General features: G+C 36.7%; 1 protein-coding gene across 3 annotated transcripts; it reads left to right on the top strand.

Moving 5' to 3' along the window:
- The first annotated feature begins 25,023 nt into the window (after window positions 1-25,023).
- LOC149828769 (protein MODIFIED TRANSPORT TO THE VACUOLE 1-like) lies at window positions 25,024-49,124 on the top strand. 3 transcript variants are annotated; one of them, XR_016434322.1, is made up of 6 exons: window positions 25,024-25,481; window positions 26,631-27,371; window positions 46,790-46,945; window positions 47,104-48,087; window positions 48,678-48,784; window positions 48,917-49,124. XR_016434322.1 is itself a non-coding variant. In XM_090017715.1 (6 exons), exons 1-6 carry the CDS (start codon window positions 25,275-25,277, stop codon window positions 48,717-48,719), a joined length of 2,001 nt encoding a protein of 666 aa, XP_089873841.1. In that variant the 5' UTR covers window positions 25,028-25,274; the 3' UTR covers window positions 48,720-49,124. The 3 variants fall into 3 exon arrangements, 2 of the variants coding, with proteins under 2 accessions (XP_089873841.1, XP_089873840.1); XM_090017715.1 differs by having other exon boundaries at window positions 25,028-25,481; window positions 47,104-47,427; window positions 47,557-48,087; window positions 48,678-49,124; XM_090017714.1 differs by having other exon boundaries at window positions 25,028-25,481; window positions 48,678-49,124.
- The last annotated feature ends 22,965 nt before the right edge of the window (window positions 49,125-72,089 follow it).

The following is a 72,089-nucleotide window of genomic DNA, read 5'->3' as shown; positions in this document are numbered from 1 at the left end:
TGAGAAAAACATTTTTGAAAGACCCTTCAAAAATACAAGATTTTGATCTATGGGCAAAACATGATGATTTTGGTTTTGAGTTTCATCGTAGAGGTTCGTGTTGATTTTAGAAAGCATATGAATCAGTTTGTTTATGAAAAAACCAAAATAAAAAGGTCTATAATAGTGTTCAATTAAATAAACATGCCCTGTGAAAAATGTTTTTGGTGTTTGATCCTTATTTTGGGAAAAGCTTGATATATATTGTATAAACCATTCAAGTTTTATTTAAAGAAAGTATTTAACATGATTTATAATTTATTTATGTGCATTTAGTGTATTTATGTATTTCTAAAATATAAATACATAAATAAAGTTGTGTAAGCTTTTTTATTAGGGTTTATGGGAGCCTTTTATCGAAAATACGGGTTTGAATGATTCTTATTTATGGATTTGTTTTCAAAATAGTTATGATTCACTTATGTGGCTTTGACACGTGCTTTATCACTGTGTTGAGTATACATGTATATGATTTTCTTGAATTTTCGTGGAGTCAATTAGTTTAGGAAACTTTCTTGATTTGGTTTTTAATTTAAAGAAACCTTGATTTTTGTTTCTATCCTGTTTGGGATTCGACCGTGCTCAATATAAAATCTATCACTCCCAAATCAAGAATTTAAAATTCTCCAAACTTTATTATGTTATTTTAAAAAAAATTGGAAGAGCGGGGAAGAAAAATCTGGTCCAATTGGCTTGTGGTTAGGGAGATATGATCTCTATAATATTGGCATGTTTCTCTACCCTAACAAGAAAGGAAAATGACCTATTGGATTTTGTTAGAATTGTTTCTCTTAATCTGATCCTACTCCATGATCTAAATTTTTATGGCTATTAGTATTGTTATACGTGAGCACACACAAAATTTCTTATACACTAATTCAATACAAATTAAAAATAAAAGATATTGGAATTTGGCTCTAGAACCAGGAATTTCCTATAACTTTTATAAAAATGACAGAGTAAAATATATTTTTAAAGTTCTTTAGGAATCCATTTTGGACCAGGTTTTTTATGGATTGTTTGTAATCTTGTAAATCTAATCACTATAAAAATACAAAAATTTTCTTATGTTGGAATAATTCCTACATGATTTATTATTGAAGAACCTATTGTGGATATGTTTATTTTTGGGAAAGAAAACATACCTGGGTGTAGAAATTTTAATTTCCTCATCCAAAGTCCAAACAAGGAAAGTTTTTTTTGTGTTTTTGTAACGTCTTCATAAATCTCCAGTAAATTTTTGATGAATTGATATTCTATAAAATTTATGGGTGATTTTGTACCGACGCATAAATTTTTGCAGTTACAGTTTTTATGCCTAAACTATTCAGGTGATATGCCTGAGATATGATGAAGCATAATTTATGCATGCTGTTATGATGTGATGTTTAGTATGTATGAATGATATAATACTTGTATCCATGATGATTAGCATGATGTGAATGTTATGCATATTATGTGATTACATATAATGCTCAAACATGTGACATGTTGCCTGTGATGCATATGGGTTGTAGGTGCATGCATTTGTTAATTGTAACATGCATTGGATAGTGGAAACATGAATTTTATGAATGTTTTTATGTGGATGTTGGGAATTGGTTCTAGATAGAGCCAAACATAATGCATTGGGTTGTGTCCCCTTGAATGTAAATTGTTGTACTAACCTATGGCCTTAAAGATAACCCCATAAATATTTCTAGATTTGCCTTGATATAAAATGGGTGTACTGAAAATCTTGGGTCCTGATACCCTAATGTAAAAAGGGTATGTACCCCGATATTAAAGGTGTACAACTTCAGTCAACCCAAGCTACCTGGAGAGGGTAGGGGTACACACTCCTTCACCAGTACTTTTTGAGGGAGCGATGTCTCACTGGTTCCTGTGGTCTTGGAGTTAGGGACCTGGACTATCGGCGTGGTTTAACCTTGGATCAATCCCCAATTGTTACCATTTATGAAATCTCTCTCGATCATGGACCACCACAGTTAGAACCTTTCCCCATGGCCACTCAGTTAAAATTGAGAATTTTGGCATAATAAATGCCACAGTCGGCCAGACTGGGAAGGTGGACTATCTTTCCTTTACCCGAGAGGTATTAATCTTGTATGAAATAATTTGTTACTTGAATTAGAACATGGTCTCTGATATTATAAGTGTAGCTGTGTAATGATATATGTGCTTATAAACTTGTTATAGACATCATTGTGGTTGTGTTATTCTGAATTGAATTGTTGTAATTATTAAGATATATGCATGTTATTGTGAACTTGCACAATTGTTTGATACATATATATTATTGATGTTGTGTATGCACTCATTGTCATTGTATTATCCTACTGAGACTAGTACAGTTTGACGAGATTTTTCTCAAAAACCTATAGGTGATCAGGAATAAGCATAGGAGCGATTGTAGAAATGCTGCGAAAGGGTGCTATGTGATCTATTTGATTAAGCATAGTCTGATATTGGTTTTGGGACTATAATAAACTCTGATATTTATATAATCTATTTTGTTAAAGGATTTATATTATAATATGGTTTGATAATATTGGTTTTCCATTCTCTGTAACCAACCCAAGGTGTATAATGCACACAATGGTTGTATTCCGCTGTTAAAAATAAAAAATAAAAAATTTACCCATTTTGTTCAATTATAACTTTTGAGTGATAGAATTGGTATCAGAGCCCAAGGTTAAATCTTTGGGAACAACTCTATTTTTTATAGAATATCAGAGTTTAATTGTTTTAAAATGAGTGAATTTTTGGTCCATGGCACTTCCAGCACTCCAACAATGCTCTGTAAGTATTACTATTTATTGTTTAAGTTTTTTATTATGAGAAGGTTTACTTTTGTTGCCCTTATAGATGGTGTGGGCAGCAAGGGTGAACACTATTATGGATGCTTTGAACAACCTCACTGGGGTTGTGTAGCAGCAGACAACTAATATACAATAGATGGGCGCCAATTTGCAGCACGTTGCCTAGGGGCAGCATGCAACAGGTGGTGGAGGGATTACCTATAAGCATTTTATGGATCTAAACCCTCTGGTTTTCAAGGGTAAGGTAGTCCCTAAAGCCACGAAGGCCTGGTTGCGAGAGATTGAGTGCATCATTCGGTTATTAAACATGCCGAAAGATTAGAAGGTTAGCTTTGGGACTTATCATCTCAAGGAACACACAGAAAAGTGGTGGGATACCATGCATGAGGTACAATTTCAATCTCTAAAGCCCCTTATTGGATGGTGCCAACTGAGTTAGAGGAGCTAAAGAAGCAATTGCAGGAACTGCTTAAGAAAGGATTTATTATCTCTAGTGTTTTGCCATAGAGAGCGCAATCCTCTTCATAAAAAAGGATAAATCTATGAGGCTATGCATCGATTACAGGATGCTAAACTAGGCAACAATGAAGATTAAGTACTCATTGCCGAGGATTGAATACTCGTTTGACCAACTTCAGAAAGCTAAGGTAATTGTGGAATTGAGTTGTAGATCTAATATCTTTTTTAGAACATAGAGTATGTTGATTCTTTGTGTTGATTGTATCTTGAAGGTATTTTCGAAGATAGATTTGTGATCGGGATATCATCAACTGATGATTAGGGATAAGGACATTCCTAAGACAACATTTAGGATGCGTAACAGACATTATGAGTTCATGGTTATGCCATTTGGACTCATGAACACCCTTATTAACTTTCATCGCCTCATGAATAGGGTGTTTAAACCCTATTTGGATTCCTTCGTTATTGTGTTCTTAGATGACATTTTGGTGTATTTGGAGGATATGGACTGGCATAGGGTTTTAAGGATCATTTTGGAGGCCCTTAGGGAGCATTAACCTTATGCTAAGTTCTGTAGGTGTGAATTTTGGCTCGATAAAATCATGTTTTTGGGCCATGTCATCTCTAAAGATGGTGTATCCGTAGATCTTTCCAAGGTAATTGATCATTTTAATGAAATTTTGAGGAGTTAGATTTGAATATTTTTTAGATGTTGGATTCCTTATACTGGTTTCTCTGGTACTTTGAAGTTGGCGGCATTTTTGAATTGGAAGCCACTGACAGATATCAGTAAAATTCATAGTTTTTTTGGTTTAGCAGGGTACTATAGTCAGTTCATCGAAGACTTTTCTTGGATTGCCTTGCCAATGATGAAGTTTCTATGCAAATAAACAAAGTTTATTTGGGATGTTAAGTGCAAAGAGAGTTTCAGAATGCTGAAGGAGAAGCTGACTATGACCTCAGTGTTGACCTTGCCATCAGGACAAGGCAATTTCGTTGTATACACGAACATATCGGGTACAAAACTAGGTGGAGTCCTTATGCAGTATGGGAAGGTGATTGCCTATGCCTCTTGACAATTGAAGGTACATGAGAGGAACTAACTTACTCATGACCTAGAGTTGGTTGCAGTGGTTTTTGCCTTAAAGATTTGGAGGCATTACTTGTACGATGAGCAGTTTAAGATATTTATCGACCAGAAGAGCCTCAAATATCTTTTTACCTAGAAGGAGCTTAACATGAGGCAACGAAGATGACTCAAATTTATCAAGTATGATTTCTCTATTGCCTACCATCCTAGGGAAATGAATACAGTTGCAGACACCCTTAGCCACAAGGCAAGCAATGTTTGGCTAACCTTTAGAGTCTGACCGAAGATCTCATTGAGTGGAATCCGTTCAGATCAGCTCAGAGAAATATTGGCATTTCTAGTATGGTAGTGAGGATCGAATTGATAGACTGAATCATCGAAAAGTAGAAAGAGAATCCACAGTTAACATAGATGTTGGATGCTTGCAAGCAAGATGAGTCATCCCTACACCTAGAAGGGGATGAGAGCATCTCGTTTGGGCATAGGCTATGGGTGCCTAGTGACCCGCATATTCGAGAGGAGCTTCTAAATGAGGCCTACAGGAGCAGGTACACCATCTACTCTGGTTATACCAGGATATACAAGGATCTGCAAAGGAGGTAAATAGTTTGAACAACTTTAATTACATTTATACCTCTGTAATAAAAGCCCAATCTTTACATGTACCCATTAACTTTTTCAGTTATTGGTGGACGGATATGAAGAAGGAAGTGTCCTAGTACGTGTCTAGGTGCTTGACTTATCAACAAATCAAGATAGAGCACCAGAGACTTGGCGAGTTATTACAGCAGATCGAAATCCCTTAGAGGAAGTGGGAAGAAATCATGATAGACTTTGTGGTAGGTTTACCCTGGACCCAAAGGGTAAGGATGCTATTTGGGTAATTGTTGATAAACTCACCAAGTCATCCCATTTACTACCTATCAAGTTCAGTTAGTCGTTGGAGAGCCTGGAAAATTTATACATTCAGAAGATAGTGCAGTTATATGGAGTGTCACTATCTATCATATTAGACATGGATTCGAGGTTCACATCAAAGTTTTGAGGACAGCTTTAGAAGGCTTTAGGTACACAGTTGAGGTTTAATACAACCTTTCACCCCTAGATGGATGACCAGTTTGAGCGGACTATTCAGACATTGGAAGACATACTAAGAGCATGCATCCTAGATTAGAAGGACGAGTGGGACAAACACATTGTTTTGGTAGAGTTTGCCTATTACAACAACTACCACTCGAATATAGGGATGGCGCTCTTTAAGTCATTGTACGGATGACCATGGAGATCACCATTCTATTGGGACAAGGTTGGTATGAGGTCAGTTGATGCACTAGCGGTTATTGAACACTACACTGAGTAGGTATAGAAGATACAAGAACTTCTCTTGACAATTCAGAGTAGGCATAAGAGTTACATAGACTAGCGTAGATGGAAACTCACTTTTGAGGTAGGAGACTTTGTTTTTCTTAGAGTGTTTCTTACAAAAAGTGAGTTTAGATTCTACAAACAGGGCAAATTGAGTCCTATATATGTTGGCCCTTTTGAAATTTTGGAGCGAGTTGGTGAGGCAGCATATAGGGTGGCTTTGCCTTATCAATACTCATAGATACATAATGCCTTTCATGTTTCAATGTTGTGGAAGTACATCCATGATTTATCTCACGTTATTCAATATGAGGATTTGGTTTTATGCCTGGAAGATCAACTATGAAAGCTATACATCTTCTTAGACAACTTATCGAGAGAAATAGAGAGAGGAATAAAGATTTGCATATGGTTTTTATTGATTTAAAGAAGGCATACGATAGAGTACCTAGGGACGTTCTCTGGTGGACAATGATGAAGAAAGGTGTGTCTCTCAAGTACATTAAAATAATTAAAGATATGTATGAAGGAGTAGTAACCAATGTCTGCACTTGTGGAGGGGTGACAACCAATTTTCCTATAACGGTTGGGTTACATCAAGGATCTGCTTTAAGCCCTTTCTTATTTGCTATAGTGATGGATGAGCTTACGAGATCAATTCAAGAAAATGTGCCATGGTGTATGTTGTTTGCTGATGATATTGTTTTGATTGATGAGTCTAGAGCTGGGGTTAATGCTAAGTTAGAATTATGGAGACAGACATTAGAAGCAAGAGGTTTTAAGTTGAGTAAGAGTAAGACAGAATACATGGAATGTCGGTTTAGTAAGCAACAAAGTAATGATGAGAGTGTAGTGAAGCTTGGTGAGCAAGAAATACCGGTGGATGATTGTTTCAAATATTTGGGATCTATCATTCAAAAGTATGGAGAAATTGATGGAGATGTAAATCATAGGATAAAGGTTGGGTGGATGAAATGGAAAAGTGCAACTGGAGTGTTGTGCGATCATAGAATGCCATTGCGGTTGAAGGGAAAGTTTTATAGGACGACTATTAGGCCTGCTTTACTATATGGTACGGAATTTTGGGCTGCCAAGAGACATCATATTCAAAAAATGAGTGTAGCTGAGATGCGTATGCTGAGATGGATGTGTGGAAATACAATAAAAGATAAGATTCAGAATGAAGAGATACGTAAGAGGGTAGGCGTTGCACCCATTGAAAATAAGATGAGAGAGAATCGTTTACGGTGGTTTGGACATATTCGGCGAAGGCCTAATGATGCTCCAGTTAGAAGGATGGAGAAATGGGAAAATATATTAGTTAAAAGAGGTCGAGGTAGGCCTAGGAAGACATGGATGGAGGTGATAGGAAAGGATATGAATGCTTTGAACCTCACCAAGGACATGGCATTGGATAGAAATGATTGGAGGAGAAGGATTCATGTGGAAGACCCATAATGATTTTCTTTTTTGGTTCATATCGCCGACCCCAATTATTTTGGGATGAAGGCGTAGTAGTTGTTGTTGTTGTTGTATTCAATATGAGGATTTGGATATTCATGAAGACCAGATCATCGAGGAAGTGCTAATTGAGATTCTAGATCGAAGAGATCAATTTCGAAGATCCAAAACCATTCTTGTTAAGGTGTGTTGGAGGCATCATAGTATCGAAGAGTGTACATGGGAACTCGAAGTGGATATGAGAGAAAAATATCCCAGTTTATTTGTATAGTCATTGTATCTAATTTTGAGGATGAAATTTTTTTTTAGGGGGTAGAATGTAACATCTGACATTTTTTTCTAAAATAAAAATAAATAAATATGAATTTTTGTGCATTTATGGTCTGAATGTGATTCTTGATTTTCTTAAATTTCTTGAATTAATGATGAATTTAATCTTAATTGATGTTGAATTGTATCTAATATCTTTGCTTAATTTAATGTTCAATAGAGGTAAATTTTGAAGGTGAATGTGAAAATAAATGATAAGTTATCTAGAAAATAAATGTAAATGTAAATGTATATCTCAGTTAGATTTAGTATTTAACTAGACTTAATTTTGGATTCGGATAATTTAATACATCTTTTATGGATAATTTATTTTATTCAGTTGAAAATCCAATTAGTGAATTTGATCTCGAAATTTGTTGGAGGTCATTTGGATCTCTATTTTCAATTATATGGGACCATAGATGGGACACACCTCTACGTGGGATTTAACACGATCCAAAATGCCAGGTGGCAATTATTATAGATAATTTATAAGGAAAAACCCAAGAGAGTGGGATGTCCCCACCTCTCTTGTACATTCATTTCTAACTAAATGATGATAATGAAAATAAAGAAGAAAAATAAAATAAAATAAAATAAGTAGGCTCCCAAATGAATTGGGAGTCCTATGGCTTGTGGACGCTTGAAACTCTCTTGAACTTAGAACCGCCTTGGGACTCTCCCCCTCAAAAAAATGAGTTTGGTGAGAGAGTCCCTTTGAGGTTGGTAATTAGAAAGAGAAAGGAGAGAGGAAGGCTGGGAGGAGGTCTATAAGAAGACCCCTCACACACCCTTCCCTTGCTCTCTCTTTTTTTCTCCCCTTTCTTCTCTAGTTTATTGTTTCTTTTTTTTTGTGTGTGCCATCTCCTCCTTCCCTCCTCTATTCATGATCCTTTGAAGAAGGAGCCTTGGGTGTGTGGTGTAGCAGCCATTGAAGGTGCTACAGCTGGAAGGAGGTCAAGAAGGTGGTGGTGAAGCAATCAACATCCTCCCAAACTGGTTTCAGGTAGGGTTTTACATGGCTTATTTGTGTGCATGGCCTCAAGGATGCCATACATGTGGGATGTTCCATATCTAATGATGACCTGAACATCAACCACGGAACCACCATGGACATGTGTGATTAGTTTTTGAAAAGATTTCCAAGACTTGTGATGTTTCTCAGAAACCATTTTGAAGGAAAAAACTCAAAGACTTATGATGTATCAATTTTTGTGTGATTCCAACAAAATTTGTGATGATTTTTGCATAGTAAATCAGTGTTTGATCTGATTGATATTATCCTATGATGATTTTGTAGAGTTTTGATAAATCTATATGGATTTTGAGAAAAACAATTTTGAAGGACCCTTCAAAAATGCAAGATTTTGATCTATGGGCAAAACATGATGATTTAGATTTTGTGTTTCATCGCAGAGGTTCGTGTTGATTTTAGAAAGCATATGAATAAATTTTTTTATGCAAAAACCAAAATAAAAAGGGTCTATAATGGTGTTCGATTAAATAAATATGCCCTGTAAAAAATGTTTTTGGTGTTTGATCCTTATTTTGGGAAAAGTTTGATATGTATTGCATAAACCATTCAAAGGTTTTATTTAAAGAGCATAGTTAGCATGGTTTGCAATTTATTTATGTGCATTTAATGTGTTTATGCTTGTCTAAAATATAAATACATAAATAAGGTTGTGTAAGCTTTTCGATTAGGGTTTATGGGGACCTTTTACCGAAAAATGGGTTTGCATGATTTTTATTTACGAATTTGTTTTCATAATAGAGATGATCCACTTATGTGGATTTGATATATGCTTCAGCACTTGTTTAGTATGCATGTATATGATTTTTTTGAATTTTCATGGAGTTAATTCATTTAGATGACTTTCTTGATTTGGTGTTTAATTTTAAGAAACCTTGATTTTTGTTTTTGTCGTGTTTGGGACCCAACTATGCTCAATGTAAAATTTGTTGCTACAAAACCAGGAACTCAAAATTTGTCAAACTTTAGCATGTTATTTTAGACAAAATTCAGAAGAGCTAGGAAGAAAAATTTGGTCAAACTGACTTGTGGTTGGGAAGATATGACCTCTGCAATATCAGCCTATTTTTCTGCCCTGACAAGAAAAGAAAATGACCTGTCAGATTTTGTTAGAATTGTTTCTCTTAATCTGGTCTTGATCCATGACCTAAATTTTTATGGATGTTAATATTGTTTTACTTGAGCACACACAAAAATTCTTGTACACTGATTCAATATGGATTAAAAATGAAAAATATGAGAAGTTGGCTCTAGAACCAAGAATCTCCTATAACTGTTCTACAAATTTATAAAAATGGTTGAGTAAAATATATTTTTAAAGTTCTGTCAAAATCCGTTTTGGACTAGGTTTTTTGTGGATTTTTTGTAATCTCATAAATCTAATCACTATAAAAATACATGAATTTTCTTATGTTGAAATAATTCCTGCATGATTTATTATTGAAGAACCTGTCGTGGACATGTCTATTTTTGTGAAAGAAAATGGACTTGGGTGTAGGAATTTTAGTTTCCTCATCCGAAGTTCAAACGAGGCAAGGTTTCTTTTTATATTTTTGTAACATCTACATTGATCTCCAGTAAAAGTTTGATGATTTGATCTATTTTTTTTAAAATTCATGGGTGATTTTGTACTGAATACAAATTTTTGCAGATATAGTTTTTATGCCTAAACTGTTCGGGTGATATGTTTGAGATGCTATGCCTGAGATATGATAAAGTTTAATTTATAAATACTGTTATGATGTGATATTCAGTATGTATGAATGATATAATATATGTGTCCATGATGATGCTCAGACACGTGACATGTTACCTATAATGGATATGGAGTTGTAAGTGCATGTATTTGTTAATTGTAACATGCATTGGGTAGTGGCATCATGGATTTTATGAATGTTTTTTATGTGGATGTTGAGCATTGGTTCTAGATAGAGCCTTAGACATAATGCATTGGTCTGTGTCCCCTTAAATGTAAATTACTGCACTAACCTATGGCCTTAAAGATAACCCCATAATTATTTCTGGATATGTAAAAAGGGTGTACTGAAAATCTTGGGTCCTGGTACCCCTATGTAAAAGGCTATGTACCCTGATATTAAAAGTGCGCAGTTTCAGTTAACTCAAGCTACCTGGAGAGGGTAGGAATACACACTACTTTACCAGTAGTTTTTTAGGGCGCGATGTCTCACTGGTTCCCACGGTCTTGGAGTTAGAAAACCTGGACTACCAATGCGGTTTGTCCTTGGATCGATCCCCAGTTGTCACCATTTATGAAATCTCTCTCGATCATGGACCACCATAGTTAGAACCTTCCCCCGTGGCTACTCGATTAAAATTGAGAATTTTGGCATAATAAATGTCGTAGTAGGTCGGGCTGGAAATTCAGACTAGCTCTCATATACCCACAACTTATTAATCTTGTATGAAACAATTTGTTACCTAAGTTAGAACATGGTCTCTGATATCACAAGTGTAGTTGTGCAATGATATATGTGTTTATAAACTTGTTATAGTTATCATTGTGGTTGTGTTAATCTGAATTGAATTATTATAATTATTCATATGTACGCATGTTATTATGAACCAACATAATTGTTTGATACATGTGTATATTCTTGATGTTGTGTATGCACTCATTGTCATTGTATTATCCTACTGGGACTAGTGTAGTCTGATAGGATTTTTCCTAAAAACCTACAAGTGATTAGGAATCAGCATAGGAGCAGTTGCGAGAATGTTGCGAAAGGGTGCAATGCAATATATTTGATTAATCTTAGTTTGATATTTGTTTTAAAACTATAATAAACTCTAATATTCGAATAATCTATTCTGTTAAAGGATTTATATTATGATATGGTTTGATAATGTTGGTCTTTTGTTCTCTATAACCCACCCAAGGTGTATAACGCATGCAATGGTTGTATTCCCTTGTTAAAAAAAAATTACCCATTTTTTTTAGGTTATAACTTTGGGGTGTTATAATACAGGTGTAATTTTCATGTGTCAAATATTAAATAAAACATAGGTTGTCATAAATAAAACATCCAGAATAGGGAAACATATATAATACATCCACAACAATAACCAAACAAAAACACTATAAGGCTATTAACTGCTAATATCTATAAAAAAAAGTTTAAAAATAACAAGAATCACAAAAATGGAGCAAAAAAATTAATCGAGGAAGTCGATTAACGTTAGAATGGAGCAAAAAACTTAATCGGAGAAGTCAATCAATGATGAAATGGAGCAAATAAACTTTCACACAAATTGCCGCAGGGCTACAGTGAAAAGGGTTAGGGTTCTAGAGAAAAAGGGTTACTGCTCTTTCCATATACAAATGAAAAAACAAAAATAAATAAACATAAACCCTATATATACAGGTAAATTCTCATGCTAAAACAAAATCTCACATCTCTTAAAATCCACTGCATGCAAAAGTCCATCAATTTTGCAAACTTTTCATGATTTTTGCATTGAAAGTGCACTCTTACAACTACCATCGTGACACTCTTGACGAAATTCACATGTAATGGATTTTTGCAAGGATTATCATGATTTTAGTCATATATTTGTGAAACTCGTGAGGGATTTGTGCAAGGATTGTCGAGAGTTTTTCACTGGATATTGTGCAAAATTAGTGCCATGGAAACTTTGTGCGGATTTTATTTTTAGTGATATTTGCCATACAATACAATCATTTTCTGTTTAAAATCGGGAAGAGGGACCCATTAGTGAAGAAGTTTGAGCCATTAGCTCACCCTGAGGTTGTTGCTAACCTCATTCCCGACTAGATCAAGTTGAAGATGTGGCCACCTATAATTGTAGAGGTGAAATGGAGAATAGAGGAAAAACATCATATACAAAGATAGAAGAGCTATCTCAGCAAGGGGAGGATGCAAGGGTAGGTTAGAGAGTAGAGAAGAGTAAAGGCCCAGAAGTGAAGGAGAGTGAGGCTGGATTGGAGAGTGCACAGGAGGTTTCTCCTCCCCAAGGATTCAAGATAGTGCATGCTTCGAGGAAAAGGTTGCAATGGCCAATGAAGTCTGATGTTCGTCTAGAGGTACTTTTCTCAATTTGTGTATGTAAGCATGCTTTTATGTTACAGATAAGTAGATTGAGTCTGCATTTCAATCTTTATAATGTTATATTGGTTTGTGTATTTAGTATCTACATGGAGAATATTCAAAGGGTCCAACATTTCGTATGCATCAATTTTACTGATTTTGAGAACACTTATGGTTTCAAGACTGATAGAGAACGTGAAGGATTGACTGGATTGGATGTGTTTCCAAAAACTCTTGGAGATCACACTGTGGAACATAGGTCACAGTCTGCTATAGTCTGTTGTCCATTTCTGGAATCCTTCAACAAAGACATTTCAGTTTAGAAGCATTGAGATGACCATTACATTAGAGGACATGGCACAAATCACCAAATTTAAGTACTATAGAGAGTCAATGACCGAACATCAATGAGGAGATTTCAAGCACTTGGGTCAAGTGCTCCTAGAAATAGGAGAGGATACGTTCGAAGGTGACAGTGTAACACCCTCAATTTTCAAAACAATACTAAGTAAAAAATTCATGGATTTTTTTTTCTTTATAACAAAACTTAGAAAAGGTTTTTAGCAGCAAAGTCATCAGTTTTAGAAGCACTCATTGACCACTAAAGTATTCCATTTATAAAAATGAGTTGTTTATTACAAACATCATTGCTTAGAAAAACAATATTCTATGAAACTAGTTTTTATAAAGAAAGAAGTACAACACTGTTTGGAGAAACCCTGAAACTTGATGCCGCCTTGCTCTGCATATCATATCGCAAGTTCAACACCTTCATTCTCTATTAAACGAGGTCAGAACCATCGTTGGTCTGGTAAAAAAACATTCAAAGCAAAACAAGTATAAACTCGTGAAAATATACAAACCACTTAGGGCCATAGTTCGCCATAATGACGCTCAAGTCTCCATGACTTAGCGTATATCACAAAAGCCTTCCCAAGGACACGATTAAAATATTTCGCTCAAGTCTCCAAGACTTGACATATATCACATGAGCCTCTTTAGGGCCTCAAATGGAACATCGAGCTCAAGTCTCAAAGACTTGTCACATTCGTATCCCACGAATCCAAGCATGAGTTCTTCAAGCTTAGCTTAGTCGTGCAGATAGAATACAGATCTTTTCCCTATCGGTCCAATAGTATACCAATTTTGACACCTTTCACAAGGTTATGCAAGACTTATCAGAACAATGCACATTCATTCATACATTCATACATCACTAAACCTAGAACTAATGCATTGTTTCGATATTAATCGTTCACCCCTTGGTACATGAGAGAAGCTTCAACTTCGGCATTAACATGATGTTCTGGGGGTTTATTATTCTATTTATTTTAGATACCACAGAGGCCTGATGACCCTGTCTATGATAAGGCAGTAGAACTCATATCAAGATAACCCTAACAAGCCATTTTGGATGCATCCACTACTGCAGTAGTGGGGTTCAATCCTTAGATCTTAAGGATAACCCAACTTTCAAACCTCCTGAGTGATGGGAGGTTTCTTGAACTCTATCGATTCATAATAAATATGTGTCACTCGCGTCTGTACTATCATTGTCTTCCACAATAAGCAATAGTTCTTAAGGGGTTCAGCGGCATAAGTGTTATTTATAGGATATTTGAATGCCACTCGGGCAACCCGTGCATTCTGCACTAAGGGAATATGCACCCCAACCCCATTTAGTATTCTGAAGCATGGTCCAGCCGTGTGGTCAAGGGATTATCATTAATTTTTATTCATATGCATGCATAACTCTACTCTCGGCATCTATGGCCTTGATGAGCACTTCACCTCTTTCGGGTGGACAACGAACTCTAGCACTTCGACTCTTATGAGTCTAGTTGTATATCAATATTTTACATGAGCATGCATGTATCACAATCACATCAAATCGACTATTCGACGTAAGTAGTCGCATCGAGCACTTAGCCTAGTTAAAGCACAACAACTATTCTGATGCACCGGCCCTTACGAGTAGGGTGCCCTTATAGGCAAAGGTGGAACGAGTCATTCCAGCAACGTTCCGACAATAGAGGCATCATCATGCCATTCAAACTAGTCTAGGAAAGTCTTTAACCAGAAAATCCAGCAGCACTTCCTCTGTTTAACAGAGGAAGCATGATGACCCTTTCTACTTATAGAAAGTACTTGTTAGAAATTAGGCAGCACCTCATCTCTTTAACGGAGTACGTGCTACGTTCTTTCTAAGCTTTGTTGAGCTTTTCTCAGAATTTTTGGTAGCACTTTCTCTTTTTGACGAAGAAAGTGTTGTGATCTTTTAAGCTCGGTGAGTATCTTTTTAGAAAATTCGGCAGCACTTCCTCTCTTTGATAGAGAAAATGCTACACTTAACTTGAGGATAGATGTGCATCGTTATGCATACTTTGCATCTATCAGGGTTTGTTGGAACCTTAAGCCTTAGCTAGGCCATGCGCAAGTGATTTAGGCTTTTACAAAAAACCAGTTTTGCACAAGAGCGAAGCTTTTCTAATAGGGGTTTCTTTTGTCAATTAGAATCTTGATCGAGAAGTGGTATATAGAATCGCATTGGCGATAGGGGTTGATCTCCATTTGAATACTCACTTATGCATAATTATATGTAATATAAGAATGAGCCTATGCGATATAGCGCAACAGCGTAAATGAATCCATATTTAATATTCAGCGAAAAAAACCGAACTAAATAACTTGCAGAAAGAAAATACATATATATTTGCAGAAAGCAAGAGCCTTGGCATCGTTCTATCAGATGACAATATTAAAAGCATAAGCAAATACATATATATGTAATATGCAAAAAGCAAGAGTCTTGACATCATTCAACGTGACAATAATCTTAAAAGCATAAGCAAATACATATATATTTGCAAAAAGCAAGAGCCTTTATCGAAAAATATTCAACGATAGTCGCAAGGGAACACATATGAATACCAAAGTGTCTTAGAGGGCATAAACCAATGATTAGAACTAGATACTATTTTTATAAATGCATATACCATATTTTCAACATAAATATCCAACGATAGTCGCAAGGGTATGCACGTGAACATCGAAGTGTCCTACGTAAACCAATGACTAGGGTCAGATACTCTTTTTAGGAATGTATATGATCTATACCACACCACAACAATTAATAATGACTTGATAGAGAGAGATCGGCGTGCACACTTACCCTTTAACAGGTGAAAGTAACTTCAATTGCGTTTAGCCCACTTCAAACCTAGTTTCGGTTAAACTGGGTTTGAACATTCTTTAGAAAGACCAAACTGCGCCAGATGGGTTCGACCTAGTTGAGAAAAAAAAAGAGCAGGTCAAGCTGCTAAGACCAAGTGGTTTTGACCCAACTGAGTTCGGTCTAAGTCAATTGGGTCAGGTGGGTTCAGACTTAGCTCAAGTATACTAGGTCTAGGTTAGGTGGGTCAGACATAGGCTAGAACCAAAAGCGGCTTGTCCTGATCAAGCTTAACTAGACCCAGTTGGGCTCAAGCTAGGTCAGAACTAGGTCAAGTGGGCTTAGGTAGTCTAGGTTAGGTAGGGGAGGTTCTAGAGAGAGAAAGAGGTAGAGAGAGAGGGGGATTTTTCTAAAAGGGGAGGGGGGCTCCTTTTATAGGCAAAAGGATAAGCTTCCCTAAGGATAAGCCTTATCCTTTTAAAGGATAAGGCATATCCTTTTTACCCTTCTCTTTCAAGATAAGGACAAGTGGTTCCTTTTGTGTGGGGCCCACTTGGATTTTTTCATGAGATATTTTATGGATTCCACCAGATATTTTTTGAGATATTTTTACATGGAGCCTCCCAACATTTTTGTGGGTCCTGTGCATTTTTGGGGTTTCGGTAATTTTTTTTCAAAATTTTTTAGTATGCCATTATCTTTATATCGATAAAACTATAAAAGTTGTCTCATTGAAATCTTCTAATTTTACTCAGAGAGGAAGTTATGACTCTCTGACTGATTGAGCATATATTTGTAATGATACAAATGTCATAAATATAATTGGTTCATTAAAATCTATTTGTTTCACATTTCAGGTTCATATGCTATTTTTTCATAACATACCTCATGGATTTATTCAAAATTTTTTCTAAAACATTATGAGTCTTACAAATAAGCTCAAGTTAGGATGGTTGGGGAGCTACATGATCCTACTATTTCACAAAGTTTGAATGTGAAGCTACCCAATTTTGGAGGAAGAACATTTATAGTTTGGACATGGAGGTTCGAGCATTTTTGCTCTACTTTTTGTATACTTGTTTATTCATCGACACTATTGGAAAGACGATCCATGGATTGTTATTTACTTGAAAAAGTTACTCACTGGATCACGTTGAGAAGTACACATGGGGAGTTGCTGCACTTGCACATCTATATACAAGTTTGAATGAATGCAAGAATGATAGAAAAACATCGTTAAAATATTGATATTGTTGGATGTATTTATTTTTTTATTTTTCCTTTACTTTTGAGTTATACTTAAACATTATGTAAAAATTATTAATGTACTATATTATATGTTAATTTGTATTAATCCTTTCAGGTATGGATATTGAGTACATATCCATTGAAAGACCTCTGAGATGACATTTTTTCTGAATTTCCTCGTATTGCAATGTGGAGACAATCACATAATGATGAGGGTAGAAATGATAGAAGAGGGTTGAGTCCTCATATTAGCAAAGATGCTTACGTTGTAAAATTATTTAAGATGACCATGACACATGTAAGTACTCTTGAAATAATTTCTTATGTTTTTTGCTATAATGCGATATATGACCAACTATGAATGAAATGTTATCATAAGCAATATGGTGTCCCTTTATAGATGTAGTGGATGATGATAAACAAGATGTGGTTGTGGCAATGAAGGGCCTTACGAGGATGAATATTTGGTTGCATAACATAAATGAAGTTGAACATCAACTAGCCAACCAAGTGGTCTGGCAATTTGGTTTTGTTCTGCAACCACCTTGTCACCCTGGTGTAGTAAGCAAAACCGTCCATGACACATTCAAGAATATGAAAAAGGATTACTTGATATTATTTAAATTCAAACTTGAAGACTGGTACAATAATGAAGAAGACATCAACAACTCATTTATGGAGGAGGAAGTTAGGGCAAGGAGTCTGAAGCACACAATAAAAAGTGCTATCAAAGTGAATGTATTGGTGACCCTTTTAAGGGAATAAATTGGCAGGCTAAGGGAGTTGCTTAAAGCAAAGAATGCTATCCTACAAAGTCAAGCTGACCTTATCGAAAACATGGATAATGTAGACAAGGGGTTATTTTTGTGCCTTAAGCAATATGAACATTGATTGCATATTTTTAGATTATTTTGTAAAATATAAACAACATTAAACTTTGTTATGTGTATTATTATAAATAAAGTTGTAATTTAATTGTTGTGTAACAATTTAACTAGTTTGAATTGTATATGCATGTGTGCTTGAAATGAAGATTGAATTATGCATATTACAGGTGACACTTTGTTGAATTGAAGTTTGAAATGTATTTAAAATAATGATTGAATTGTCTATATAACAAATGCTTGTGTTGAAATGAAGTTTGAAATATGTTTGAATTAAAGATTAAATTATATATATAACATGTGACACTTTGTTGAAATGGAGCTTGAAATGTGCTTGAATTGAAGATTGAATTGTATATATAACAGGTGACACTTTATTGAATTGAAGTTTGAAATGTTTTTGAATTGAAGATTGAATTGTATATATAACATGTGACTATGTTAAATAGAAGTTTGAAATAAAGATTGAATTATATATATAGCATGTGTCTGTGTTGAAATAAAGTTTAAATTTTATATACACAATTTAAAATAAAGATTGAATTGTAACATATTACTGTGTTGAAATGAAATTTGAATTTTGTATAAAATAGAGTTTTTTTTAGTTTGAAATGAAGGTTAAAGTGTGTTTGAATTGAAGATTGAATTGTGTAATAACAGACAAATTCCAGTTTGAAATGAAGTTTAAAATATGTTTGAATTGAAGATTGATTTATGCAAATTTCCTCCAAATATTTCACCAAAAATATTCATCGAAAATAGTTGTCAAAAATTTTGCCTGGATAGAAAGTTTGGGGACCACAAGAACCCTAGGTTATGAGAAAATAGCTCTAGGTTACACATAGAAGGTTTTAAGAAATGAAAAGTCACTTTCATTATTTACAGAATTCTCATAATGAACAAGAATTTTGCATCACCTCATATGAAACTTCACGATTTTCTCGAACCTTTCAGAAATTTTGCAAACATTTCAGGAATTTTACAACCACCAATGCGAAACTCTTAACGAAATTTGCACTCTAATCGCCTATATATACAGGTAAATTCGCATGCTAAAACAGATACTTGCATTGTTGAAAGGTAACATGTGAAAAAATACGTGAATTCTGAAAACTTTTCATGAATTCTGCATCGATGGTAGACCTTTGTAACCACCAAAGTGAAACTCTTGACAAAACTTGCAAGTAATGAATTTTTGCTAGAAGTGTCTCAAAATTCATAATTTATGGGGTTGCAAAAGAAACGAAAAAGAATTTCATATGAGGGTTGCGAGACAGAGAAGATGCGCACGTTCATTATGTGAATCTACTTTTTTGGGATTTATAGTCATTTTTGCATCATGTATTATGCAAAATTCATGATTTCTACATAAATATTGTGCAAATTTTGTTTTTAGTGAGATTTAGCAAGATTGGGAGAGTGTTGTGATGTAACACACGAAAATGGGTGATTCACTCGTGTTAAGGGTAACAAGGTTCTAAAAAAAGACAACAACTTGTGAAATTGGATATCAAGCAGATTTCAAAATTTGTAGGGCATTTAGGAAAACACATCAAATTTGTAGTACAATACAATCATTTTTCATTTTAAATTACCCCCACCATCTCTAACTCAAAGTATTAAACGGGTATTGATGGTCCATTTGTTACTCACATACTCATCATGTCTTTTTATTTGTTTATAACAAGATTATAACCGCTTTTCTAACCACATTCATTTGGTGTAAAACCCAGGTTCTTGGGGTTTTGAACTCGTGACATCCTAAACTTGATGGCATTCACATGCCTTCCTTACCAAATGTACAAAAGCATGCCCATCACATTGAGCATTAATAAAAATCAGAATTTTGCACATAAAAAAAGAGAGCATTCCCTTATACTTTGCTTTATTATTTCTTTTTCCATTACCTACGCGAACATGTGCATAAATAAAAAAAGAAGGATGTACTTAGCTGTGTCTAGGACAAATGGATTTCTTTGGCATCACATAAAATGTGATAAAGTTTGTGAACTTTTTTTTATCTTAACCTGCATTGTGCAACAACTCATTTCCCTTAGGGCCTATTTGGATTCGTGGAATTGTAGGGAATTAAATTTCAAGAATTGAATTCCCAGGATTCTCATTCCATTATTTTGATCAATTAGACCCAGTTTGGAATCTGGTAGTTGGGATGGAATCATATGCGTATATGCATTTGAAGAACTGACAGCTGCCAAATCCATTATTTAGTGTAAATACAAAGGAGAAAGCTTTTCACTTCCCTTCCCAAATGCATAAACGCCATCCCAGCTACTAGATTCCAAATGGGACCACCAAGATAGTTTGACCAAGATTTTACCTCGGGAACACCAAATGCATAAACACCCATCCCAACTACTAGAATTCAAACATGCCCTTAATTGATTTGGAATTGGAATTTCATTCCACTTGCACTTCTAAAAAGTGGAATTTAATTCCAAATATAAGTTTATGTATTCACACTTCATTCGAACGTAGTTGTAAACTCTCTCTCTATAACATCCCTCAAAAGTTAAACCTTTTAAAACTTTCGCAAACCCAAATTTTGAGAAAAATTTAAATTTTTTTATTTATTAAAAATTTTTGTATGATTCCCAAGAGTAATTTGTCAATGAGTTCATCTCTGGTCATATTCCAACCATTCCAAATATTGGACGGCTTGCCTGAGTACAAGCACACCATATATTAACATCTCAGTATCAGATCTAGTACATAATCATCCATAAACACAACTCGTTGAGGTTATTACTCTAAAGATCATAGCACATAAGAAAATGCGGAAGACAAAATTCATTTAAGGTTTAAGACAATTAAGGAGTTACGTAAATAGTGAAGATTTTCAAATTATAAGTGCAACAATCACATAAATGGAAAGGTAAAATTCATATGGATTCTCATTCCAAAATATTACAAGTCATTAAATGTAAATATCTAGAAAGAATAAAGTTTAAATTGTTTATAAGTTCGTAACTGTAAAAAATATCTGGATTCCCCAGGGATCGTAATAGATAAAAGTGGAGCCTTTAACCACGCAACAACCCACACTTTACTTTAGTTCTTCAGGAGGTTATTTGTAATGTTATAGGGCATCAACCACTTGCCCATAAGAAACCCAAAACTAAACTTGAAAAATACATATCAAGTTTGTAATGGTATAACCAAAGTGTGATTTCCATCATTTAAAAATAAGGGTCAAGAGAATCCACATCCAAGCATTCACATAACATTCATTCACATTCATAATCATTCGTTACATGATATTCATAATTGCAAAATTCGTACTCATACATTCAAACTTGCATTCATTCACATCCATGGCATTATATATTGCATTAATTAATATCTATGACATATATTCACATAAATGGATAACAAATCACATATATTTGCATAATTATAATTAGGCCAAATCTCATTTGACTGTATCCAACATGAAACACATGCACATGCTTCTCAAACAATTTAGGATATCAGGGTTTCTCACAAATATAGAATATGCTAAAAAAAAGAACGCATATAACTAATAAGTTGAAATCCCATATAACCATCTCAGCGTACTTGATACACACGTGCTTTTAAGTGCAATAAGACACAACAATCTGTGAAAATGTAAGCATTTACATCCTTTTTCCTCAAAAGCGCATACCTATATCTAACTCATGACTATGATATGCATTCTTTCAATTATCAAGTTCCCATGTCCATTCTTAGGATATTAATGCACTCTTGCATTACAAGATCTATAAGGAATAGGCCATAACTTGACCTTAACCGTGTGCCTCATGCACACAAGCACCTCACGTGCATCAAACAAGCTCATGAATTGCATCAATAGGTCTACTACATGACCTTAAACATGTCATTTTCATTGACATATAAAATTTATATGCAATGCTATATGCAAATATTTGCAATCTCTACATGTTCACATCTATATGTTAGTGCATGTGATAACAACGATTCTAAAAATTAAATGTATTATTTCTCTTGATTATTCAGACTCATCTGGTACAAAAGAGGGTATAGTCATCCAAAACCAACCATAGGAGTATTTATTATTCTATATATTTTATTTGTTAACTGGTTTTTTCTCGAGCGATTCAACCATACAATGTAGTGGTTGAGAGAACAAATCCATGGTTTCAGGTTTCAGCCTATGCCAAATCAAAATTGTCGACTAAAATTGCGTATGTATTCCTAACTCTACAAAGTTGTGGTACTACCACCTAAGACTCATTGGTAGACATATCCCCTAACCTTCGTGGAATGGAGACAAGAAGCGCATTCAACCCTCAAAAGCTTAATATGTCCCATGAGGCTTGTATTGTTCTTTCCTCTCCTGGGAGGACAAAAAGATCGGAATAGACCCAACCATCTCATGAGATCGGGATAAAACTCAACCATCTCTTAAAGCCCGACTTCATCGGTGCCTCAAATGGACCCATGATTCAAGATTATCTTTATTATTAAGTCATAGGTTTTATATGCATATTATATATATATATATATATAGATTTTGAGAGAGATTTATAATATATATATATATATATATATATATATATATATATATATATAAAGAGAAAGAGATAACAAGAATATGTAAACCAACAAAATATGTAAACTGGAATGCACCAAGATTTTTATATTTTTTTTTTTAAATTTCACTATATAGATATGATCTAGATTCATAGTTTTATAGAAACAGACTCTTAGATCATCCAATTCTGATGTGTAAGAAGGATTTTTTAAGACTTGAAAATCAATGACTCGAGATTTTCATAAATATTTAAGCATACAAAATCATATTTCTTGTTCTGATTACGATGATCCAATTGTCGATTCTAGGCAAATAGACCATGCCGAATGCATATGCATGGTTAGATTTGAAAAAACCCTATGAAAATCTTAATTCATACTAGTTTACATATTTTGCTCGTTTACAAATTTCAGTTTTCACACACACACACACACACACACACACATATATATATATATATATATATATATATATATAGAGAGAGAGAGAGAGAGAGAGAGAGAGAGAGAGAGAGAGTAATGGGTAGGTGCTTAATGAAACATGCTTAATGGGTTTTTCAGGTTTGTTTCATTTTATTTTTTAATTCTGATTGATTTTATAGGGATCAACTCTTGAAGTGTTCGATTTTGACACATTGGTGGGCTTTTATAACGTTAAAAAGATCAACGGTCCAAAATGTTTGTAAATTTTTTAGGTTCCAAATATCATTTTTTTCTTTGAAAACACATGATCAAGGTGTGGATTCCATGTAAATCGATCTTGCATAATACATTTATGGGGTCAAAACTGCAAAAAAACCCACTGAAAGAGCAAAAAAAACCCATTAAGCACCTACCCGATCTCTCTCTCTCTCTCTCTCTCTCTCTCTCTCTATATATATATATATATATATATATATATATATATATATATATATATATATATATATATATATATATATATATACCTGAGCTACTAGAATATGAGAACTGAAATATGATATGGGCATTTTCAAAACTTTTTTTGCAAATACAACCATGTGGATGTGCATGGCACGGTGAATTTGGAGTCCTTCCCTAACCCACCTGCATGATATGGGACTACTCTCTTGCCATAACTTGTCCAACTTCTATTAAATCATATTTTGCCCACTTATGTTAGTTTTTTTTTTATTGGAATAGGAAAACCACCGGAGAGGGGTGTAAACCCGAGCACACACCTTGACCCCAAGTAGCTGCACTAATTAGGAATTAGGTGCATGGGATCTTGCTACTCTCTCATTAACCCATGATTTCAATCAAGCATTTATGCATTTTAAGATTGGGCCAGGTCGGACCTAGTCCGCTTCACATTGGCCTGTTGAGCCAATGGGCTGAGCCATGGGTTTCTCTTGAAACCCAAGCCCGTTAAGAATCATGCCGAGATGGTCAATGGTTAGGTCCATTAGCGGGCTGGGCGGGGCCGGCCCAATGCCCACCCCTACTCACGGATTATACCAAGTTCAATGAATCTAAGATGAGAGCAATCCATATGATTCATTGAATGTAAACTTGAATATTGAATTTTGGATCAAGTCAAATGGTTTGGATGATATTTGAATCTCAATGGGTCTAAAGATCCAAATAATGATTGGGTTTAGATTAAGTTTAAAGATGCGAAATATAATTAGATATAGATTGGGTCTAAAGATCCAAACAATAATTGGATCTGAATCAGGTCCAAAGATCCAAGTAATAATTGAATTTAGATCATGTCCAAATATTTGGAAGATTATTGGATTTGTATAGGTATGGGCTGTAATAAAAAAATATTACGTGTTAATCGTAACATAAAAAGTGTTAAAACTATTAAAATAATATTAAAAAAGCATTTTCTGGTATTTTTTATACTTATTAAAAATAACCCGATTCAGGCTAGGAGTGCATCGAATTTCTGCCGATACCATGCACATCGATACGCACCGATATTGATAGCATAACTTTGGGTTGCATGGCTGTGTTAAAAAAGAAGTTTGGGATTGACACTTTCCTTAAAAAGTGATTATTTTTTTCAAATAAGCTGGCTCGGGTTTGGCTCACCTGGCTAGGGCTCAGCTCGTTTAGACGAACTCGAGCTCGAGCTGGGTCCACTGGTAACCGAGCCGAGCCCGAACACCCTGTGTTCGGCTTGTTGGGCTCGTTATTTAGGTGTAGGTTATGGCAGGTCCTTGTTTGACAATTGCCAGGTAAAGTTGGGTCTATGTTAGAAATTTCAGAAAAGTTTGTATCTGATGTGGAACATCCGGCAGGCCAAATGATAAGTTTTGTATCAACTATCAAGTAATTACCCTTCCTGTCAAACGTGTCATCTCTGCAGTCACAGATGTACGGCAAGTCTACGCTGACCGGCACACCGTGCACAATACAGGCCAAAGTCCAAATTGTGAGTTAAAAGGCCTTTTCGTCATTCTCAAACTTGAGACCCATATTCGTCCTTTTATTTTTCCTGAATTTTTTCATTTCTTTTATTTTTTTAGAAATAATTTACGTGGTCTGGCCGTCCTCCTCCTGACTGTCCATTACCCCTCCTCCCTGATTCCTTCGCTTTCGATTTCCTCATAACGGAGCAGAGAGACAAACCCTAATTTCCCCCCCTCTCCGATCAAGATCCGGCGTGTTTTAGGGTTTCCGACCGCGAATTCCTTCCCATCTCGCTTCTTTCTGGGGGTGATTTTCGCCGAGGGATCTGGAGGAATTAGGGTTTCCTCATTCCTCTGGTTCGTCGCCGGCGTTCGTTTTCTTCTTCGGGGATGGATTCGAGCAGGAGGGCGGTAGAGGCGTACTGGAGATCGCGGATGATCGATGCGGTGACGAGCGACGAGGACAAGGTCGCCCCCGTCTACAAGCTCGAGGAGGTCTGCGAGCTCCTGCGGACGTCTCACGTTAGCATCGTGAAGGAGGTCTCCGATTACATCCTGAAGCGTCTCGATCACAAGAGCCCGATCGTCAAGCAGAAGGTGCGCCGATCCCGAAGTTTCCTTTTTTTTTGCCTTTTTCCCCTCTTTGTTAGTCCTCCGATTTTGGCTTGCTATCTTGTCCGATCGTTAAATACGTTGGATTTGTTGATGAGATCCCGAATTTTCCTTTCTCGTTATCTATTTTTGTGTGTGAATCTGTGAAGAAGATCATTCTGATGAAGTAATCGTGCAGCGTCGAAGTATCGATGATTTCAGTGTTACTGGAAAATGTATGATTGAAGCTTTGATCTCGAATTTTAGGAAATATATGGTGTTGAAACAATCGGAGAGCAAAAAATGCCCAAAGTTTTTCTCTCGGTAGCTAATTTTCCAGCACCGCTTTCGTGCAATCAACTATAGAAGAAAGACGGTGCCTTAGCAGTCAGAATTAGTTTGGTTTTACTCTGTGTTAATCTCGTTAATTGATTTGTAGAATCGAAGGCCACATATGTTCCCTGATGTGGTAAAAGAGAATCTTTTCTTATTTCCTTATAAAAGTAAAGTAATTCAGGGCTAGATTTCTTGCATTTTTGTCATATGTTTTTCTTTGAGCGCGCGTCCAGTTGATTTATGTACAAAAGCAGTGGCGGTTGATCGCGTTTTTCTTTCTGTTGACCTCGAAGTAACGAAGGAGAAGCCGTTTTCGTTTATCTTTAGAACTCAATCATGCTCTTACTGTTGCTCTAATTATGTTCAGTAATCTATACGTATCAATGTGGCCTTCTTCACATTCTTGTATTTCTATTTTCTTTAGATATATTTTAGATAAATTGATGTATTTTGTTTACGACAAATTTATGGGTCTCTCTCTTCTATGTTCTAGCCTTTAGCTCTCATCGTTTTGTTACTCATTTTGGTGACAACGGGCCTTGAATCGATTTACCATGGTGAATATGATGCAATTCTAGCTATTTGGAGACAAAGTTCAACCCTTGATTGGTTGTAACTTGTTAGATATACTGCTCAATAGCATCTTCTTCTAAAATCAGTAGAAGCCACTGAAATTTATGCGTGATATGAGCTAGTAAATAGTGTTTATCTAGTTCATCTTCTCTACGTAGATGAACAGTATTATCTGTTGTTTGTCAGCATTTGATTTCACAGTTATTCTGCGTTACCTTAATGTTGAGTTATGATGTCATTTTCCAGGCACTCAGGCTGATCAAATATGCGGTAGGGAAATCTGGTGTGGAGTTCAGAAGAGAGATGCAAAGGCATTCAGTGGCATTGCGCCAGCTATTTCATTATAAGGGACAGATCGATGCCCTGAAAGGAGATGCACTCAACAAGGCTGTTCGTGATACTGCTCATGAGGCAGTCTCTGCAATCTTTGCTTCAGAAGACAAGCCAGCCCCAGCTGATGATATTAACAGGCGAATACAGGGATTTGGAAATACAAATTTTGAAACACAAACAGAAGACAAGAAGTCATTTCGAAGTGAGGTGGTTGGTGTTGGGAGTGCTTCTATACTGCAAGGGTTAAGTACTCTTACTTCTGGCAATTCATTGATAAAAGATGACAGCGGAAGTTACAGGAGCCCCAATCTACGAAGATCATTAACGGAAAAGGATAGATTTAATAAATATGACACAGAGGAACACCATATAGAAAAATGGGGGTCTTCAAGTGGTCCTAGTAGTTCACCAAGGCCTTGGAGCTCAGAGTCCAGGGAAGCCTTCACAGATACAAGAAGCAGCGATGTGAACCAAAATCAAACAATAGGTAAGGGTCCTGAAGAGAGACTCTTAGACACCATCATGACATCTGGTGGTGTGCGTCTACAACCAACCCGTGATGCTGTTCAGATCTTCCTCAAAGAGGCTGTGAAGCTAGATGCTGTTTCCTTAAGCCTTGCACTTGAGTCAAAGTTGCAATCACATGTTTGGCAGGTTTGCTCTCTTGGTCCTCTTATTCTTTGCTAGTCTGCTTGTTATATGCTTGGGATTGCTGCGGTATATTAAGGGTGTGTTTGGATTCATGTGAATTCTCAGGAAGGAGAATTCACATTTCTTAAGCATACAGTTCTCATGTTTGGATTCCATATTTATTTTAAGAAAAGGAACTCTAGCAATCTAAAATTCCCTGTTTAGAGTTCCCACCTCCTTGGGTGGGAGAGGCGGGAACTCTAATTTTTGATACCACTGAGATATCAAGAGGAACGTCTCTCCGGATATCACTCTCTCTCTCTCTCTCCTTGGCAGACATCTGCCATTTGTGAGAAAACATCTTCTCAGATAAGTGAAAACCCTAAAAAATGATATAGGAACAGAAATCTCTGTTTCGTACTTTCACGTCTCTGTTTCATACTTGTGTATATCTGATTCATAGTCGTATATCTCTGGTTTATCTTCCTTTTTTCTTTATTCCTTTGATTTTGTTTGAATCTTAAGATTTAGAATGTGAAATGCATCATGTTCCCCTTCATCTGCCTTCTCTTTGAACCCTAAAATCAATATACGAATGGAATCATTTGGTGCCATTAGAAACCCTAAAATCAAATACTCTGCATCTCTATTTTATTGCTGATTTTTTAATTAGTTATATTCATTGTCATGATCTTGCATATAACATCAATATGGTTACTCTCTTCTCACATGGATTCAATGATATATAGTGAGATTTCTCACATGGATTCTATGATAGAATCAAACACTCACATGAGAATTCTCAAAAGAATTCTTTGGGCATGCTTGGGACATCCAAACAAGAGAATTCTTAAGCTTGAAAATTCTCTTTCTTAACATTTCTATGGAATGAGAATTCTCTTTCCATGACAATTCTCCCCAAGTGTATCTAAATGCACCCTTAAATTTGCCATGTTGGTTATAACTATCTCGCTTAATAATTTTGAACCTGTAAACACCCCAAATTTTCACTCACCTCCCTGACATTTCCACCAAGCATCAACATCCAGCCTCTGAAATCGCTGGAGGGCAAAATGGTCATTTTCTGAGCCGGGACCTTGCAAAAGTCTAAATTTCATCTGCAACTCTCAAAATTTCTCTATTTTGTCTCAGATAGTCAAAATCTTACTCCTGACAGAAGACAGGAATCCTCAAGTCTTGGTTCAAGATTCCATTTCATAAGACATGTCATTGCATATCATTGCATGAGCATTTCAAATCACTGCACTGCACAGCATGTCATTTCGAGGTCCAGAACTCTCGATTTCAAAATCTTCAATCCAGATTAGAATTTTAACTCTTTTCAAAATTGATTTCAAAACCCTGGGTCTTCAAAATTATCAATTTTTCCCATTTTACCCCCAGGACTCTGAATTTCAAAATATTTCCTCAGGAAAACCATCTGGATAGTTTTCAATGTGGATTTCAGTCACTTCACCTTAGATTTTGCCCTTTTTGACAATTTCAAATATCTTTCTTTTACAAAATCGCCCTACAAGGGCCAACTCTTTCCAAAATTCCTGTTTTGCCCATTAGTCCAGATTTTATGAAAATTCCAAAAAGAAGTTGTGGTTTTATCCTTATTTCAATAAAGAAGCAATGTGGGACCCACACTGAGGTGGTGTCACACAAGCTTTCCTTTTGAAAATTTGAATTTTGAAAAACCCAAAAATATAGGAGCCTTGTCCCCTGGATTGGTGCCACTTGTCTTTTCTCTCTCCTCCCATTTACATGCCATGTGTCAGCATAGGGTTCACCTAGAGTCGGTGCCACATGTCACCCTCCCTCTTCTGCCAAGTGTCAGTGTGGGGCTACCTTAAGAAGCCGCCACATGTCTGCCATGTGTCAGTATCCATCCTGCGCCATGTGTCATTTCAAAGACTACCAGAAGATGCCAAGTGTCATAGGTTGTCCTGTCTAGAAAAAGTGGAGTTTGTCTCCTCTGAGGTGGCGCCACTTGAAGTGTGTCTCCTGCAGGGGACACGTGTCAACCCCTCCTTCCTTCTAGAAAAGTAGCCTGACACATGTCCTCTTCCTACTTTTCTCAGAAAAGTAGGAGACATGTGTCACTCCTAAATTCCTACAGAAAAGGTAGGCTTGTCTCCTCTGAGGTGGCGCCATCTGGAGTGTCTCCTGCAGAGGACACATGGCAAGCTCTCATTTCCTCAGAAAAAGCTAGTGCCATGTGTCATTTTCTGCTTTCTTCAGAAAAGCTAGAATTCAAATATTCAAAAATCCCCATAGGTGGCGAAAATCAAGAACTCCTACCTTTTTCATCCTGTCTGAGATGGCGCCACATGGCTTGGCCCACCTTCTCTCCCCTCTGCCACGTGTCGTTCTCTGCTTCCTTCAGAAAAAGTAGAGGACACATGTCCTCTCCCTATTTTTTTTCAGAAAAGTAGGAGACACATGTCTCCTTCTCACTCCTTCAGAAAAAGTAGAGGACACATGTCCTCTCCCTATTTTTTTCAGAAAAGTAGGAGACACATGTCACTGCCCTCTTTTTCCTCCCTCTTGCCACATGGCATTGTAGGAGCCACCCTGAGGTGGCGCCACATGTCCATCCTCCATTCCTCCAGGGCCAACCTCCATTTGAATTTCAAATTCTCCTCTGAGGTGGCGCCATTTGAGAAAGCCTCTCCAGACAGCTGACACTTGTCCTCCACATGTCCAGATCTCCTTTCACCAGAAAAAGCAAAATTCAAATTCCTTTGAGGTGGCGCCTTCTGAGCCCACTGCTCTGTCCTTCTGACATGTGTCAAACACCTTTTGAGGTGGCACCATTCCAGGACTCCACTTGGCTCCATTTTTTATTTTTATTTTATTTTTAATAAAGGTAGCCCACCATGAGGTGGCGCCACCTGAGGACTCCCTACAAAAGGTGAGTTTGAATTTCAAATTCCAAGAGAGCACCCTCTGAGGTGGCGCCTTCTGGGAGTTCCCTGCAGAGAGAATCAAGCAAACTTTTGAAAAATTCCAAATTTCCCCTGCTGAGGTGTCTCAACCACAAAAATTTTCATTTTTATTTTCTCAAAAAAATCAAAATAGCCTTTTGAGGTGGCGCCATCTGAGGGCTCCCTGCAAAAGGCAAATTCGAATTTCAAAACCCCCAGATGGCACCCCCTGAGATGGCGCCACATGGAGGGCTCAGATCCAGCCTGTTTGAATTTCAAAAATTTTCAGAAAAATTATAAAAACAAGGGTTCACGCCCAGCCTTGGGAGATCATTTTTTTAGCTCTTGTGAACTTGGAAAATCCAACCTAGCCTTCCTAACATCTGATTTTGAACCTTGGAAATCGTGCCCCCTTTGGCGCATTGAAGAAGGTGGAGTAGAGCTCGTGCTGTGGCCAATCCAATTCCAACGGAGCTCGATTTTGGTGGACCATCCGAAGCCCGGAGTGAAGAACGAAGGAAGCTCGTGGTAGCTGCCCCTTTCAAGAGCACCTACGCTGCGTAACGAAACAAGGTGCACTTCTTTTCCCATTGATTGGATTTCATAATTCGATTCGGGAGTCGTTTGAAGAAAGAGCTCATCCGAGAGATGGATTGAGCTATTCTCATAAAACGACATACATAAAAATATTCAATTATGCTTCCTTGATGATTTTTATCATTCATGCATTTATCTAGATTTAATTTGCATTTTATTTCATTCATTCAGCATATTTCATGAATTAATTAGGATTAATTTAGCCTTTTTTTCAATTCTGCTTATTTTCAGTAAGTCTCTGTTTTTGTCAGTCAGTCCACACGTCATTTCATGCATTTATTTTTTATTAAAAATCCCCAAAAAATCACGGAATGCGCCCTTAGGTGTCCCTGAAATTTTGCCAAAAATTCGGAGCCATTTGAATTTGTTTACTGCGGTAAACATCCAAAATGGTAAGTCGGGTTTTGTAACCCGGGATGCGTTTTGAAAAACATTTTCCGACTTGTAAAATCGAGTTCTCCCTCCTGGGAGGTCCGATTTTCGATCCGAAAAATGCCCTGAACTCGGGAGAATGTCTAGTTTTTAATATGATTTTTTCAGATTTTTATGATTTTTTTTTTATGACTGACAAAAATCCGAGAGTCCGGGACACGTGTCAGAGCCTAATTTGGGCCTCTGAGATCTTGGATCGACTTAGGGCTATGGTTTCTCTTTGTGTGTTTCTCAAAATCCGAAACTGTAAAAAGTGAAAGTGGTGTCCGAGATGTCCTCTGTTTGCATCTAAAAGCCTGTAATTTTTAGAACAGTGTTGACCCCTGATTCGGATTTTTCTTGTCAGTCCACTGTTTTGCTACAGTTGTCTGTTCTGTTAGTTTAGGCAGAAATAGTTATATTTTTCTCTGTGTTTCTGTTGATCAAATGCCGAAGTCATAAACATGAAAGTTGTTCATGTAGGTGTCGTTCATAGCTCTGATTAATTTCATAAATTTCCATGGCTGTTTTATATTTGTTTGGCATTTTACATCAGATTAGGGTGATTTTTACCTCTGTCAGAACTAAATCCCTGTTATTGAACTCACCATGGCTCAAATCCCGAGGCTGTAAAAACCAAAAATGTTCCATTTCGGGCCTTTTAGCAGTCTGCAAAATATCAGAAGTTTCCATGGTGTAAATCTTGCATTATCATATTAGGCATTGCATTTGGTTCGGATCCATAGGCAAAATCCATCATTTTTAGGACTTTCTTTGAATTTTGGCATTTAAATCATATCATTTCATGATTTTTAGCATTCTAGGTTGTTTATCAAAGTAAGTAGATGCTTCATACCGAATTTGGTGCAATTTGGAATCCATTTGAGGTTCGGATTATCCACAATACCAAAACAGGGTCCCGCAGGACCCGGATCCAAGTGAAAAACAAGCGAAATTCGTTATTTTGAGTAAATTGCAAAATGCCAAATTCTGATTTTACAGTCCTAATGTGTTTAGAAACATGTCATACTGCATTTCATCATCATTGAATTCAATTTGAATTTCGAAATCCCAATTTTACTAAGTTTTCCTTCAAAAAACCCTGATTTTAAAGGTGTAACTTTAATTTTAGGGGTATTTTGGTCATTTTGACCCCAATTCCGAATTTCAAACTGTTTTCCACTGAATTTCTTGCATTTTCATCATTTCAAATATCAAGGAAGCATGAGAATAGGGTTTATATCCAATTAAGTCCAATAATTTCATAATATTATTGGAAAATTTTGGAAAAACCCACATATTTGAGCTAACCTTATTTCAAGTTTGGCAGGGACATTCAAAAGAAGGAGCTGAAGTCTGCAAATTTCTTTTATTTCCTTTATTTAGTGATGTAATAATGTAAATTTTGGAATAAGAGAGTTAATTTCCTGCTTAGACTAGGATGCATATCATATAGTTTGAATTTATGCAATATCCTGCTTTTATGATTCATGCATTCTATTTCAAAAGCACTATGGATGTTCACGAATGGCACGTGCACCAACTCTTAGGGAGTTGATGAACTCGGTGGAATCCATATTTACGGCCCTAGTCGGAATATGGACGAGACTCAGATCCATCATCTTTCTACTAGTCACATTGAGCCTACACTCTTAGGCTATCTTGAAAATGCACATCATATTTCCAAAGTTTTCAAAATCATGTGCATCAAATCAACTAAATTCTGAACATATTCATGGCCACAGTCAGGATATGTGAAGGATTTATCTTGACTTAATGCACATTTTCCAACCAATTCCTCAGAAAATCTTCTCAAAGTGCATTCATTCACTCATGTCATTTGCATCATGAAATCATTTTCTCGAGAAAATTTCATTCTAAAAAAAAATCGATTTCTCAAGAAACTCTTAAGTTGATTTTCCCAAAGTCAAGTTTTCATAGTTTTCCCTGAAAATCGGTTTCTCAAGAAATTCTAAGGATTTTCCAAAATCGGTTTTCCAAAGACAAGCTTTTCCACAGTTTTCCCAGGAAAATGATATTTTCTTAAGATATTCAAAAGAGTTTTCCAATCTTTCTTCAAGATCCAAAATCGATTTCCGAGTATTTCAAAAAGGTAAAATTCCCAGGATTTCGATTCCCCAAGTTTTGAATTCCCTTCTCCAATGAGCTTTCCCATGAATTTCCATCATTTTCCTAAGAAAACTCTCAAAGTCCAAGTTTTCCTAAGAAGTGCTTCCCTTTTCAAAAAGTCCATCTTTTCTCAAGAATCACTTCCATTTTCCCAAGATTTTCAACTATTTCTGAATTTTCCACATCTTTATAAGCTTTCTCATGTTTTCAAAAACCCCTTTTTTATCTGAGTTTCCTGAGAAATTGACCTTTTTCCTGATAGATTCTTTCCAACTCCAAATGTTTTTCTAAGCATACATCATGTTTTCCAACTGGCATTTTCCAAAATCTCATAGCACATGCCTGAATTCTCTGTGCATTTAGGATAGAACATAACTTCGATAATTTAACCAAGTCAAGCATAGTTTTGGTCCTTGGTTCGATTACCCCTGTTAAAGGCGGCAGGAACGGTCGAACCTCGTACCGACAGGTCGAGCCCCATCCCATGGATTTTCCCGCAATTTTCAAAAACGGAGGCGAGTATTTCAAAACCATTTTCAAAATCCGGTCAAGTTTGAAGCGCGAAATCGTTTCTCTCTTTCTCTCTTCCGCAAGGAAGGGAAGACGGGGGAAAAATTTCGCGACGATAACAGGTTTGGCGACCGTGATGGGACCTGTCCTTGTCTGACCTAAATTATGCTTGACTTAGTTTAATTATCAAAATTATGTTCACAAAATGTCAGCTCTTTTACTTTCAATATCATGTGAGCCTAGGAGCCTAGATTCTGACCTAGCTGACATTGATTGCATATAGCTTAGGCATGGTTTGGTAGGACCATATTGAGGAGATATTTTCATGCTCACATAGACTTAGGTCTAAACACAACTCTCCTCAATTTAGGATCTGAATGCAAACAATGTATGCTTCTTCAAAAGATTTTCAAAAGTCTATCTCTCTAGGACTTAGAGCCCTCTATTTCTTGCATGTGATCATTTTTTCAAAACTCCCTTACCTATCTTTACCCGGTCTTCACGTTGCTGGGCTCTCTTCCAGAACCATAGTTCGGAACAGAGCCTCACAACTGGGCCAACTATTTGGATTAACACCCCCCTACTACGTACCGCGGGCCACAGTCCGAAGTATATCGGTAGGCGCTCAAGGATGTTGGAAAACCTTACCTTAGAACCGGAGTGAAAATTCTATGCCACGTACCTCGGATCTCGATTCGGGTATATCGGCATAACTGGATTGGACAAAGATGATCTGAACTTAGAGTTAGGATTAAGGTCCTACAACTGTTTTCAAAATGATGCATCTAGAGTCAGCTTTTTAGGGAGTGCTGAATGTGCATAAATGTTTATGCAGGATGTGAGTTTGTATGCTACTTTTATTTCTCTCATATTTTTTTCAAAAATATCTTTCCAAATATCCATATTCTCATATTTTCATTTATTTTCTAAAACCCTGGATGGTTTTTCCCAAATATCCCTTTTCTTCCAAAACTCCAGGTGATTTTTCATTCTCCCTTTCTACTGGATCTCGAATTTCCAGCTGCATTTTTATCCTGCCTGCAATTTTTCAAAATCATATGTTTTCTCTCATTGGATTTTCGATCCTGTTGTTTACTTGCAAAATTCTTCACCGCATTTTCCTCGTGCATACCTTGATTATTGTGGTGGAAATTGTTTACCCACTTGCCTTCTTCTTACTTTAAATATGTTTCCGGATTGTTTTTCCAAGAGGTATCTCTTTCCTTCAAAATGGTATTTTCCTCGTGGTTGACGACCTCGCCTAGGTAACAAGGCACATTTTCCGTTGTTCATTTCTCTTACAAAGAATGACAACATAATTGTCGTGACTCCAACGACGACTCCATCCCTAGTAATGGGATATTCTTCCAATTGTCCACCATATAATTTTCTTCCCAATCCAAAAATTTCCTCAGAGTCTAATCAAGACCTTATCCTGTAGAGAGCCTTCGCAACATTTGATGGTTCAGACAAGGTCAGGGAAGAAGACCGCACCAATTCAGCATATCAGTTACTCATCAACATCAGAAGGAGAGATGAATTCGCCAAGGTCAGACAAAGACCAAGAGCAGCCAGAAGATGATGGTATCGACCCTCAGATGTACGCAATGTTTCAGAAGATGATGAAGAGGATGATGAGTGAGCAGGCTGGCACCAGCTCAGACAAAAATCCATTCAGTCAGAAAATTAGGGATCGTGTGGCCAAGAGGTCAACCAAGTCCTCTGAGGAGAATGTTCAAGATACTTCAGACGAAGATGATACCGATGAAGAATATGAGGTGCCTCCGGCATTTCATAAATGTGGCCAAAGGAGGAGTCACAAATCAGAAAGTCAGGTCGCAGAAGAGCCCCTGCAAGCACAATTCAGGGAAATGGCCAGAGTGGTCAAGGATCTGCAAGCCCGCGACAAGGGCAATAAAGTCTTCACCAGCGAGGACTTCTACGACGGTTTAGAAGGGGATGATGATCTGGAGAATCTTCCCCGAAAATTCATCAAGTTCGATGGTTCTGGCGACCCAAAAGCCCATCTCGCCATGTTCTTCGCTGAATGCTCTAGGTTCAAGAGAGACAACAGAGCATTGTTCTTATGCTTTCCCCGCAGCCTGGAAGGAGTCGCAGCCAAATGGTACGCGGAACATGTCAATCCTATAGAACTGAAAGAGTTCGACAAAGTCGTGAATTTGTTCGTTGAACGATTCTTGTTCAATACTGAAGCGCTCCCAACATTGAGCCATCTCTGCAACCTAAGGCAGAATGAAAATGAAAAGGCAAGGGACTTCATTCGCAGATGGAGAGAGACCTGCAACAAAATGAGGGATCCTATATCAGAAAGACATGCTTTATCATTGATCCTCAATAATTTTTTGCAACCTCTGAGAGGATTAATTTCTACCTCACCATCCAAATCTTTCGTTGAACTCATTGAACGAGCAGAATGGCTCGAGTTGAGTGTGGAGAATGGAGTCTATGAAGGCTTCACATTTTCCAAGAATAACTCTCAAGGTGAACAAAAGAAGAAGGCTCACTTCACTTTTGCGGCCAAATCTTTCAATAATAGCAAAGGCAACAAGAATGATCATAGTTTGGAGAGAATCAAAAAGCAAAAGGGGAAGGACATCAACAGTGATAAACCTCTCCAATCCAGCCCTCAACATCAAAAGAAAGATCAGGAAAAATCAAAGCGCAAGGACTGGAGAACTGATCGAGAATTCACCCCTCTGGATCAGACACTCGAGAGTATCCTCGAGTATATGCTTGAGAAAGACCTTGTCCGGTTGCCTAAAGCTGCTGATCCTCCAGCAATTATGGGCAGATTCAAAGAACAATTTTGCAAGTTTCATCGAGCAGTAGGGCATGATACAGAAAACTGCTTCGTCCTTAAGAACATTGTTCAAGACTGCATTGACAAGAAGCTCCTCGTTGAAGATGAAAAGGAAGACTAGTCATCCTGACAAAGATTTTTTCTACAATCATTCAAGAAGATGACAATGCCAACAATTTTCCATTTCCCATCTTGCCTTTTCAAAAGAATAATGTAATCCCATTCTCTTTCCTTGATTTTAAAGCATCAATAAAGTCATCAAATTTTTTTCAATAGCTTGGTGTCGTCTTATTTACTTCCTCTTCCTTTTCATAATGTCTCTCTTGTGAGGAATGATCTTGAGGACATCTATCAGTCAAGAAGCTTGTCGCCTTATTCATCAATTATCCTTCTTTTATTCAAAATTTTTTCCCTAGTTACACTGGGGCATTTTTTTGGAAAATTTATCTTTACCTCAAAACATCCTGTATGCAGGCAGGATAAACCATTCTCTCATTTTGCATATATATGCACTCATTTGCATTCATTTGCACTTCATTTGCATTTCATGTGCATGTGCATTGCATTTGCATTGACTATGCACCCAATTCCATTTCCCCTTCAGGTTAAGGGATAAACCTGAATCATTTTCCATAATTCTTCAATTTCGACCCTCGGGTCATCCAATTCTTCAATTTCGATCTCCGGGTCACCCAATTCTCAATTTTAAAATCACCAAAATTCTCAATTTTGATCGCCAGGTCATCCAATTTTCATTCCCCGTTCAAGATAAGGGGATAATCCTGAAACCATTCATAGAAGCGATTCAACTCTCTATAATGGTCCTTGTTCTTCATTGAACTGATAGTGTTCCAAACGAACTGATAGTCGTTCTTCATTGAACTGATAGTGTTCCTAACGAACTGATAGTCGTTCTTCACTGAACTGATAGTGTTCCAAGCGAACTGATAGTCGTTCCAAACGAACTGATAGTCGTTCTTCACTGAACTGATAGTGTTCCAAGCGAACTGATAGTCGTTCCAAGCGAACTGATAGTCGTTCCAAGCGAACTGATAGTCGTTCCAAACGAACTGATAGTCGTTCTTCATTGAACTGATATTGTTCCAAGTGAACTGATAGTCGTTCTTCATTGAACTGATAGTGTTCCAAGTGAACTGATAGTCGTTCTTCATTGAACTGATATTGTTCCCAGTGAACTGATAGTTGTTCTTCATCGAACTGATAGTGTTCCAACCAAACTGATAGTGTTCTAAGTGAACTGATAGTCGTTCTTCATTGAACTGATAGTGTTCAAGTGAACTGATAGTCGTTCTTCATTGAACTGATATTGTTCCAAGTGAACTGATAGTCGTTCTTCATTGAACTGATATTGTTCCCAGTGAACTGATAGTCGTTCTTCATCGAACTGATAGTGTTCCAAGTGAACTGATAGTCGTTCTTCATCGAACTGATAGTCGTTCTCCATCGAACTGATAGTGTTCCAAGCGAACTGATAGTCGTTCTTCATCGAACTGATAGTGTTCCAAGTGAACTGATAGTCGTTCTTCATTGAACTGATAGTATTCCAAGCGAACTGATAGTCGTTCTTCATTGAACTGATATTGTTCCAAGTGAACTGATAGTCGTTCTTAATTGAACTGATATTATTCTCACCGATGGTTGTTCTTAATTGAACTGATATTGTTCCCAGTGAACTGATAGTCACCTCCTTTGAGGAAAAGAGAGGAGAATTTTCGTCACGGATGCGTTAAGCTGGACCTCATGTGCTCTCTTTCATCAAGGATTTCAAGAAAATTTTGTCAATTTGTCAATCAATTGTTGATTTCAAAATTTTATTGCATAAATCTTTACCTCAGTTTACCTTCAGCATTACTTTCAAAAGAGTGAAGCTTTTGCGAAAAGAGATTCAATCTTCAAATTCTTTCTATTGGCCAACCAAAAAAATGAAGGATAAATCCTCGATATGGCCAGAAAAGAAGATTCAATGTTATTGAAAAGCCGTAGATGATCGATATTGATCACAGTCAATGGCGCATCTTTAAGGTTTATTCTTGTAAAGACAAGGCAGTGGAAATATCCTGAGCGTTAGAAAAGAGAGCGTTTACCCAAGCCCCGTTTCCTCAAAATCACCTAAGCTGCAATGAAATATCCACAAAAGGGAGCTCTCACCTGTCGTCAAGATGAAGGCGAATTAGGCGAGTAGACCCCTGGGGCCAAAGAAGATTCGAAACATCTCCAAGATGACGGAGTTTGTGACGGGTCCTTCCAGGGAAAGTCCAAAGCACTGCCAAGATGAAGGCAGATGCGATGAACCTCTCGACAATCCCTAAAAGATATTTAATTTCAGCTATCATCCAAAGATCTCCAAACCCATCGTCCAAGAAGGATCGAAACATCTCCAAGATGAAGGAGTTTGTGACGTACCCTTCCAAAAGAGAGCAAGAGAGGAAAAAGAAAGAGAGAAAAAAAAGTCAAAATATCTCCAAAATGAAGGAGAGTGTAGCAAAAACCCAGAGAGCCAAAAGAGTGCAGAAAGAGTATCATGAGAGAAGCCCTCAGGATATCAAACTGCCAGATCTATCAAGAATCCTCTTTAATCTTGTGAAATTCTATTATCAATACTCTTTCGTCAATTGCTTTCATAATATCAAATTCTCTTTCCTGCTCATATCAAGGAAATTGATAACTTCCTTGAAGAAGGTCAATTGCAATCAATTTGGATTTCAAGTCTCGATTCTACAAAGTGAACCTTGTTTGGAGGTAATGCTTTAGGTAGAAAAGAAGGAATATCTTTGCAACAATGTGCAACATTTTCAAATATTTTGAATCAACAGCAAAATTTCCAACATTTTGACAATATTTTCTAGCTATCCTGACATGAAGTGAGAGCTCGATGTCCGTTTTCGATGCATCCTGACACCAATTTTAAATCCCTCCTAAGGACTTGATTCCTTCCCTTCTTTGAGAGCATGAACTCTCAAATTTGCACACTTCCCGGTGTTCCCACTGTCCCACCATAGACAGTCCCATTTTGGTTCGAGGTCGAACCACCAATCGTTTCCCGCAAAAGGCAATTTCAAAAGCTGATTTTAGTCTCAGCAATGAGACGCCCAAAACCAATCCCTTTTCAAGCTTTAGGGAACCCATTTTCCTTCCTTTTGCAAAAACCCTATTGGATTTATTGTGCAAAATCCAAAGGTTCCATCATGGTCTCTTCCTTCGAGGATTCCATTTCATTTTCCGCCCGATCAGGATAAGGGTACAAACCTGAGCCTCAATCAAAGAGGTATTCCATTTTCCGCCCGATCAGGATAAGGGTACAAACCTGAGCCTCAATCAAAGAGGTATTTCATTTTCCGCCCGATCAGGATAAGGGTACAAACCTGAGCCTCATCCAAAGAGGTATTTCATTTTCCACCCGATCAGGATAAGGGTACAAACCTGAGCCTCACTCAAAGAGGTATTTCATTTTCCGCCCGATCAGGATAAGGGTACAAACCTGAGCCTCAATCAAAGAGGTATTTCATTTTCCGCCCGATCAGGATAAGGGTACAAACCTGAGCCTCGATCAAAGAGGTATTTCATTTTCCGCCCGATCAGGATAAGGGTACAAACCTGAGCCTCAATCAAAGAGGTATTTCATCTTCCGCCCGATCAGGTTAAGGGTACAAACCTGAGTCTCATTTCGATGAGATATTCCATTCCCCAATAAGGTCAAGGGTCAAAACCTGAGCTTCGTTCCATGCGAGGTATTTCTGTCCAATCAGGTTAAGGGTCAAACCTCAGCTTCGTTCCATGCGAGGTATTTCTGTCCCATCCAGGTTAAGGGCATAAACCTGAACTTCACTCTCATAGAGTGAATCTTTTCTCTCCATTCTTCGCTTCATATCTACCATCTTCCTCGAGCTAATTTCTTCACACCCAGTCAGATCCTTCTAACTGGGGCATTTTTTTCGTATAGCCCAAATTTGGTGTGTTTTCTTTGCCACTAAGCTCGGCCATGAGCCGGCTTAGTAGCAAAGAGGGGCATCTGTAAACACCCCAAATTTTCACTCACCTCCCTGACATTTCCACCAAGCATCAACATCCAGCCTCTGAAATCGCTGGAGGGCAAAATGGTCATTTTCTGAGCCCGGACCTTGCAGAAGTCTAAATTTCATCTGCAACTCTCAAAATTTCTCTATTTTGTCTCAGATAGTCAAAATCTTACTCCTGACAGAAGACAGGAATCCTCAAGTCTTGGTTCAAGATTCCATTTCATAAGACATGTCATTGCATATCATTGCATGAGCATTTCAAATCACTGCACTGCACAGCATGTCATTTCGAGGTCCAGAACTCTCGATTTCAAAATCTTCAATCCAGATTAGAATTTTAACTCTTTTCAAAATTGATTTCAAAACCCTGGGTCTTCAAAATTATCAATTTTTCCCATTTTACCCCCAGGACTCTGAATTTCAAAATATTTCCTCAGGAAAACCATCTGGATAGTTTTCAATGTGGATTTCAGTCACTTCACCTTAGATTTTGCCCTTTTTGACAATTTCAAATATCTTTCTTTTACAAAATCGCCCTACAAGGGCCAACTCTTTCCAAAATTCCTGTTTTGCCCATTAGTCCAGATTTTATGAAAATTCCAAAAAGAAGTTGTGGTTTTATCCTTATTTCAATAAAGAAGCAATGTGGGACCCACACTGAGGTGGTGTCACACAAGCTTTCCTTTTGAAAATTTGAATTTTGAAAAACCCAAAAATATAGGAGCCTTGTCCCCTGGATTGGTGCCACTTGTCTTTTCTCTCTCCTCCCATTTACATGCCATGTGTCAGCATAGGGTTCACCTAGAGTCGGTGCCACATGTCACCCTCCCTCTTCTGCCAAGTGTCAGTGTGGGGCTACCTTAAGAAGCCGCCACATGTCTGCCATGTGTCAGTATCCATCCTGCGCCATGTGTCATTTCAAAGACTACCAGAAGATGCCAAGTGTCATAGGTTGTCCTGTCTAGAAAAAGTGGAGTTTGTCTCCTCTGAGGTGGCGCCACTTGAAGTGTGTCTCCTGCAGGGGACACGTGTCAACCCCTCCTTCCTTCTAGAAAAGTAGCCTGACACATGTCCTCTTCCTACTTTTCTCAGAAAAGTAGGAGACATGTGTCACTCCTAAATTCCTACAGAAAAGGTAGGCTTGTCTCCTCTGAGGTGGCGCCATCTGGAGTGTCTCCTGCAGAGGACACATGGCAAGCTCTCATTTCCTCAGAAAAAGCAAGTGCCATGTGTCATTTTCTGCTTTCTTCAGAAAAGCTAGAATTCAAATATTCAAAAATCCCCATAGGTGGCGAAAATCAAGAACTCCTACCTTTTTCATCCTGTCTGAGATGGCGCCACATGGCTTGGCCCACCTTCTCTCCCCTCTGCCACGTGTCGTTCTCTGCTTCCTTCAGAAAAAGTAGAGGACACATGTCCTCTCCCTATTTTTTTTCAGAAAAGTAGGAGACACATGTCTCCTTCTCACTCCTTCAGAAAAAGTAGAGGACACATGTCCTCTCCCTATTTTTTTCAGAAAAGTAGGAGACACATGTCACTGCCCTCTTTTTCCTCCCTCTTGCCACATGGCATTGTAGGAGCCACCCTGAGGTGGCGCCACATGTCCATCCTCCATTCCTCCAGGGCCAACCTCCATTTGAATTTCAAATTCTCCTCTAAGGTGGCGCCATTTGAGAAAGCCTCTCCAGACAGCTGACACTTGTCCTCCACATGTCCAGATCTCCTTTCACCAGAAAAAGCAAAATTCAAATTCCTTTGAGGTGGCGCCTTCTGAGCCCACTGCTCTGTCCTTCTGACATGTGTCAAACACCTTTTGAGGTGGCACCATTCCAGGACTCCACTTGGCTCCATTTTTTATTTTTATTTTATTTTTAATAAAGGTAGCCCACCATGAGGTGGCGCCACCTGAGGACTCCCTACAAAAGGTGAGTTTGAATTTCAAATTCCAAGAGAGCACCCTCTGAGGTGGCGCCTTCTGGGAGTTCCCTGCAGAGAGAATCAAGCAAACTTTTGAAAAATTCCAAATTTCCCCTGCTGAGGTGTCTCAACCACAAAAATTTTCATTTTTATTTTCTCAAAAAAATCAAAATAGCCTTTTGAGGTGGCGCCATCTGAGGGCTCCCTGCAAAAGGCAAATTCGAATTTCAAAACCCCCAGATGGCACCCCCTGAGATGGCGCCACATGGAGGGCTCAGATCCAGCCTGTTTGAATTTCAAAAATTTTCAGAAAAATTATAAAAACAAGGGTTCACGCCCAGCCTTGGGAGATCATTTTTTTAGCTCTTGTGAACTTGGAAAATCCAACCTAGCCTTCCTAACATCTGATTTTGAACCTTGGAAATCGTGCCCCCTTTGGCGCATTGAAGAAGGTGGAGTAGAGCTCGTGCTGTGGCCAATCCAATTCCAACGGAGCTCGATTTTGGTGGACCATCCGAAGCCCGGAGTGAAGAACGAAGGAAGCTCGTGGTAGCTGCCCCTTTCAAGAGCACCTACGCTGCGTAACGAAACAAGGTGCACTTCTTTTCCCATTGATTGGATTTCATAATTCGATTCGGGAGTCGTTTGAAGAAAGAGCTCATCCGAGAGATGGATTGAGCTATTCTCATAAAACGACATACATAAAAATATTCAATTATGCTTCCTTGATGATTTTTATCATTCATGCATTTATCTAGATTTAATTTGCATTTTATTTCATTCATTCAGCATATTTCATGAATTAATTAGGATTAATTTAGCCTTTTTTTCAATTCTGCTTATTTTCAGTAAGTCTCTGTTTTTGTCAGTCAGTCCACACGTCATTTCATGCATTTATTTTTTATTAAAAATCCCCCAAAAATCACGGAATGCGCCCTTAGGTGTCCCTGAAATTTTGCCAAAAATTCGGAGCCATTTGAATTTGTTTACTGCGGTAAACATCCAAAATGGTAAGTCGGGTTTTGTAACCCGGGATGCGTTTTGAAAAACATTTTCCGACTTGTAAAATCGAGTTCTCCCTCCTGGGAGGTCCGATTTTCGATCCGAAAAATGCCCTGAACTCGGGAGAATGTCTAGTTTTTAATATGATTTTTTCAGATTTTTATGATTTTTTTTTTTATGACTGACAAAAATCCGAGAGTCCGGGACACGTGTCAGAGCCTAATTTGGGCCTCTGAGATCTTGGATCGACTTAGGGCTATGGTTTCTCTTTGTGTGTTTCTCAAAATCCGAAACTGTAAAAAGTGAAAGTGGTGTCCGAGATGTCCTCTGTTTGCATCTAAAAGCCTGTAATTTTTAGAACAGTGTTGACCCCTGATTCGGATTTTTCTTGTCAGTCCACTGTTTTGCTACAGTTGTCTGTTCTGTTAGTTTAGGCAGAAATAGTTATATTTTTCTCTGTGTTTCTGTTGATCAAATGCCGAAGTCATAAACATGAAAGTTGTTCATGTAGGTGTCGTTCATAGCTCTGATTAATTTCATAAATTTCCATGGCTGTTTTATATTTGTTTGGCATTTTACATCAGATTAGGGTGATTTTTACCTCTGTCAGAACTAAATCCCTGTTATTGAACTCACCATGGCTCAAATCCCGAGGCTGTAAAAACCAAAAATGTTCCATTTCGGGCCTTTTAGCAGTCTGCAAAATATCAGAAGTTTCCATGGTGTAAATCTTGCATTATCATATTAGGCATTGCATTTGGTTCGGATCCATAGGCAAAATCCATCATTTTTAGGACTTTCTTTGAATTTTGGCATTTAAATCATATCATTTCATGATTTTTAGCATTCTAGGTTGTTTATCAAAGTAAGTAGATGCTTCATACCGAATTTGGTGCAATTTGGAATCCATTTGAGGTTCGGATTATCCACAATACCAAAACAGGGTCCCGCAGGACCCGGATCCAAGTGAAAAACAAGCGAAATTCGTTATTTTGAGTAAATTGCAAAATGCCAAATTCTGATTTTACAGTCCTAATGTGTTTAGAAACATGTCATACTGCATTTCATCATCATTGAATTCAATTTGAATTTCGAAATCCCAATTTTACTAAGTTTTCCTTCAAAAAACCCTGATTTTAAAGGTGTAACTTTAATTTTAGGGGTATTTTGGTCATTTTGACCCCAATTCCGAATTTCAAACTGTTTTCCACTGAATTTCTTGCATTTTCATCATTTCAAATATCAAGGAAGCATGAGAATAGGGTTTATATCCAATTAAGTCCAATAATTTCATAATATTATTGGAAAATTTTGGAAAAACCCACATATTTGAGCTAACCTTATTTCAAGTTTGGCAGGGACATTCAAAAGAAGGAGCTGAAGTCTGCAAATTTCTTTTATTTCCTTTATTTAGTGATGTAATAATGTAAATTTTGGAATAAGAGAGTTAATTTCCTGCTTAGACTAGGATGCATATCATATAGTTTGAATTTATGCAATATCCTGCTTTTATGATTCATGCATTCTATTTCAAAAGCACTATGGATGTTCACGAATGGCACGTGCACCAACTCTTAGGGAGTTGATGAACTCGGTGGAATCCATATTTACGGCCCTAGTCGGAATATGGACGAGACTCAGATCCATCATCTTTCTACTAGTCACATTGAGCCTACACTCTTAGGCTATCTTGAAAATGCACATCATATTTCCAAAGTTTTCAAAATCATGTGCATCAAATCAACTAAATTCTGAACATATTCATGGCCACAGTCAGGATATGTGAAGGATTTATCTTGACTTAATGCACATTTTCCAACCAATTCCTCAGAAAATCTTCTCAAAGTGCATTCATTCACTCATGTCATTTGCATCATGAAATCATTTTCTCGAGAAAATTTCATTCTAAAAAAAAATCGATTTCTCAAGAAACTCTTAAGTTGATTTTCCCAAAGTCAAGTTTTCATAGTTTTCCCTGAAAATCGGTTTCTCAAGAAATTCTAAGGATTTTCCAAAATCGGTTTTCCAAAGACAAGCTTTTCCACAGTTTTCCCAGGAAAATGATATTTTCTTAAGATATTCAAAAGAGTTTTCCAATCTTTCTTCAAGATCCAAAATCGATTTCCGAGTATTTCAAAAAGGTAAAATTCCCAGGATTTCGATTCCCCAAGTTTTGAATTCCCTTCTCCAATGAGCTTTCCCATGAATTTCCATCATTTTCCTAAGAAAACTCTCAAAGTCCAAGTTTTCCTAAGAAGTGCTTCCCTTTTCAAAAAGTCCATCTTTTCTCAAGAATCACTTCCATTTTCCCAAGATTTTCAACTATTTCTGAATTTTCCACATCTTTATAAGCTTTCTCATGTTTTCAAAAACCCCTTTTTTATCTGAGTTTCCTGAGAAATTGACCTTTTTCCTGATAGATTCTTTCCAACTCCAAATGTTTTTCTAAGCATACATCATGTTTTCCAACTGGCATTTTCCAAAATCTCATAGCACATGCCTGAATTCTCTGTGCATTTAGGATAGAACATAACTTCGATAATTTAACCAAGTCAAGCATAGTTTTGGTCCTTGGTTCGATTACCCCTGTTAAAGGCGGCAGGAACGGTCGAACCTCGTACCGACAGGTCGAGCCCCATCCCATGGATTTTCCCGCAATTTTCAAAAACGGAGGCGAGTATTTCAAAACCATTTTCAAAATCCGGTCAAGTTTGAAGCGCGAAATCGTTTCTCTCTTTCTCTCTTCCGCAAGGAAGGGAAGACGGGGGAAAAATTTCGCGACGATAACAGAACCTCTCTCTCTCTCTCTTGTGCAATGAGTGGAGCTGAAGGAAAAACTCTCCCTCTCTCATTCGTTTGTCTTTTGTCTTTTTTCGTTTGTTATGTGACTTTGTTGTAGGATTTATCTTTTAAAGTAACATTTATACTCTTTATAGGAAAGCCATATCCAGGTAAATTTTGGTCTCATATGCTGTTATGTACTGATTCTACTGAATCTTCATTTGCACTATGTTTGAATCATGTTCAAGTGATAAAATAATATTATAATACTATTCTATGCTGTGTGTTAATTATCTGTGCCAGGTCCGCGTGAAGGCTGCTTGTCTCCTGGACTCAATCTTGAGAAAAAAAAACGAGGAATTTTTTGCTACCATTGCATCATTTTTTAGTGAAAACAGGGATGCTATAATCAAATGCTCAGAATCACCCCAGGCATCTGTGAGGGAAAAAGCTAACAAAGTGAGTGTTATATGAAGTTGGTATGGCTTTAGCAATATTTCCTCTGGATATCAATTTTTTGTTTAGTGGGCTTGTTTCACTAGTAGATTGACATGTTGAACGGTTGGTTGAGGATTCTACAATTTGCTTCTAACATCTTGATCAATCATGATGAACAGGTTTTAGGGCTGCTGGATGGAAATAAATCGGTGGAAGGAAAATCTACCATAACAATATCTGATGATAAGGTTACTGCAAATACTGCTGTTCAGCTACCTGACTTGATAGATACTGGTGACTTAGATTCCGATGGAACAGAGGATGCTTCTCAAAATTACAATGATCAAAGCTTCCAAATGTCTGTGTCAGCCTCCCATGCTGTTGATGACCTTTTTGGAGATGGTCACATTATGGGGTTGAGAGAAAACAGTACTAAAACTGCTGAAGGTGACCCATTTGCTGATGTGTCATTTCACACAAATGAAACAGATAGCAGGGAACATGTGAGTGACCTATTCTCAGGATTGGTTGTGGATGATAAGCAGGGCAGTAATGTTCTTAGTAGATCAAATAATGAAAACCAGACTGGACCGTTTGACATTTTTGCTGACAGTTTTGGCGAACATCCTAAGGATTCGCAGGCACATAAAAAAGATTTGGATGAACTAATGAGCGGTCTGTCCATGAGCGACAATGTTATGGAACATCAAGCACATGGGGTACTTGGAGGGCCTTTTGCTGAAGCAATGAATTTGGGGCCTAAAAATGAGCAGAGTCCAAATGATGTCCTGAATGGTCTGCTTAATTCTCAAGCGGCTGGTATAAACCAAAATGGTCTGCTTCCACCAAGTTCTATGCAATACAATTTTCCTTCTAACATCATGTTCAATCAAGCATTTGCTTCTCAACAAGTAAATTACGGAGCAATGAGTAACCTAATTGCACAGCAACAGCTGCTAGCTGCCATGTCCAACCTTCAGCACCTTGGAAGCCTCGGTAATCATGGAAATGCAGGATACGGCAATGCTCATGTTGGGAAGGATAGTGGATATTCTTCAGCATTACCTGATGTATTCCAAATGCACAGTTTTCCCGTTCAAAGCCATACCGTGGTGACAGAAAGCGCGAAGAAAGAGGAGACCAGAGCATTCGACTTTATCTCGGTACAATTCTTGCACTTTGTTATTGTTTTCCAAGCTGCTCTCCACATCATTTTATGCACTTTGGTGTCTGATGCTTTCCTGTCCATACCACTTGCTTTTCTAGATGTTTCATCTATCTATCAATGCTTTTCTTAAATCTTGAGATAGGGTTACATGGTCGAAGATTAGTTCCATATTCTGTAACAAGGAAGCAGAATACAAGTGTTGACCACTTGAAAGGGGTTTGTTTTTGCAAGTATTAGCAAGTTTCTGGCTATTGTCAAATCATGAAAGTTTTTTTTTCCGAGGGAAGAATCTTCAAAGATAATTGTTGGAATTTCAGTAGTTTATTAACTTCAAATGCGTCTGTTATTTTTCTTAGACTTTCAGAATAATCATCAAATAACAAGTGAATTTGACTGATCAAATGAATTATGATCAAAATTCCAGATTACCATGTTACGGAATCATAATGTGTACATCTACTCAATCGTACAGCAAAATTATGAACATCCACACTACCATGTCAATGCGGTTATATTTGTTCCGTCCACTTCTGGTTCAGAATTTGGTTTTAGATCATTAACATGATTTTGTGCTTTAAATTTCAGGATCATATATCTGCAGCGCGTGATCCAAAGAGAGTGGTGTAAAGCTTTTTTTCTTGTCCACTTGAGTAGGATGTTTATTGCCGGCTTGCAAGGTTTGGCGGAATAATGTATGTATTCTTTCACTAAAATTGTAACATAAGATCATGCATTGTATATGCAGTTATGCACTTTTTTATTCTTTTGGTTCTCAGTTGGGTTTGTAGTTCCTCATTTTAAAGAAGTTGGTCAAAATGCTACAGGGTTGTAAACGGGTTAGGGTCAGCTCAGGCTCGACTCTACACTCGATTCTGTTTTTGAAGAGTGGGTTTAGTTCAAAATCTGAATCTAATCGACTCTCACAATGAAGTTCTGGATCCGGTTGATATGTGAACCTCTGTGGTACTGGATCTGCAGAAAACGGGTAAAATCAGTTGGCTGTCATTAAAAAGCTTGATAAGCTCGATAATAGATTGTTAAGATTTAAATATATTTAATAATAGTGTTAATAATCACTTGTATACATGTATCTAGTAGTATGTGATACAATTAGAAGTGTTGTTTTTGCTGTGGCATTTCGATTGGTTTATTGCTATTTCCAGGTGGTTGGATATTTTTTTTTAAAAGGCAAGCTTGGGGTTAGGTGGACCCCTACCAGAACAACAACCACCCCATTTGGCAGAGGGTTTCGATCTTGGGCCTTCAGCTTGACACAGGACCCCGATACCACTTCGGTGGTTGCATATTGGTGGTAGCATGTTAGATACAAAACTTAATCCAATTTTTAGGCAACAAGTCTAAATCCAAATCGGATCTGGACTAGAATTGACAGTGTAGTTAAATCTAGGTCTAAACTTTTTATAGTAATATTGGATCTGGTAGAAAGTAGTTGGAAACAATGTGATTGTATCTGATCTAACCTTTTGGTGTGCAATGTGATTGCACCTGATCTAACCTCGGCATGGTGGATAGTGGAGTTGATTGATCAATTCATGAGCAAATATGTAAAAATTATGAAAAGATAGCTTTATGCCTAGATCTGAACATATTTCCAATAGAAAAAACATTGGCGAGAATCCAAATCCAAAAATGTCCAATCATGTAGTTTTCCATCTAATTTTAATACGCACTCCTACTTGACGATCCATATCTGAGAGTGATGTATCAGTTTCAAAATCAGAGGTCCAGTCCAAACCAATCCATTTGCACCCTTATTTAGTATGGGACATGAATCTAGTATGCCTTTCTTATATTTGAAAAAGGCTTGGGCTTGGCTCATGCTCAGCTCACTGACCAAGCTAAGCTTGAGCAGCCCAAGAGGGCGCTCTGCAGGTGGTTGCATCTAACAAATGAGACATACTGAGCTAGACGAGAGTTGAATGTGGTTATTGGCTTCGTAGAGCTGTCATCCTTTGTTTCGTAGATCACAAACGGTACGGATGTTAGCACTAAAGAGAGCTCAAAAAGAGATTGCCTCTTGGACGTGATGCAATTGGCCTTCTAGAAAATGGGCCAACCTTGTTCAGGTTTAAATAATGATTACTTATGATCTCTGTCTCATTGACATGCCATGTTAACTATGCATCCTTTGTGACACGACCGAACATGCTAACGTGGACATTTACGGTATTATTTTAAAGGTTTTATAATTTTTAATAATTTTTATGATTATATATATATATATATATATATATATATATATATATATATATATATATATATATATATATATATATTGTTTGTCATTTGATTAAAAATCCGTGCCCTTCTAACGAATTAAACAAAAGAAAAAAAACTGGCTTGTCCGGTCTTACCCGTGGTGACGTATCTATCAATGTTTTCCATTTCTTTTCTTTTTTTTTGACAGAGCCTTGTGGGGTCTTACCCAGATCTTGGTGACGTATCTATCAATGTTTTCCATTTCTTATATATATTTTTTTGACAAAGAAAGCTGGGGTTAATAAGACCCCTACCAGTTATACAACTATACCATAGAGATTCGAACTTGCAATGTTCCACCCCAAGGTAACGTACAATAACTACTGTTACATGTCAAAACAATCAGGTCAATATGACATTGAGGTAAAAAATTATGACCAAAATAATGTGATTTGTTTGACAAAAAATTTATTTTTCATGTAGGCTCATATTTAAGCATAATTTGAATCATTAAAATGATTTAATTTGGTTTTACACTTAAAAGATAAATTAAAGTAGAGGATGTATCTTTGTAATACATAAAAAACCACCTCAATTTTGATATCAGGATGGCTAAATCAATTTAACCTATTGGGCATTTCTTAAGATGTTTTTAATGACACATTTGAATTATTGTTAAGAATGGCTATTGATACTTTGTAATGTCATTAAAAGGTCTTCATGTTGTTAACGGCTCCTTGAACTGTCACTATCAGGGTAAAAAAGTGATGAATTATCATTAGAAAACATTAGCACTATTGTAATTATCACAAGGTGTCGTCGGCAAATCATTTGCCTCATTTGGTTTAGATTCATGCATAGAATGAAGATAAGCCTCCATAAATTTGCCATTCCTATCACAAATTCTTGAAAACTCTTTACAATAAACTTAACTGATGATTCATGAAATGCATATCATTTTCATACATTATTCATGCATTTTTATGTATTTTGAAAGATAAAAATACATGTATTTGTGTATTTAGGTGCAAAGAAGTCACGGTTCAAATTTTACTCGAATCCAAGATAAAAAAAATGAAGCATTTTCAAGGTAATTAGAGCGGACTATAAGGTAAATCAGACCCAGATCCGATCCAAAGGTAAAATATTAGGTCATGGGCTGGATCTAAATCTAAAATATCCATGAACCCATGTGATCCAAGATGTACTTCATGAATTTTTTCTTAAAACTCCATCTTTATCAAGCACTTAGGTAGTAGTTGTAAATAATAAATAGTTTTAGCATTTAGTTAGAAGTAATTTTTCTTTTAGGTAGCTTTTAGAATTAGGAAGAAGTTTTAGTGGTTTAAATAGATTAGAAGCATTAAGGTTGACGTTTTTGGTGTCTTAGAGAAGCCATCCCTCTCTCTCTCTTGCTTCCCTTCTACAATGTCTTTTTCTTCCCTCTTCTAAAAAATGTGTCTTCTCTTCTTTAAGTCTTCTTCTTCTAATTTTTTGTTTTGTTTCTTCTTGGTGTGTTGTTGTATTTTTTTTACAGGTGTTAGAGATCGTGTGGAAGTTTTAAATCGAATTTGGTTCGCCGTCTACCATCATCGAAGATCGGTCGTGTTCTTCTTTCAACCGATCTTCACTCTCCTCTTCACCAACGACCTTTCCCTTCGTAGCTCGGCTCCTAGACGGTTGCAACAACGTGGAGAGTATTGCAGACCACTTAAGACGTTAAGGACACACTTTCCAACCTCCAAGAACCACTCGTGTTCTTCCCCATTCATCGGACAAGCCGAGAGGTAAGTCTTTGCCCCATTTTTCTTCTAGTTAGAAGTGTGTCGGGTTGTGTCGTAGGTCCAGTCGTGAGTCTGTCCTTTTAGCAATCTTCGCTAGTCCAAAACCTATTTTATTTTCAGCCAAAAACCTTCTTTTGATCGAGTTCTTACATGAGCAAGAACCGATCTAATTTTTGGATCAACTATTCAACCGATTGCATTTCAATTTCAAAGCTTTCATAGAAATCGACTGAATAGTGTATCTAATGCACATAGCTTTATTTTTTAAAATTTAAAATTTTTGATTTTTTTTTGTATAGTCTTGATAGGTTGGTCGTGATCTAGCTGCAACTAGATCCGACCATTCTTATTTGGCATCTTAGTGTTAGCCGACTAACTGAGGGTTAATCATTTAGGGTTAGTAATTAGGTTAGGTTAGTGTTAATTTCATAGCTAGTCATAAAATTAATTTTTAATCTCATTAATTCTAGTTTTTAACAATAGGTTAACATTAGAATTAGATTTTATGTGATTGAAATAATTAGATTAAATATAGTTAGTAGGTTAGCTTAGCATAAATCAATATTTTTAAAATTGTGAGTAGTGCAGTGTCTTGATTTTGCATGGTGTCAGTAATTAGGTTAGATTATGTTTATTAATTAGCATATTAGGTTAGTATGATTTTTTTAGTAAGAATTGAACAACAATTAGTGTGTATCTTTCCTATAAATCGGCTAGAGTATTTTAGGTAAGTAATTGCTATTTTTGTCCGTCTTAGTTTACTTTTCATTTTTTTTTATTAATTAGGTTAGATTTTGAATTTGAATTTATAGCATAGTTTCCTTACTTTAGTTCATTGTCTTAATTAGGGTTAGTAGTAATTTTGTCAAGTAATTTAAGAGGTAGCCTTAAGTAGACATTTTTCAAATCTTGTTTTCTTTTAATTCTTTCCTTATTTCTTGAATTATTTATAGTAACTTAATTTTAGTAATTAATTTAGTGGCTTTCTTTACTTATTAGTTTACCTTCATCTTTTGTTTTTAGTAATTAATCTTGGGAGGGTCCACTAAGGGGCGTGAACAATCAACTCTCAATCCATAACGGTCCCTTGTGCCTTAATTTAGCTTTGGTTAATTGTAAATTCATTTTTGTTAATTAGGTAAGTTAGTAATTTTAAATTTAACTTCTAAATTCAAATTAATGCTAGTATAATTTAGGTTAAGTATATTAACTTAGTTTTAATGTCAATCTTTAAATTCAAGTTAATTTAATATAGTCTATGCCAAGTATATTAGGTTAGTTTACTTTTATTTTACATTAGTGCATGCTTCATACAAAGGTAGTTAGTGCCTATTTAGATTAGCTCGTTAGTTGTGTAACATTCTAGTATTTGTTTAAGTTAATTTAGTTGTACATATTGTAACTAAGTTTCAATTTTATATTCTTTATGTTATTTATTGATCTCGTTATGTAGTATTTCATTCTCATTTAGTTTAGTTAAGTAATTTAGTTTATTTAGAATCATTTGATTAATGTTTAGATTTGTTAATGTAATGATAGCATAGTAGTTACATAGTTGTTGTTGCTTTATTTCTTAATTACTTCATCCGATTATCTGTTTTAGATTAGGTTTAAATTCATGCATTTTCTGTTACTTTTTAGTAGTAATTAAGTTTTTATTAATTAGTTCTTTTGTTTTGACATTTTTAGTTAATTAATTACTCAAGCAAAGGTTAAATAGTAAACTTTGCAGAAATCAAAATTTTAGTTGATTTTGGGTCGTTATTTTATGTATGTTTCAACGCATTTTGACCTAAAATTTTTATACTGATTTCATCATCATGTCTACTATATCTTTGCCAAATTTCATAAATTTTCATGCTGATTTGGTCAGGTAATTAATTTGATTTCAAAAATTGGTTCCCGTTTACCTTTTCAAAATCCTGATCTCCCAGAACATATCCTGAATTGTCCTGATTGACTAGTAGTTTAGTAAATTTTCTTAAAATTAGGTTTTAATTTTTAATTTTGTTATTTTTTGAGTATTTTCAGTTAGAATATGTTATGTTATTTTGCTAGAAGTTAGTAATTTAATTAGATTAGTTTAGCCAATTATTTAGTTAATTGATTAATTATCGATTTAATAGTTTTTATAGTATAGTTGTAATTTATTTGGTAACTAACATTACTCTAATTAAAATTTATTAATTGTATTTTTATTGTTGTCGTTAGTTAGATAGTTAGTGTTAGTTATTTCAGTAAATTACTTTTTCTTTGCTTTAATTCTTACCTTAGATTTTATATAATCTAGGCACTAACTTTGTTATTTGAGCATCTATAGTTTAGGTTATTTTTGCAGGTTCAAAGCATAAGAGGAGGGCAGGTAGTGAAGGTTGATCCTGTGGCTTCTTCATATGACATCAGAGTCCCAGAGCTTAGATTAGAATTTTATCATTTGTGTTCTTGTAAACATTATAAATTTTTTTTTGAGATATTAATAAAGTGAATAATTCAAGTAAAGTATGCATTGCCTTATTCAGTTTCCTGAGTTTGCCTTGGTCTTACCACTGGTGTAAGCTGGTTTATTTTTATTATTTAGTATACAGTTTACATGAAAGTTTTATTGAAAAATTATTTTAAAAATTATTTTCATAAAAGCTATACCAAATTTTTGGCATTGTTGCCGGGGAATGGCACAAGGCAAATAGTTCATTTGTTTACTTGTTTTATTAATATCTGAGTAGTTAGTTTAACCTAGTTAGATAAATTCAGGATTAACATAGTAAGTGCATATAAGTTCACTTTTGTTTGTTTAGTGTAGTTTGATTATTCAGTTATTTTTGTTTTTATTAGATTAGGTTCGTTGCACACCTAATCTTGGTATCAGTGTATGCAGGAGTGAAGGACTTTGGGTAGACCATTGCATCCCTTTGTTGATGATCCCAAAAGGATAATCCATTCTTCTCGAGATTCAAGAGATATGGATGACATGGAGCCCCCGGGACCTACACGTCCTTTAAGAGAGTACTTCCTACTCACGGAGTACACCCATGCGTCCTGCATCAGGAGACCCAATGTAGGAGCGCCACATTATGAGATTAAGGCCAACGTGATACAAATGCTTCCATCATTTTATGGCCTTAGTCACGAGGATCCCTATAGGCATTTAGACGAGTTCATTAAAATATGTTCTATAGTGAAGATCTAGAATTTTGGGGACGATGCATTGAAGTTGACCCTCTTTCCATTTTCATTGAAGGATAAGGCCAAATATTGGCTGAAATCCTTAGACACCACTGAAATAGGGTCATGGGATCAGTTACAGAAGAAGTTTCTAAAGAAATACTTTTTCATAGGTAGGACCAATCAGTTTAGGCGAGTAATTACTAGTTTTTCTGAACTAGATGGTGAGCAATTTCATGAGACCTGGGAAAGAATGAAGGATCTCCTAAGGAAATGTCTCCATCATCAGGGTCCAAAATGGCAACTGGTGTAGAGTTTCTACGATGGATTGTCTGACAGAAATTGTCAAATGATCGATTCTTCATGTGGGGGGACATTCATATTGAAGAGTGAGGATGAGGCATAAAGATTGTTTGATACTCTCGCAGAAAATTCTCTACATCATGCCTTTACCTCTCATGTTGAAAAAGCTACACCCAGCAGGACAAAGCAAGGTGGTGTCTTAGAGATTGGTCCGACTGTTGAGCTGTAAAGTAAAGTGGATATGCTTTCTCAGAAGTTGGATCAACTTCTTGCAGGCCCATCCTAACCACATCAGGTGTGTGCTCTGTGTGCCGGTCCGGCACATGTTGTCACTAAGTGCCCTTCGGCAGCTCAATATCCTGAATTTGTGCAAGAGCAAGTTCAGGCAGATCATGGATACGCCAAACCCATGAACAACCCATTTGCATCTACATACAATCCCGGTTGGCATAATCATCATAACTTCTCGTGGAAGAATTCTCAGGCTTCCACTCAGATCTCCCCCCCCCCCCCCCACACACACAACAAGCTCGACCTCATTCATTTACTTAGACATATTAGAGGCCTAGCTACCCTCAAGCTCCTTCTTATCTCTCCATTACCCCTCAAGAGCCTGCACATCAGACATCGTTTGAGGAGAGACTTCTCCAGACATTCCAGGAAGTGAAAATTTTCAATCAAAATGCCTTCAAGAAGTGCAATCAAATGCTAAACTCCCATACGCAATCCATTGCAAAGTTGGAGATGCAAATGAGACAGTTAGCAGAGATTCTGAATAGGAGAACAAAGGGTAGTCTACCAAGCCAGGATGTCATGAATCTGAAGGGCAATGAACAAATGTCTGGTGGCCTATATATGACAGATTCACAATAGCAACATGCCAAATCAGTTATGGCCCTTAGGAGTGAACATGAGTATCACGTTGATTCAAGACAGATGACAGATGAGCCATGCATGACCAAGCCTTCTATTTCGGCTCAATCATCTCTCCCAGATGAGGCTAAGGATAGAGGTGAATCTCCTCAGAAGGAGAAGGATCTCCTGACATACATTCTCAAACCACCATATCCGAAGGCGAACAAGTCACTTTGTTTTGGTCATAACTTTCTACTACGATGTCATATTGACTGGATTTTTGACTTGTTGAAAAGTTAAGTTCCTCTAGTTTAATTCTTTGGCAAAAAATCTTGATGATATGATTTTAGTTGTTAAAAATGAAATTTAAGTTAACATAAATTTGAAATAGTATGAAAACAATGAATTTTGGTATGTGATTCCTAACATGAAATGACTTAGTCAAAATCAGGGTGTCTAAAGGACTACCCATTTTTTTCTTTCAAAATTTGGGGATCCATATATAGACAAGGTGCTACTGTGGGAGGGTAGACAAGAAGAGACATTGTGGATTCATGGTAAGGAATCTTTTTGTTTTGGGCTATTTTATTGCGTTAAAACTTTTTTTTAGTAAAATTTGTTTAAAGAAATGGACATTTTTATGCTAGTGTTTAAAGAACTTTCTATAGTTGTTCAGATAGAGATGAAAATTGGTTAGATTTTTTGACCAAGTTCCAAACTGAGTCTGAACCATATTGCTATATCCAAGTAGTATATGTTTGAAATCCAGGTGAGATAGGAATAATATAGTCGAGTCTATTCAGTTCCAAGTTGAAATTGAGTGAATAAGCATTGATCAAGTTCAACTGTGAATCAGGTCTAACCTGTCCCTTTTTACTTTTTTTTTTCATAAGAAAATCAATAGATTTCTGCCCTATCCACCTCTATCCCTCTCCTAGATATAATGTCCAAGAACTATCCCCTCCTAGACCATAAAGCGGCTCTTCTCCCAACTGAGCACGAGATTGGTCTCCATACACCTACTGAGTACTCTTGTCAGTTTGTGGAGACAATCTTCAAATAAAGAACTATATATAGAAAAGTCATCCATAAAAACCTCCATGACATCATCTACCATGTCAGAGAAAATAGCCATCATGCACTGTTGAAATGTCATCGGGGCATTACATAACCCAAACAACATGCGTTTGAAAGCAAAGGTGTCATACGAACATGTGAATATGGTCTTTTCCTGATCATCAGGATGAACAACTACTTGATTATATCTGGAATATCCATCTAAGTAACAGTAGTAGCTCTGTCCGACAAGTCTTTCCAAAATCTGGTCAATGAATGGTAACGGAAAGTGGTCCTTCCATGTTGTAACATTCAACTTCCTATAATCTATACATACTCACCACCCTGTAGTGGTCCTTATAGGAATATTCTCTCATTTCTCATTCTCCACAACAATGAGTCCAGACTTCTTAGGCACCACCTGAACTGGACTGACCCACTGGATATTTGAAATGGGGTACAATATCCCAGCATCTAACCACTTAACCACCTCCTTTTTTACTACTTTCATATTAGGATTCAATCTCCTCTGCATATCTCGCACCGGCTTGGAATCCTCATCACAATGAATCCGATGCATGCAGAAGGAAGGGTCTATCCCTCTAAGATCTGCAACAACTCAGCTGATAACTGCCTTGTGCTCTCAACACCTTAATCAATCTTGACTCTTGATCCTCAGTGAGGTGTGCGGAGATGATCACAGGCAATGTCTCCTTGTCTCCTAAATAAGCATACTTGAGTGAGTTCGGGAGGGGCTTTAACTCAAGCTCTGGTGGAGACTCCATCGAAGGCCTGGTTGGGGCCTCCGCAAGTGGTGGGAGAGGTTCAATATACCCTCTTCAAGGACAGGTACCTGACGCAACAAAAGACACATCTACACTATTACTATGACTATCTCCTACGGTATAATACAAATATAATGAATCACATATCATGTACATCTTAGGATGTTCCTCCGCTATCTTCTGAACAATATCAATATGGAAGCACTCCTCATCTCCAGCTGGACCCATAGTGGCATTGAATATGTTCAACCTGAGTTTTTAGTTGCTGAATGATAGGTCCATGGCTCCGGTTCTACAATTAATGCATGCATTGACAGTTGCCAAGAAAGGTCTACCCAGAATAATCAGAGTCTGGTGTTAGCTATCCACTCCCTCCATATCCAGGATAATGAAATTGACCGAGAAATAGAAGTCCTCCACTTTCACTAGCATGTCCTCCAGGATACCTCTCGGCACTTTAATGGATCGATCTGCTAGTTGAAGTGTCATAGGAGTCGGTTTCATTTATCCTAGCCCAAATGAATCATAGAAATATCCTGGGAAGATATTCATGCTTGCCTCAAGATCTAACAATACGTGCTCTATCTGGATATTTTTTATGATGCAAGAAATAATTGAGGCACTAGGATCCTTGAGCTTTGGTGGAGTATGATGCTGAAGCACCAAACTCACCTGTTCAGTAAGGACCTTAGTAGAAACTTTTCCTTTAGATTTCCTCTTCTGGGTATACAGTTCTTTGAGAAATTTGGCATAAGCCGACACCTGCTGAATGGCATCAAGCAATGGTAAATTGATCTACACATACTTGAATATCTCAAGCATGTCTTGCATTTTGGTTCCTTGCTTTTCTATTCTTGTTTTTTAGTGAGAGCCTAATTTGAGCCAATTTTTTACTACAAAAAATGATTGAATTTGTTTTTTTACTTAAAACATTAATTAAAGTATAGTATGTTAGTGTAATAACCATGAATTTTTACTACTTTATGCAATAAAGTAAATGAGTTTTGGTATAATTATCTGGTTCAGAATTAAGCTAGATCTACAGCAAAATTTAATGACCCAGTTTGATTTAAATTGCAATATATATGATTTTACTTTAATTTAACTTTTAAAATTCTTGCTAAAATCTGTTAATTCAGGATATATTCGAGAGTCTACGTTGACCCAATAATTTTTTGGACTCAAACTAGGGTCCATGAGAGGCCCAGAAGGGTCATGCCCAGCCGAGTGGGTGCCAGTTATGGTTAGGGTGGCTTACAAGGGTTCAGGGGTGACTCAGGGTTATTTGGATCTTGAATGAGTTAGGTTTGGATCCAAACCTGAGTTTGGATCCGGTATTGTTTTGGATCTTATGTTTGGATATAAATTTTTAATTTGGTTTTAGTTTTGGATTTTTTTGTTTGGTTCTTAGATCCAACCCAACTAGGTTTTTGGATCTTGATCGAGTTTTTGGATTTGAATTATTTTTGAATTTGGACTCAAGTAGGATCTACTCTAGACTTTAGAGAGTCTTTTAAAACCCTAAAAGGCTCTAGAGAGGGTGGGGCTCCCCTCCCTAGTAGATTCATAATTAATTAATAATTAAGTAAGATTAAAATATTAGTTAATTAAATCAATTACTTAATTAATTAAGAGATTAGTTATTATATTTTTAATAGGACTCTTAGGGATCAACCCTAGTGAGAATCATGTTTAGGTTTGGACTCTAAGGAGGGGGACGCCCCCTCTGGTAGGTTTTCTATAATAAAAAGAAAAAAAAAAGAGAGAGGTAAGTTTCTTTATTTTTATTTATTTTTGTTCTTCCTCTTCTTTCTTAAAGCTTTTTCAGCAGCTATTGAATCTCTTCTAAGGTTCTAAGATGGGAGTTGAAGGGCAATCTACGTTTGAGAACTCGATTAAGGTAGGTACATCAATCACGTAGGCATAGATTTTTCCAAACACATGAAATATGTGTGAGACGATTTTCAGATCTAAACCAATGATGGATCAGACTTTGAAATACTTCTTTAAGATTGATTTTCAATCTAGAGAACACATTTTTATGGATCTTTATTACCATGGAATCCAAAAAAAAAATGATATTGAAACAAGATGATTTTTGAGCTTCTTTTATAAAAAATGATTTGAAAAACGTTTTCTTTCTTGTTCTTTGGATCTTAATTGTTTAAGCATGGTTAATATATTAATCTTATTTTATATTAATGAAATATAGGTTTTATAAGTTATGAAAATTTGTTATATGCTTAAATACTTGTTCTTTTATGCGAAAGATCGTTTTAAAGAAGGTTTTGGCAAGAACGTTTTTAGGGTTTTGGTGTTTTTGATAAAGAAAGTTAATCTGAGCATGTATGATGAATGATTTCATGTTTAGCATGTTTAAACAACATATTAATGTATAAAGAGTCCATGTTTTCATAATTGTTTAGGGTTTCTTATGATTCTTGCATAGATGTAATCTTATTTGAGATATTTCTTGATGGTTTTATGATTATTGAAAGATATATATTATTTGTTTTAGCAAGATTAGCAAGGATCTAAACAAATATTTATTTTATGAAGATATAAACATGTTTAGAGCATAAAAAATCATGATTGTATGAATCTTTACCTTGAATCTTGTTCTTGCTTGATGGATCTTGCATGAGTTTGAATCTTGGTATTTCTGTCCTCATTTTTTCTCCTGACCTATTTAAGAAAAAAATTGGTATCTCTATGAAAATGAAGTCAATAAATTAAAATAAAAATATTGGATATTCTACACATTCAGGACTAGAATTTAAAATATTGAATCGCTTCGTTTGGAGTAGTATTGACACCAAAATGTTCTTTTCAACATAACACTAATTTTTTGCCCTGTCTGTAGGATTGTTCCAACTCATGATTTTGTTGGTTCTAAAGACCCAACCAAGACTGATCAAAATAAATTAGAAAAAATCTGGGTGAAAGGTAATATGATAAGAAGATTATGTAAAAAGGGTTTTATAAAAAGTTTTTTTTGTAGGCCTGAAGAAATTCCTCAAACCGGAATACATTTCTGCAAATGACAGGATCTCCCTTATATTTTTCCTAAATAGCGTTTAGTCTAAGAATTTTAAGGATTTAATTACAATGAATTTTTCAGTTCTGTTTCTTGGACTATTTTCTTGATACCTAGGGTCATTGTCAGTAAAATTGGGAAGATGTAATTCCGTTTCTATGATTTTTGATGGATTTTTCAAAAATGGGTTAATAGAGATCCAAATTTATATATTATAACATGTATAGATGCTTAAGTGTATTTTATATTATGCAACATGGTTATGGATGTTTATTTTGATATTTGAGCTGATATGTATGCAAAGTGTAATGCCCAAATTTTTGAAACAAAAATTTTTAGGATTTTTTTTCTTTAATATAATAATGCAACGATCTCATCAACAAACTCATTCCAATCATACCAAGTACTAGACGACCCACTTGAGCGCAAGCGTGTCTTAGCCTCCTAGTACCAGGTCCAGTACAGAACCACCATCAACGAATCTGATTAAACCATTACATATAAGAAATTATTTAAAATCACTATTTCATCATTAGCCTTGCCTTAACCGAACTTAGCTCTACGGAGTCAGCCTGCGCAGGCACCAGCGTTTAATAGCTCTGTAGAACCAAGTTCGAAATTAAAGCATCCAAGTGACAAAATTCTTAAATTATTACTTTTTCAAGAAACATATCACAAACTTTTTTTAAATATGGTTCAAGCCTTGGGCAGGTTACAAACACCACACACACATGAAATTAGAATAATTAAATCAAACCATGCATTTAATAAACCAAATACTAGTCTCAAACTTTATTAGAGTTAACAAGACTTAATCAAATAAACAAATATCAAAATATTAATTCCTCTCGAAGCTGTAAAAAAACTGTGACCCTCTTGGAACTATGTTATCGCCGCAAAATTTTTTTGTCTTCCCTTCTCTTGCAGGAGAGAGAGGAAAATGCTTTCGCGAGTCAAACTTGACCGGATTTTGGAAATTTGTTTTGAAATACTCGCCTCCATTTTTTAAAATAGCAAGAAAATCCATGGGATGGGGCTCGACCTATCGGTACGAGGTTCGACCGTTCCTGCCGCCTTTAACAGGGGTAATCGAACCAAGAACCAAAATTGTGCTTGACTTAGTTAAATCATCGAAATTGTGTTCTATCCTAAATACACAAAGAACTCAGGCATGTGCTATGAGATTTTGGAAAAGGTAAGTTGGAAAAATATGATGTATGCTTAGAAAACATTTGGAGTTGAAAAACATTTCTTAGGAAAAAGATGGAAATCAATCTCTCAGGAAACTCAAATGAAAGGATTTTAGAAATCACCAGAAAGTTCATGAGGATGCGAGAAAATCATGAAGGGTTGAAATCCTTAGAAAGTAGAAGTAATTCTTGAGAAAAGATGAGCATTTTGAAAATGAAAATATTTGTCAGGGAAACTCCAATTTTGAAAACTTTCTTTGGAAAATGATTGGAAATTCATAGGAAAATCCTTAGGAGCAGGAAAAGCAAAACTCAGAAAACTGAAATCCTGAGAGTATTAGACTTGAAATATTTGAAAATTGATTTTGATTCTTGAGAAAGATGAGAAATTCCTTTTGAAAATGAATCTTAAGAAAATAACATTTTCCAGGGAAAATAACGGGAAAACTTGACTTGGAAAATCCAATTTTGAAAATTTTAGAAGTTTCTTGAGAATTTGATTTCCAGGGAGTGAATTTTTCTTGAGAAAATCATGAGAAAAGCAGATGATGCCATGATGCAGATGATCTGAATGGATGGATGTACTTTGAAAATAACATCTAAAAAGGTTTTCTGAGAAATTTGTTGGAAAATGTGTATTAAGTCAAAGTAAATCCTTCACATATTTTGACTGTGGCCATGAATATGTTCAGAGTTTAATTGAGTTAATTCACAATATTTTGAAAAATTGGAAATATGATGTGCATTTTGAAGATAGTCTAAGAGTGTGGGCTCAATGTGACTGGTAGAAAGATGATGGATCTGGGTCTCATCCATATTTCGACTTGGGCCGTAAATATGGACTCCACCGAGTTCATCAACGCTCTAAGAGTTGGTGCCCGTGCTATTAATGTACATCCATAGTGATTTTGAAATGCAATGCATGAACAACATAGTCAGGATATTATAGAATTCAAACTATATGATATGCATCCTAATCTAAGCAGTAAAGTAAATATTATTCCAAATCGGATTATTACATCTCTAACATAAAGCAAAATAAATGGAAAATACAAAGCTTAAGAGGGTCAGCATCCTCCAGGTTTTCCTGCAAATATATGTCAGCCCGAAGAATAGAAATACAAGATATACAAGGAAATATACTTATATGCCTATATATATGTATATATATACATATATATAGCTATATATATTTATATGTTTATATATATATTTACATGAAGATGTATATACATACATATAAGTCCCTATAATTTGAAATCTATGGAAAGATCGAATTTACACCTATATTGTATGGATGAGATATATATCAGAATGTGGATGGCTGGAGGCATAATGATGTGATATGGAATGCCATAATATGCAACAATGTTTGATGATATGTAGAATCAATGAAATGGATGCACATGCGAGAAAGGGCAGTACCTAAAGAAAATGGGTGTAACATATATGTACAAGAGTGGGTAAGAGATGATTGAAGTATAATCTCATGAATGCTGTTGCCATTTTAAGCAATGTAAAGAGTGGTTGTTAGTGCTAATATTGAATACTCATCATACCATAACATAATCAGACTATAAGCTATAATGATTTACAGGGGAGGGACAGAGTATGAGGAAAAGGGGACATGAAAGTGCTGCAACAACCTGCAACGGGCATTCTTAGTACTCATGATACAAAAAAAAAATGTGTCCTCTTTTTTTCAAGCAAACTAACTTGATGGGACATATCCAGAAACAACCTCTCTGGGAATCGTGCACGAGTACATTGTCTCACCAAAACTGGTTGTGGAAACTGGTAATAACAGATGATTGATTCAATGCAACAAGTAAAAAAAATATTTATTATAGCTATCAGTCATAGTAAACCAAAGAAACAGGAAATGACCCTTGCGTATTCTATTTCAGCAAATTAAAACCCCATATCTAACACTATCACAGTTGGATTCTAAATGACAGATGTGCATATGATGACGACATTGGGTAGGTATGTAGAGATGTGTGAGCTGAAGCGTTGATGAAGGCACTATGTAAGGTAAGTGTGGTGAATGCATTAAGTGAGGAAATATAGTTGCTGTTGAAGAGATAAAATGCTGTGCTACATGAAATCACCATACACTTAGTGACAAACAGGTCAAAAGCAGACGTACACCAGAAATTACATAACAGCGGAATGTGAGCACCTAAAATTGCTAAATCTGTGTAGCAATTGAAATATACATAGGTATTCAGCAAGGAATGTTCAAATGTACAGGTAATGCAGAAGTTCTGACTGAACCTAACCGAATCTCCATTTGAATATCATCAGGTTATTTCTAGCATTCCATCAATGATAACCTGTCATCTTACTTATACCAATTTGGTAATGATAATGCAAAATCTACCTAAAAGAAACATGACTAATACAGAAGAACTGATGACAGTATGGAAACCTGAATGCAGGTAAAAAAAATGGAGATACAAATGACAAGATGAGATGATATGAGGATTGGATAGCCATGAAGCAAATCCAGTCCTAAAGTAAGCAAAACTTCCTAATTCAAAGACGACATAAACTCATTAAATCAGATAAATCCTTTACAAATATTCACTATATTCATGCTCAATTCACAAGGGACTGATCTGGTCTTCTATACGCAAGCCTTATGAATGGTTAGATGCCACCTTACAAGGAACACAAGACCCCATCTGGATAAACACCTACCGAGTTGACAGAATGGTATCGATTTTAGCAGAAAAAAAAATTTCTGCTAAGCACAGGAGATTCAAATATAGAGAAGAGGAGTCAAACCAAAGGAAGATGTTGTGTCCAAGTTAATGGGCACCATTTGTTGTACGATAGACCCTTGCGGGTATCGCTTGGATGCAGTCATTTAATCAAAGTTTTTGAAAATAGGCAGAAAACCGTGAAAGGAAAAGGGGATCAGACAATACCAACGCCTAACAAGGGGAATGGGTAATCATAATTTTTTTTTACTTTAGATTGAATGTTGTACGCAAACAAAAGGCCAAATGCGGTTTTATTCCAAAGACACCTTCTACTTGCTGAAGGAATGTTCAGTCGTCTTGGTGAACTAATGGCGCATTGTGTGAGATGACATGAAAAGAAAAAAAATGATGGGCAAGGTTAGATGCTATATATTTTTTTTGTTTTCCCCTTTTTAAGTTATGATGCAGGGTTTTCAAGAAAACATTTGGCCGAGGTACTGAAAATGATAGTTTGGTCTAAACAGAGCACTCAGAGAGATCGATGAAGTCATCGCCAGGGCTCCTCGATCATCAATGCAAGAAGCAACTAAAGATGCAAAAACGCATTGATTAATGCAATGGATTTGCAAGACAACACCAGAAATTGCAGCTGGTGGAATGCTCATGCAATATGGTTATGTCATGACAATGAATATCAAACAAGTGAGATGGCAGAGGTGAGAATCTCACCTGACCGTGCGGTTTGAAGCTCTTGAATGTCAACTGTTGGGAATTCGTTTAGAGTGGTTGGAGCTTTGGAGGGAAATAATCTTCTTCTGATTGTCACTATTATAACAGTTTTCTTCAATCGACCAGGGAAGAGAACGACCCAAAAGGGGCCAACAGTGGGAGAAGCGGGGGAAGAGGCAGTCGGGGGTCGGCTTCCTGCTAGCCGAGAGGCGATTGGGGGCGATGGTCGATGGAGTTGCCGATCCAGATAGAAGAGAAAAAAATGCTAAGGGGGATTGAGAACCAGTTTCAAGAGAAATCGTCGCCTCCTCCTTTTGTGTTGGGCCCCTCTGGCCCTTTTAATAACCGACCCTCCCTTCTTTTTGTCCCCCAAATCCGAGACTTATCCTCCTTTTCTTAACCGATTTTGATAAGCTTTTTAAAACAAATTTTTGAAATCTTTTGAAAAGCTCGCCGTTTTGAGAGGGGGACGACTCCTTTTCTCAAGAGGAATTTTGAACACTTAGGAAAAAATGGGACTTTGGGTAGGGTTTCACGGTGGCTCCTTTTTGGGGACTGAAAAGTAATAATAAAGAAATGATTAAGAACGAATTTTGTTTTCCCTTTTTTTTTTAAAGGTGGTGCCACCTCAACTGGATTTGAAAACCTTTTGAAAAGAAAATTTTTGTTTTTCTTGGCAAGGAGCTTTAGTGAGGCGCCACCTATGTGTGGGCCCACTAATTATTTTAAAATTAACTAAAATTGAAAATTAAATTAAAGAAAGAGTTTTATAAATTGGTGCCATCTCCGGATGGGCACTATTTTGAAAATAAGAGAAATATTTGAGAATTTTAGTGTGACACCACCTCAAGGCGGGTCCCACATCATTTATTTGAAATAAAAGCAAAATTAAATTCTTTTTGAGATTTTATAATAGTAGGCTAGTTTAGAAAACACGAAGCAAAATTTGGCTTGATTTCAAAACTTAGTAGAAAATGATCCTTCAGGGCAAAAGAACAAGATGCAGAGAAATTCAGAGCCCTTTTTGTAAAAGTTTGAAATAAAGTATTCTAAATTTAAAATTGCGTCCCCTTCTTTCCAACTGACGAAATTTTAAAAATCAATATAAAAAACCATCCAGATCGTTTTTCTGAGAAAGCTTTTGTAATTCGGAGTCCTGGGGGCAATTTTGAAAACCCAGGCGTTTGAAATCAAGTTTGAAATATTTAAAACTCGAATCTGGATTGATACTTTTGAAAATCAGTTGTTCTGAATCTCAAAATGATATGCTGTGCAGTGCGGTGATATGAAATGCTCATGCAATGCCATACAAAGACATGTTTCCTGAAATGCCCCCTCTAAATTAGGGATTGAAAATTCTAGCTTCTTGTCAGGATTTTGAAATTTTGCAGTTTGAAGCTATTTCTGAGTCCAAATAGAGAAATTTTGAGATTTAGGAATGAAATTTAGGACTTTCTGCAAGGCTCAATCTCAGAAAATAACCATTTTACCCTTTTATTGATTCCAGAGAGCTGGAATGTGCTGATTGATGGAAATATCAGGAAGGTGAGTGAAAATTTGTGGTGTTTACAGATGCCCCTCTTTGCTACTAAGCCGACTTGTGACCGAGCTTAGTGGCAAAGAAAAACACACCAAATTTGGGCCATATAAAGTGCCGCAGTTAGAAGGGTCTGACTGGGTATGGAGAAATTAGCTGGAGGAAGATGGTAGATATGAAATGGAGACTGAAGAGGAATGACTCGCTATGTGAGAGTGAAATTCAGGTTTTTGCCCTTAACCTGGATGGGACGGAAATACCTTGCATAGAACGAAGCTCAGGTTTGACCCTTAACCTGATTGGGCGAAAAATGAAACACCTCATCAAAGGAGGCTCGGGTTTGTACCCTTATCCTGATTGGGCGAAAAATGAAATACCTCATCAAAGGAGGCTCAGGTTTGTACCCTTATCCTGATTGGGCAAAAAATGGATGGAATCCTCGAAAGAAGAGACCATGATGGAACCTTCGGATTTTGCACAATAAATCCGACAGGGGTTTTGCAAATGGAAGGAAAATGGGGTCCCTAAAGCTTAAAAAGGGGTTGATTTTGGGCGTCTCATTGCTGAGGCTAAATAGCTTTTGAAATTGCCTTTTGCGAGAAAATGATTGGTGGTTCGACCTCGAACCGACATGGGACTGCCTATGGTTGGACAGTGGGGACACAGGGAAGTGTGCAAATCTGAGAGCTCACGCTCTCAAAGAAGGGAATGAATCAAGTCCTTAAGAGGGATTTAAAATTGGTGTCAGGATATATCGAAAACGGACATCAAGCTCTCACTTCACGTCAGAATAGCTAGAAAATATTGTCAAAATATTAAGAATTTTGTTGTTGATTCAAAGTATTTGAAATTGATGCACATTGTTGCAAAAATATTCCTTCTTTTCTACCTGAAGCATTATCTCCAAACGATATTAACTTCGTAGAATCAAGATTTGGAATCCAAATTACTTGCGATTGACTTTCTTCAAGGAAGCTATCAATTTCCTTGATATGCACAGAAAAAAGAATTTGATATTATGAAAGCAATTGATGAAAAAATATTGATAATAGAATTTCACGAATTTAAAGAAGATTCTTGATAGACGTGGCAGTTTGATATCCTGGGAGCTTCTCTCATGATAATCTTTCTACACTCTTTTGGCTTTCTTGGGTTTTGGCTACATTCTCCTTCATTTTGGAGATGTTCTGACTTTTTCTCTCTTTCTTTTCCTCTCTTGCTGTCTTTTGGGAAGGGTACGTCACAAACTCCTTCAACTTGGAGATGTTTCAATCCTTCTTGGACGATGTTGGCTCATGGGTTTAGAGATCTTTGGATGATAGCTGAAATTAAATATCTTTTAGGGATTGTCGGGAGGTTCATCGCATTTGCCTTCATCTCGACAGTGCTTTGGACTTTCCTTGGAAGGATCCGTCACAAACTCCGTCATCTTGGAGATGTTTCAAATATTCTTTTGCTTCGGGGGTCTACTTGCTTAATTGGCCTTCATCTTGACGACAAGTGAGAGATCCCTTTTGCGAATATTTAATTGCAGCTTAGGTGATTTTAAGGAGACAGGGCTTGGGTGAATTCTCTCTTTTTCTAGCACTCAGGATATTTCTACTGCCTCATTTTTGTAAGAATAGTCTTTAAAGATGTACCATTGACTGCGATCAATATCAATCATCTATGGCCTTGCAATAACATTGAATCTTCTTTTGCTGGCCATATCGAAGATTTATCCTTCATCCTTTTGGTTGGCCAATAAAAGGAATTTGAATTTTGAATCTTTTTTTTCGCAAAAGCTTCACTCTTTTGGAAGTAATGCTAAAGGTAAACTGAGGTAAAAATTTGTGCAATAAAGTTTGAAATCAACAGGTGATTGATTAACATATTGACATGTTCTTGAAATCCTTGGTAAAAGAGAGCATTTGAGGTCTGGCTCAATACATTCGTGACGAAAATTCTCCCCTTTTTTTCCCAAAAAGAGAGACTCAGGCTTAGCCCTTACCTGAATGGGAAATGGAAAATACTCCTCTCTTCCCTGAAGAGGAGGTGTTTGCAAAACGAACTTTCGAAGAGAAATTAAGCTTTCGTCAAAGCTCCCTAATATTAGGCTTCTCTTATGAAAAGGTGGCCGATAATAGTGAGGTCAGAAAATTGGGTCATGAAAGGAACGAGTCCATCACACTCTCCCTAAAAAGAGGGTCCTTCATGACAAAAATGACCTAGTATGGAAATTGAGGTGGCCACAAGAAAAGCGAGTCTCCGTCGAGCCTCTCCCTATGAAAGGGTCTCTTGTGTAAAATTGGAAATTGTTTTGCAAACAGTTCACGAAGACACGAGTCCCTTCAAACTCTCCCTAAAAAGGGGCTAAGTGAACGAATTTGATAGCATGCTAAAAGAACGAGCTCCCTCGAACTCTCCCTAAAAAGGGTCTCTCGCAAGAGAAATTGATTGAAATTGGATATTTGAGATTGATTGACCTAAAGGTTGAAATTGAAAAATTGATTGTTGGAAATTGAATGACCCGGAGGTCGAAATTGGATGACCTAACGGTCGAAATCGGGAATTGATTGACCAAAAGGTCGAAATTGGAAATTGAATGAGCTGGAGGTCAAAATTGGATGACTTGGAGGTCAAATTTGAGAATAGGGTGACCCGAAGGTCGAAATTGGAAATTGGATTTGAAAAATTGGAAATGGGGTGACCCGGAGGTCAAAATTGGAGAATTGAATGATCCGAAGATTTGAATTGAAAATTGGTGGGCAAAATATCAAATTTGAAAAATTGACTGACCCTAGAGATTGAAGTGACTTGGATCAACAAAGGAGAATAATGAGTTCGAGTCAGCTCGAATAAAGTAAAGAGATCACGAGTCGGAACCCGGATCAGCAAAGGCAAATGAAGGAGTCGAATTGGAGCTCGAATAAATAAAGAAATCTCGAGTCGGAACCCGGATCAACAAAAGAAAATGAAGAGCTCAAATCAGAGATTGAATAAGGTAAAAAGATCACGAGTCGGAACTCGAATCAACAAAGGAAAATAATTTGAAGGGAAAACCCAAGTCAGAACTCGGTTTTTCAAAATAATTTGAAGGAAAACTCGAGTCGGAACCCAGTTTTTCGAAGAAAAAAATAATTTAAAGGAAAACCCCGAGTCAGAACTCGGTTTTTCAAAGAGAATATAGACCAACTTGGAAATTGGATTTTGAAATAATGCCAGTTCGAGCACTGGATTTTGAAATAATACCAGTTCGAGCACTGGATTTTGAAATAATACCAGTTCGAGCACTGGATTTTGGTTCAATACTAATCATTGCTTTTCGATTTTGAATAACACTTAGGAGTTGTGATGAGACTGTTTGTTGAAATCCCAATACTGACCAGATTGCTATTAATGCAGTTGAATGCAAATGAATGCACATGAATGCATAAGTGTGTGAAATAAGGGATTTGTTTATCATGCCTGCATACAAAACAAAATTTTAAAAATGCCCAGTGTAATTGGGAAAGAAAGTTTGATCATTATTTGAAGAAAATAGGAGGATTACAAGAGGAGACTAAATGTTTCATGTATAGAACTTTCTCAAGTGTCGAGCATTAATGGGATCTGGTAATTCTACCCCATCAGCGTTGATGAGTTAATATGAGTTGCGGGGTAATGCTTCTTTGACGACATATGGACCTTCCCAATTTGGCGACCATTTACCGCCAGGATGATGCTTGAGATAAGTTGTGGATCGAAGTACTAAATCATTGACTTTAAATCTTCTTTCGATGACAGACTTCGCGTACTGCCTAGCTACTCTCTGGCGATAAGATTGAGCATGCTCTGCTGCTTTTAGCCTTCTCTCATCGAGCAAGTCTAGTTGTACTAGTCGTTGCTGTTGGTATTGATCAAGAGGTAATTGTAGGAGTGATGCAAATTTCAAGACGGGCTTCTGAACATGTAGCGGCAATACTACTTCTGTTCTATAGACCAATTCTGATGGAGTAGCATTCGTTGGAGTGCGAATGGTGGTCCGATAGGCCCATAGTGCATCGTAGATCTTCTCATGCCAGTCACGGCCTGTTTCCACGGTTCGCTCGAAGATACGAATTAAGATTTTGTTGGTAGCTTCTGCCTGACCATTCCCTTGAGGATAGTAGGGAGCGAAAAAATGATGATAGATTTTTAACTTTGAGCAGAATGTCTTCATCTTTTCATTCTTGAAGTGACTGTCATTATCTGACACAATGTCATGTGGGATACCGAAATGACAAAGGATGCTCTTGTGGATGAAAGAGACCACGTGTCGGCCTTCTACTGTGCGAAGAGTGATAGCTTCTACCCACTTGGTGAAATATTCTGTTGCGACAATGAAGTATTTGTGGCCATTCAAAGCAGAAGGAGTGATGAGACCTACGACATCGAAGGCCCACATAGAGAACGACCATGGAGAGACAACAAATTATAAATATGTTGTGGGCGCATGAATAGAAGGTGCATGTATCTGGCATTGAATACACTTCTTCACATAATGATAACAGTCTTGCTGCATAGTCTTCTAATAGTAACCTGCTCTGATGATTTGCTTGACAAGGGTTTGGTAGCCGACGTGACCACCACAAATGCCTTCGTGTGCTTCTCGCACGACTTCTTTGGCTTCG

This window comes from Nuphar pumila, chromosome 9 (genome assembly GCF_984573655.1).
Source record: "Nuphar pumila chromosome 9, dmNupPumi1.hap1.1, whole genome shotgun sequence".
Taxonomy (NCBI): domain Eukaryota; kingdom Viridiplantae; phylum Streptophyta; class Magnoliopsida; order Nymphaeales; family Nymphaeaceae; genus Nuphar; species Nuphar pumila.
The sequence above is the reverse complement of the archived record's forward strand: the minus strand, read 5'-3'. Positions and strand labels throughout refer to the sequence as shown.

Excerpts from the sequence above, each read along its gene's own strand:
- LOC149828769 (XM_090017714.1), top strand. The coding sequence starts at position 25,275 with ATGGATTCGAGCAGGAGGGCGGTAGAGGCGTACTGGAGATCGCGGATG. Across the intron at positions 27,372-46,789 it reads TGCAATCACATGTTTGGCAG|GTCCGCGTGAAGGCTGCTTG; the intron begins GTTTGCTCTCTT and ends TATCTGTGCCAG. Across the intron at positions 48,088-48,677 it reads GAGCATTCGACTTTATCTCG|GATCATATATCTGCAGCGCG; the intron begins GTACAATTCTTG and ends TTTAAATTTCAG.